This window comes from Vitis vinifera, chromosome 14 (genome assembly GCF_030704535.1).
Source record: "Vitis vinifera cultivar Pinot Noir 40024 chromosome 14, ASM3070453v1".
NCBI classification, from domain to species: Eukaryota; Viridiplantae; Streptophyta; class Magnoliopsida; order Vitales; family Vitaceae; genus Vitis; species Vitis vinifera.
Genome location: NC_081818.1, coordinates 6,489,464 through 6,561,552, shown reverse-complemented (window position 1 = coordinate 6,561,552; position 72,089 = coordinate 6,489,464). Strand labels below are relative to the sequence as shown.

Here is a 72,089-nt window from a genome sequence, read left to right as displayed (position 1 = left end):
GATCTCTAATCTGAACGGTGGAGATCAGATTTGGAGTTCCGGAAGGTTGTTGTTTCAGTCTGTGAACAGTGTATCTTTGTCGCTGATTTCTTCTAACCCGGGCAGTTCTGATCTTCAGCTTTGATCAAGATTAATCCGTGGCCTGATCGAGATTATTTTTGGTTAGCACGTTCTTAACTCATTGATCTTCATTTTGAACGGTGGAGATTGGATTTGGAGTTTGGAACTATGGTGATTTGTGTCCCGGAACAGTGACTCTGTTTTGGTGAGATCTCTCTATTTTTTTATGCAAGTTGTTTTGTATTTGCCAAGACTAATTGTCTTGAGATATGACTAATGTAAACCTCTAGTCTCATCTAGAGAGAATTGTGTAACCCATTAATTATATTAGTGGAGGGTTTAAGTGGTCTAAGGGTCCCGTGGTTTTTACTTCTCACATTTGGGAAGGTTTTCTACGATAAAAATTGTTGGTGTTCATATTCTTGTTACATTGGGTGAATTGTTGTTACTCTATTAAATTGATTCCTATTAGGTTCTCACAAGAGGGGATAAAATCTGGTTGTGTATTGTTTACGTTTATCCCATCAAAGTGGTATCAGAGCTTTGGTTCAAGATAATTTGTGCCTTGTGTAGAACAATGGAAAGCAATACAAGTAGAATGATCACTCTGAATGGTTCCAATTATCATGTTTGGAAAGGAAAAAATGGAAGACTTATTGTATGTGAAGGATTATTATTTGCATGTGTTTGCTTCTGAAAGGCCAGAAAATAAAACTGATGCAGAATGGAATTTACTTCATCGACAGGTTTGCGGTTATATCAGACAATGGGTAGATGATAATGTTCTCAATCATGTTAGTGAAGAGAAACATACAAGGAGTCCATGGAATAAGCTCGAACAGTTATATGCTCGAAAGACTGACAATAATAAATTGTTTCTAATCAAGAAGATGATGAGTTTGAAGTATCAAGATGGAACTGCTATCACAGATCATTTGAATACATTCCAAGGTATTATTAATCAGTTGGCTGGAATGAATATCAAGTTTGAGGAAGAGGTGCAAGGGTTGTGGCTTCTTAGTACATTTTCGGACTCGTGGGAGACATTTAGAACTTCTTTGTCTAACTCAACCCCAGATGGTATTATAAATATGGACTTAGTTAAGAGTTGTGTTCTAAATGAAGAAATGAGAAGAAAGTCACAGGGCTCTTCTTCACAGTCAAATGTCCTAGTTATTGAGAAGAGTGGGAGGAGTAAGAGTAGAGGTCCGAAGAATAGAGATAGAAGCAAAAGCAAGACTAACAAGTTTGCCAATGTTGAGTGCCACTACTGCCATTTGAAAGGGCATATAAAAAAATATTGTCGCCAATTGAAGAGAGATATGAAATAGGGGAAAGTGAAGGAAAAGAAGAATGACAATGGTGGTGAAGATGATCAAGTTGCCACTACCATTTCAGATTTCCTTATTGTTTATGATAGTGATGTTGTTAATTTTGCTTGCCAGGAAAGCAGTTGGGTGATTGACAGTGGTGCCTCCATCCATGCTACACCTCAGAAGGATTTCTTTACATCCTACACATCCGATGATTTTGGAAGTGTTAGGATGGGTAATGATGGCTCAGCTAAAGCCATTGGTATGGGAGATGTACGTTTGGAGACTAGTAATGGTACTATGTTGACTTTGAAGAATGTTAAACACATTCCAGATATTCGCATGAATTTAATCTCCACAGGAAAGCTTGATGATGAAGGGTTCTGCAACACCTTCCGTGATAGTCAGTGGAAGCTCACTAGAGGTTCTATGGTGATAGCAAAAGGAAATAAGAGTTCCTCATTGTATTTGATGCAAGCAAGGGTAATTGATTCCAGTATCAATGCAGTGGATGATGATAGTACATTTGAGCTTTGGCACAACAAGCTTGGTCACATGAGTGAGAAGGGCTTGATGATTTTGGCTAAGAAGAATCTTCTTTTTGGTATGAAGAAGGGATCTTTGAAGAGGTGTGCTCATTGCTTAGCAGGAAAGCAGACTAGAGTTGCATTCAAAACACTTCACCATACAAGGAAGCCAGGTATGCTTGATTAGTGTATTCTGATGTGTATGGCCCTATGAAAACAAAAACACTTGGTGGATCTCTATATTTTGTGACTTTTATAGATGATCATTCAAGAAAGATTTGGGTTTATACCTTGAAAACAAAAGACCAAGTGTTAGACGTGTTTAAGCAGTTTCATGCGCTTGTTGAAAGACAATCTGGTGAAAAGTTGAAATGTATCCGGACTGATAATGGGGGTGAGTATTCTGGTCCTTTTGATGAGTATTGTAGACAACATGGTTTTCGACATCAAAAGACACCTCCTAAGACTCCTCAGTTGAATGGGTTGGCTGAGAGAATGAATAGGACACTGGTTGAAAGAGTAAGATGCTTACTTTCGCAGTCACAGTTGCCAAGATCTTTTTGGGGTGAGGCTTTGAATACTATTGTACATGTTCTCAATCTTACACCATGTGTTCCTTTAGAATTTGATGTTCCGGATAGAATTTGGTCAAATAATGAAATCTCTTATGATCACTTGCGTGTCTTTGGATGCAAGGCTTTTGTGCATATTCCCAAAGATGAGAGATCTAAGCTTGATGCTAAAACAAGACCTTGTGTATTTATTGGCTATGGTCAGGATGAGCTTGGTTACAAGTTTTATGATCTGGTGCAGAAAAAACTTGTAAGAAGCCGAGATGTTGTGTTTATGGAAGACCATACTATACAGGATATTGAGAAGACTAATCCAATGGAGTCTCAGCATAGTGGTGATTTGATTGATTTAGATCCAGCCCCTCTGACAAATCTTCCTACACAGGTTGAAGATGGAGCACATGATGACCAACATGACATGGGTGATGTTGAAACACCCACACAGGTTGAAGATGAAACACATGATGACCAACATGACATGGGTGATGTTGAAACACCCACACAAGTTGAGGTGGATGATGATGTTCATGAGCAGTCACCAACAGCAGAGGCTCCATCAGATATTCCACTTAGAAGGTCTACCAGAGACCGACATCCTTCCACACGATATTCTGTTGATGACTATGTATTACTAACTGATGAGGGAGAACCTGAAAGTTATGTGGAAGCCATGAAAGATGAAAATAAGATGAAGTGGGTTGATGCTATGCGAGATGAGATGGAGTCATTGCATGAGAACCATTCTTTTGAGCTTGTCAAGTTGCCAAAAGGAAAAAGAGCTTTGAAGAACAGGTGGGTTTACAGAGTGAAGCAAGAAGAACACACTTCACAACCTCGTTACAAAGCTAGATTGGTCGTCAAAAGGGTTCAATCAAAAGAAAGGTATTGATTTTGATGAGATTTTTTCTCATGTTGTTAAGATGTCATCTATTCGTATGGTTTTGGGCTTGGCAACTAGTTTTGATTTGGAGATTCAACAGATGGATGTTAAGACTGCATTTCTCCATGGTGATTTAGACAAAGAAATTTATATGGAACAACCAGAGGGTTTCGTACTAAAAGGGAAAGAGGATTATGTGTGTAAGCTGAAGAAAAGTCTTTATGGCTTGAAGCAAGCACCGAGGCAGTGGTATAAGAAGTTTGAGTCAGTTATGGGGGAGCAAGGCTACCGAAAAACTACTTCTGACCATTGTGTATTTGTGCAGAAATTCTCTGATGATGATTTTGTTATATTGTTGCTCTATGTTGATGATATCTTGATTGTTTGCAGGAATGTTTCAAGAATTGATAACTTGAAGAAGCAGTTAAGCAAATCCTTTGCCATGAAGGATTTAGGGCCAGTAAAGAGAATTCTTGGCATCAGAATTGAGCGGGATAGAGCATCCAAGAAGCTATGTATGTTACAAGAGCAATATATTGAAAAGGTGTTTGCAAGGTTTAACATGAGCAAATTCAAAGTGGTTAGTTCTCCTCTAGCTAGTCACTTTAAGCTAAGCAGCAGACATAGCCCTTCTACAGATAAGGAGAAGGAAGACATGAGAAGAGTTCCGTATGCCTCAGCAATAGGAAGTTTGATGTATGCCATGGTATGTACTAGACCAGACATAGCTTATGCAGTTGGTGTTGTTAGCCGGTTTTTATCGAATCCAGGGAGACATCATTGGGAAGCAGTCAAGTGGATTATGAGATATTTACGAGGCACTTCCAAGTTGAAACTCACTTTTGGAAGTGGGAAACCAATACTTGTTGGATACACTGATTCAGACATGGCAGGGGATGTGGATAATAGAAAGTCTACTTCAGGCTATTTGATGACATTCTCAGGAGGTGCTGTGTCTTGGCAATCGAGACTACAAAAATGTGTTGCACTTTCTACAACAGAGGCAGAGTACATTGCAGCAGTAGAAGCATGTAAAGAGTTGTTGTGGATGAAGTGTTTCATGCAAGAGCTCGGGTTTAAACAACAACGTTATGTGGTATACTGTGATAACCAAAGTGCTATTCACCTTAGTAAGAATTCTACCTATCATGCAAGATCTAAACACATTGATGTGAGGTATCATTGGATGAGAGATGCTCTCAATGACAACTTGTTTGAAATTGAGAAGATACATACAGATAACAATGGCTCGGATATGTTGACAAAGACATTACCAAGGGAGAAGCTTGGAGTTTGTTGTTCCATCGCTGGGATGGTGAGTCCCTCCAGATAGTCGAAAAGGGGGAGATTTGTTGGGTTGGGTTATTTCCTTCTTGTGGAGGAAAGCCCAAAACCCAAACATTTAAGGCTTCTTAGACCTTAATGTATAAAAGGGAAGAAGAAATATTTTTCTCTTCTTCTTCTTCATCTTTGCAGCCCTAGGAGGAGAGTAAGAAGAAAAAGGAAGAGAAAGTTAGAGAGAAAAAGAAAAAGAGCCACTGAATTTTTGAAGTTAAAGAGAAGAAAAACGTTGATTTCTTTTCTTCTCTTTACTGTCCAGATTTCATCAAACGGCCGATTCCGCTTCGTGTGTGGTCCGATCGACCTGAAATTTGAAGGAGAGATTTTCAACTCATTGATCTCTAATCTGAACGGTGAAGATCGGATTTGGAGTTCCGGAAGGTTGTTGTTTCAGTCCATGAACAATGCATCTTTGTCATTGATTTCTTCTAACCCGGGTAGTTCTGATCTTCAGCTTTGATCGAGATTAATCCGTGGCCTGATCGAGATGATTTTTGGTTAGCACGTTTTTAACTCATTGATATTCATTTTGAACGGTGGAGATTGGATTTGGAGTTTGGAACTGTGGTGATTTGTGTCCCGAAACAGTGACTCTGTTTTGGTGAGATCTCTCCATTGTTTTATGCAAGTTGTTTTGTATTTGCCAAGACTAATTGTCTTGAGATATGACTGATGTAAACCTCTAGTCTCATCTAGAGAGAATTGTGTAACCCATTGATTATATTAGTCGAGGGTTTAAGTGGTCTAAGGGTCCCGTGGTTTTTACTTCTCACATTTGGGAAGGTTTTCTACGATAAAAATTGTTGGTGTTCATATTCTTATTGCATTGGGTGAATTATTGTTACTCTATTAAATTGATTCCTATTAGGTTCTCACAAGAGGGGATAAAATCTGGTTGTGTATTGTTTGCGTTTATCCCATCAAATATGATTTTTTTTTCCTTGTAACATAGTGATGAAAAAAATTATAAGAAGATTTGTAGTAATAAAAGTAAAATTTTCTCCTCACTCTTCAATTATTATTAAGCCAAAAAGTGTTATAAAGAATGTGAGAGGATTACAAAATTTGCAAATTCCCTATTTATAATTAATATTAAGAAGATCTAGAAAATGTTTGAAAATTTGATTATTTCATAATTTCAATCATGCTTTTTGTTTGTTTGTTTGTTTGTTTTTCTCTCTTATAGTCACTAACTTATTTTTTTTCTTGGAAAAAATAGGTTTAGAAGTGTTGAATAGGTTATAAATGAATTGAAGAATCCAAAATTTTAAATTTAATAGGAAGTTCATGAAATATGCAAAACCATTTTCGTTTTATTTTCTGGATGATATGGAAAAGAAGGTAAAATTAAAAAATAAAAAGAAAAGTAGTAAGAAAAATGTTAAAATATTTTTGTTGGCTTCCAACCTCAAATGCATTTAGCCGTCATCAAATACAAAATAAGCATTTGAAATTTTAAGAATTTAAATCAAGGAGTGTTTTATTTTCCTTACCTTTCTTTTTCAATAAACAACACATTTTTGGGAAATTTATTTATTTATTTATGTTTGATTCTTAAAAATATTTGAGGAAAAATGCAATAAAAAGAAAATAAAAAAAAAAAGGTTTAAAGTCAATAAATTATATTTATATGTGACTTCAAACTCTTTTTACTAGTTTCATGACTTTTATATAAATATTAAATAATTTAAAAATACATAAATTTTTAACTAATTTTAATTATATTTAATTTTCTTTCATATTTTTTTTATGATGAAACCAAATGTAAAAAATATTTCTCTAATAATTTATTTTTCCTTTTTTAATATTTTTGAGAATCAAACATATTCTAACATTTCCATTGATAGTAAATAAAGAAAAGAAATATAAACCATTTTTTTCTCTTCTATTTTTCTTATAGAAAGCTAATAATTTCTAGGAACCAAAAGATTTTGTAGTATTTTTTCTTATATATTTTTTTTATGGTATCTATTATTTTTCTTATTAATTTTTTCATTCCTCGTTACTTTTGTCCTTCCCCACTATATAAAGAAAATAAGCAATAAAAATCCTTTTATTTATTTTATCTTAAACTCAATTACATGATATCTAAAATCCAATAAATATATATTTCTAAATAATATGAAAAAAAAATCCCATGAAGCCAATAAATAATAAAATATCAATTTATTCCAAATCCGCTAAAAACTTTAAATATTTTCAGATTTTATTTATGAAAAAAGTTTACTATTTCCCTAAATTTCAGTATTAAAGTAATTATTTTTCTAGAAATGAATTTTAGGAAAGGAATGCAATTTTTCTCAATTTCCATTTATGAGGGACAATTTTGTTTTTCTTACTTTTGGGGAAAAAATTATAAGAATATGTTCTTTTTTTTCCTACCATTTGAATTTAATATCACATTTCTTCCTAATTTGAATTTCAAAATAGAAAATAACATTTCCATAAAAGAACAAATGAAGTTGGAGAAAAATTTGAAATTTTTTCATAAATTGTGATATACCACGTCGGAGAGAGGAGAAAGTTTCTAACACACTATATATATGAGCTCTTCTTAACCTTATAGATACATTTTAAAGTCGTGAGTGCTCATTTGTGGTTAGAGTAGGCAATATCTACACGATTGATTATATACATTACAAATGGTATCAAAGTCATGTTCCTAACTCTAATATGAGGGTTTATTTGACCCCACTATCTCGTGGAATTAACGTAAATAATGAACTTTTATATTAGTTGCAAAAATATATGTTTAATTATGAAGTTGAATGATATGATTGAGTTTATGTCAAATTTGTCTTTTTCATTATGTATTTTTTTTAAAAGAGTTAAATATTATTTTATCTGGATTTTAAGAAATGTATAAATTGGAACAAGAATTAATTGACAATAACAACATTTTTTAACTTCAAAGAAAGGCTCAATAAAAGTAAATGTTAGATTTTAAATGGGAGAAGATGTTTAATTGATGATTTAGTATGGTTAGGTGTTGATTTTCCAAGATCTGTTATATGATTTTTCAATGAAACTAAATTTTTTATGGAGTAATTGTCATTTATTAGGTACATTTTGTAAATTAATTTTTAACCTTTAACCAAATAACGTAATTTTGATGTTTAGGTATGGCAAAGGTGTTTTGTTATTAATATACTCTCTTCATTCATGCTCATTATATGTCATGCTACATACACATTACATTTTCAATGAATTTTGCCACACTACATACACGACCACCTTTGTAATGAATTTTACTTATAAAATATTATTTTACATCTAATACACCTATGCGATTCTATATGGTAAATCCTTAAAAGCAAATGATAAGATGTTGGAGTAAACTAAAAGAATGCACAAACTCAAGAAATGAGAAGTGATTGAGGAGGAAGAAGTCCCTAGGGAGAAAGCAAGCTAAACTCAAAGAGAGATGAGAAGAAAGAAAAGAATGATTCATTAAAATGTAAATCCGTAATGATCAAAAGAAGATTTAAACTGTAACTAAATTGGCCTCAAAGACTCTAAGATGCACCCACATGTAAGAAGGGAATTACTAAATATCAATAACAAAAGTTTATAGTAAAATTAAATATAATAAGGAAATAAAACAAATTAAAGTAAATGCATGGTTTTAGATTTGGTTTCGTAATGACTAAAGTTTGAAATATTATTTTATTTATTGATTTGCACTCTAATTAAGATATTTGTCAAACAAAAAAATATTTTTCACAATCTTACAAGGGAATACACATTAGAAAACAAATATTTTGCTATAATTTCATTGTTAATTCAAAATTCTCAAAATCAAGGTGAAATAATGTTGTCCAATAGGGTAACAGGTGAATAAGTATATTTTAAAAATTATAAAATAAAAATTGAAATTTATTAACCCAAATTAATTTAGTAGATATTAAGAATGAATAAAATATCCAAAATCAAATCAATATGCAAGGGACGCAAGAATTTTTTATGTGGAAAACTCCCACACTAACGGTGGAGATACAAAATCATGTGTCTAAGACCTCAATTTTAAATCCATTATATAAAATTAAGTCATATAAAATTACTTGGCTACTTTACTTTAAAGACCTACTTTTTAGAACCCACAACTTGATACACATTCGTGATGCAACAATCTTTAATTACTCCAGTGAATTCTCTTCAACCTTAGTGAAGAGATACATGTATTCCAACAATTCTGGATTCAATGTTTTGAATCTTTCTTCAAAGATTAGGAATAGTAAGACAAGTTAGACTAAACCCGTCCCAAACCCGTTTATTAAAATTAAACTCCATCCCATTAGGAGCGAGATGGGAAAAAAAACCCGCCCCATTGTCATCCCTACTAAAAGCTAATAAAAAAAATGAATAATTGATAATTAAAGATCTAATAAAATATTAATTTAAAATATCCTTTTTGGGTATAATTTTGCAGACTATCTATTTACCCCTTCAAGGTATTTTCATGGATAAAAAATAAATTTACATAAACCATGAATTATAATTAATTTATTTCTAAAGACATACAACATGATGATTTGACTATTAAATAATACCTAAATTAGCCCCCTTTTATGGTTTTCTACATTTTCCTTTTGCTTTCGTTTTTTTAAATAATAATAATAATAGTTACATGAAAAAAGAAAAAAAGGAGAAAAATAAAAGAGTGTAAAAAGTAAAAGTAAAATGGTAGAAAAAGACAAAATGGATAATTTAGGCTTTTCTAATAATCAAATAGTCAAACATCTTTACGGAATAATTTAGCTAGGAATTATGGCCCCTTAATTTCACTTTTTTTTTTTTTTGAGCTTTTGATCCTTTTCTTTTATTGCCACATAACTTTTGTTTTTTTGGCTTTTGGTCTCTTTTTGCTAGAATTACCTTTTTAAGACTACCACTTTGAGACTAATTGTATTATTATTATTATTATTATTATTATTATTATTATTATTATTTATTATTATTATTATTATTATTATTATTATTATTATTATTGTTGTTGTTGTTGTTGTTGTCGTCGTCTTCGTCGTCATTATTACTTATATTGTTTTGCAGTTTAGGTTTGGGTTTGGACTTTAGTTGGACTTGGCTTGACGCTCGAACTTGGCTTGGGGATAGGACTTGGATTTTGGCATGACTGGGTCTTAATGCTTGATGTTGGATTGAAGGTACCTTAAACTTGTTCTTTAAATTTGAAGGCTTAAAGTTGTTTTAGAATTCTTAGAGCGATTCTTTTCCTCTTCTATCATCTGCGGAAGTCTACAAGAATCCCTTGAAAGTTAAAGAGGTCCTCTTGAGAAAATCCTCTTTGATATTGTGTTTTAATTTTTAGGATTAATTATTGTTATTTTAATAATATCATCATCCTTAACTATCCCAAATTAAATTGATATTTATTTATATTTTATATTTCATAACGTAATTTCTTCTCTATGTGTAACATGTGATAAAATTTGATAAACTTGATATTTTGGACACATGTCATTACATTATTTGAAATTATTAACATCACATGACGTATTTTTATTTGTCGCAAGAGTCTTGTACTAATTTTTGTGATAATGATAAATTTTTATTTGGTCATTTAGAAAATGTGTAAGTTCTTATACATATTATGGGAAAAACCTTCAACAAGACATGATGAATATTATTCATTGCTCAACTTTCATTTTTTGTTCCAACCTTTTGCTAATCATGTATGACTTAGAGTTTAGAGAGGTTTTTGATTGTTTTGACATGGTGATGATAGACAACCTAAGTCAACTTGAGCTCTCTCATGTTACCTTCACCCGAACAAAGTAACATGCAACAACTCCTAGGGGTTTGGTTTTGGCCTAAAGCTTGGCCTACCTCTAGCTACCACTAGGTGGGTTACACACCAAATTGGCCAACTTCAACCCTAGTCCTAACTATTTAATAAATATAATTAAGTTTATTGATAAAATTACTATAAAGTTTGATTTAATGGCTATTTATGTTATATTTCCTATATTCTGAAAGATTTAAATAGGGCTTACAGGTTGAATTTACGTAGTAACTTCATGAGGCAAAATTTGATTAAGACTCGTATTTAACAAAATGTTATAAAATTATCATAATTTAAGGTTTTACTTCCTAAAATCCTAAAAGTTGCAAAGTTTTTATTATCATTCTCTTGAGAAGTGTCTAAAAGTGTTGTCTTCAAAGGATGTAAATCTTTAAAGATTTACATCTTTAAAATTTTGAGTGCTTAACAAAAAATAACATCAATTTACAACTTTGTTATATTTAACTCTCATTGATTAATCTTTAAATGATATTGTTTAAATATTATTAAGTGTTCATTAAGATAAGCATTTTGTTTTTTATTCCTAAAAACGAAAAATAATAATAACTTCTATATGAAATACAAAAGCTCTTATAGGCTTATACTAAAAAGACAATGACTTTTAAAAAATGTTTAAAATTTTGAAATATAAAGGTTTTTTTTTACAACTATTTTGAAATCAGATTTCTATTTTCCATAATAAAAAAAATAGAAAATAGTTTTTTATTCTTAAAAACATAAAATATAGTATTTTCAAAAAACATTTTCTTGTTTTCACTTGTTTTAAAAAATATTTATACAAATATAGAAAATGATTAAAAATATAACAATAAAAATAATATTTATTTTTAAAACATATTTAAAAATATAGAAAAATGAGTTAAGAATATTTTGAATTTATAAACAAATTTTTGTTCAACAAAACATAATAGAACAATTTTCAAAAATTGTTCTTAAAAACTATTTTTTTAAATTATTTTCAATACCACTTCCCAAATAGAGCTTAAGATACTCTTTCTTGATATAAATCTTAAATTTTTGGACACCCATGTTTTTTTTTATCAAACATATAATTGTTTTTTTATTAAAAAAATATTTTTTTTAATTAAAAACACTTCTTAAAATCATTATCAAACATACATTAATTTTTTATGAACTAATTATCATTTATTAGACACATTTTATTAATTAATTTTCAACATTTCAACTCTAATTATGTAATTTTGATCCTTAGACATGGTAAATATCTTTTGTTATTAATATGCTTTCTTCACTCATGCTCATTATATGTTATATCACACGTACACATTACACTACATTTTCAATGAATTTTGCCATACTACATATACCGTTACCTTTTCAATGAATTTTGCTTATAAAATACTCTTTCACATCTAATACACCTATATGATTCTATACATTAAATCCTCAAAAGGAATAAGTGTTGGAGTTAACTAAAAATATAATAAATAAGATATTAGACTTAGTTTAATTGAAAAAATATTAATCAATGTTGTAATTGGTTTTCACGTTATTGGAAAATTACAATTCCTTGTAGACACTTGACGTAGATAATAATTCTCTTATGTTTTTACCTTTGCAGTAGTAAAATTAGATTTTTCTCCCTCCTCCCCCGATATTATTAAGTCAAAAAATGTTATAAAAGAATGTGAGAGGATTATCAAATTTACAAATTTCCTATTTATAATTTGAAGAATACCAAGAAATAGTAAGCTCAATACACATTTTATGATAACAACAACATTTTAGTAAGTTCAATAATAATAATAATAGTATGAGGAAAACGAAAAAATAGAGAAAAATAAATGAGTATACGAAGTAGAAGTAAAATTGCATAAAAAGACAAAAAGTACAATTTAGGATTTTCTAGTAACTAAATAGTAATAGCAATATGGGAAAAAAGAAATAAAGGGAAAAATAAAAATAAATAAATACAAAAAGGACAATTTAGGCTTTTTCTAATAACCAAATAGTAATAGCAATATGGGAAAAAGGAAATAGAGGGAAAAATAGGAGAGTAGAAGTAAAAGTGAAATGGTAGAAAAAGACAAAAGGGACAATTTAGGCTTTTCTGGTAATCAAATAGTTAAATATCTTTAGAAATAAATTTGACTAGAAATTATTTGGATGGTATAGTAATGGAATGTCATCTTTTAAGCAATGTTTAGTTCTTGGAAAATGTTAAAGAAAGAAAAAAAAATCTTTTATTTTATTTTATTTTATTGTGAAAAGTAGAAAATAAAATAAAATATAATTAAAATTATTTAAAACCTCTTACATTTTTTAAATTGTTTAATCTTTATATGGATGTATATAAATAAGTTAAATGAGTTTGAATTCATATGCAAAAATAATTAATTAACTTTGTGAGTGTTTAACTAGGTCGGTAATTCTAAACAAAAATTCTTAAGTGTTTTCAAACTCGGCTTTTTGAATCCTTTCTTAGACTATTTGCCTAATGAAGATCAAGGTGTAGAATAAATATATTATCTAATGTATCTATGTATCGTTTATCCCTACGAGATTTCAAATGAAATAGAATGATCATTGCTTAGAGGTCAAGGTATGTAGTTGAGATCGTAGATTGATGAAACTGAATCAACCAAGTTTTTCAAATTTCTATTTTTCTTAAGTTATTTTTTAAAAAGAGTTGAAAAGGCTAGGACAACAATTTTTTAACTAAGTGTTTATGTGCCTTGCTTCAGGATTGATCCATATTTAGGTCAAATTGATCTAATTTTGATTAGATCTTTTCCTAGACATTGGATCAAGGGTTCCATTTCTTTTTAAATCCACAAGTTTTCAACTTAGGGCAAGAAACACTAGAAACCCTAGCAAGCATCTCTCACTCCTTTTGAGCTCTTACTTTTCATATCAAATTAGGAGTGTTTGGTTCTTAAGAAAATCATTTTTCACTTTAACGTCCTAATTGTTTTTTCAATTGGGTTCTCTTCAAAAATGGGTTGATTCATATCATTCATTCATTTCTCATTTTTTCATTTGTTTGGGTTTAAGTGAAAACCCATTTTTTTTTTCTTGTGTGGATTCAAAAAGAGGCCAAAATTGAGCTTGGTGTGGACTCCAAGTGTATTCTGAAAGAAAGTGTAAAGCTGAAAGTAGAAAAGTGTTAGTCAAATAGTCTAAAAATGATTGGTAGACTTAAACTAGGTAAAACCTTATATTTAGTTTTTGTTTTTCATAATGGATGCTTTCAATCACTTGTAAACTCATGGTTTTTTTTTTTTTTTTTTATCTCTTTAGAGATTTTTTCATATTAAAATTTGGTATCATTATCTCTCTCTCATTCTACTTTGTTGGTTATTTTAAACTATTAATTTCATTTGTTACTTGAGCATATATGTTGGATAGATGAAAAATAAGCTGAAATGGGTATGATTATCCTTTGAATACCTTGAATAATTTTCTATTTAATTTATTAAAGATATCAAGTAGTAATTGGAAATATGTTAAGAAGGAAATTGTTCTTACGAATTTGTGTTAGGAAGTGTTGAAATATTTGCATGTGACTTACATCTATAAATTATTGGAAGAGTGTTGTTGCATTGATGTTTGCATGTGATTTTTATTCATTGCTAAAAAGTATTTGAAGAGAGGAATATAAGCTATGAGATATTCTAAGAAAAGATAATATATGTTGGGGAACCATTTTTGATATTGTATAAAAACACCTATTCAGCCCCCCTTCCCCACCTCTAGGTGTTGTTCATCATTGAGATTCACCTTCAATTGGTATCAGAGCAAGTTACAAAAATCATTTTCAATCATTGAATCTCAATCATGGAACCTCATCAAGAGGGAGCTTTCATTAGGAGGCTATCATTCTTAATCAAAGAAATTATTCTCATTAGAAAATGCAATATTTTCTCAAAATGCAAAGTAAAAGAGTTTAAAACGTCTTTGAATTTGATTGGTCTCTACTTAAGGTATTGGATAAAGAAGGTAGGCCAACAAATGTTTTCAAACCTAAATTGGAATGGGAAAGAGGTGAAAATGAAGCTATTGAAATAATGCTAGTCATGTATTCCATTTTCAACGTCATTAGCATAAATGAATTTTATAGGATTGCTACATGTGTTTCAGCTAAGGAGGTTGGTGTTGGTTTTTAAACCAGATAATTAAAAGAAAAACGGAAGCCAGAAAAATTTTCTCAAAATTTTTTCTCAATGATCAATACTTGTATTAATTTAATGAAATAACAAATATAGGTAATTTAGAATTGTACCTTGCGATTAGGCTGATAAATTTGAACTCCACCAAAAGGATCTTAGAATTCCAAATCCTCTAAAGCACCATGGATCTTTCTCTAACGTTCTCCAAAAAATGATGAACTCAAAACGAGTGGGCGTTTTTTATTCTTGGGTTTTCTTCTTTTCTTTTTTTTATCACACAACTTAATATATATTGAAAACTTGTATTCTCATCCCATCATCCGAGAAACATTGAGAGAAAAAAAAACTTTTTAATACCACGAAGAAAAAAAATAACTGACATATTTTGAATTTTGAAAAACATGGGAGAGAATATCTCTCCCCATGATCCCCACTTAAAAGGTGTTTCTTAGGGAATACAAGTAAGTGTGGTCTTCACCACATTGTATCAAAAAATATTTTAAATAATCAAATTATAAAATAAATAAATCAAATCAAGATTGTGTGAAATTAATTTAGAATTCAAAATTCCAAACTAATAAAATCAACCCAACATAAAAAATGTTCATATAATTTTAATGGAGCCGTTGAGAGGAACTATGGACATTATAATTTTAAGCTCCAATAATTTTGACAATTAATTAACAACTTAATTAAAAAATCAAAATTATTAATTCCAAAATTACTCCACTAAAAATTTGGAATTGCACTCTTAAAATTATAAAATTAAATATATTCAAAGGATTTGAATTGCCCATTGATATAGTCACTACATATGAGTCAATCCTCCATAAACGGTTCAAAATTAAAGCTAGGTTTTTCCGTTAACCTCTTTAATTATATCTTTCTCCTTAAGTGCCATTGGTTCTCTAATGAATAATATATTTATGGTCTAATCATAAATTGAGCGCTCTTATCATTCAAGGCCCGAACCAATACTTATGGGAACCGTCCATCTGACTTCTTAACGAAGGAACGGATTTCATCTTGTATATTAATATTCCCGGCTATTTATTTTATTATACTTCCAATACACCAAGAATTTGACACTATGTATTTGTGTCATTACCCGATATGTCAAAAAATACAATAGAATAAATAGGAGTCTATTAATCACTCAGAATTAAGATCAATGCATATATGACCATCATTGATTAATATTGAATGCTCTATATTATAACGGAATTTATCAGAGATTCATAATTAATCGTGTTCCAGTCCTATATAATCAAATTATATAAAGCGCTTTCATTCCAATAATCTCATTATTAACAATCCGGATAAGATCATTTCATTCAGAATGTAATGAACCGCGCTAGTAATTTTAAATTAAAGATCCCAACTTTAATTTTTAATTACGAACATATTAGATTATTTTACTTTAAATATTGTCCTCCTGTATATAACACTTATATACAATATTTAAAGTTACAATTAAATAATCTAGGGTTTTCGATATTTATAAAGCATCTAAAACATGCATGCAACAATAATATTGAAATAATTCCTTAAAAATATTAATAATCAGCAAAATAAAAAACATCTCATTTGTTTATGGGCACATATTCCAACAGTTGGGACATCCTCTAACTAACTCACAAAGGAACTAATGTAGTTAAAGTGTTCAAACTTCAAATATTGACTTCTAAGTTTAAAACAATTAGGCTGAAAGATCATAAGAATTTTGGAGAGTTTCATGCAAATTTTATGAATGTTGTGAATTCTAGCTTTATCTAAGTAAACTCATTCCTAACGTTCTAAAGTGGTAAGAAAGATTTTAAGATCTCTTTGGGAGATATTTGGAGCTAAAGTACCATCATTGAAAAGTCAAAGGATGTTGATTCCTTAAAGATAGACGAACTTATAGGTTCTCTCCAAAGTTTTGAAATAACCTTTTGATCACCTAGGAAATCAAAGGGCATTACCTTAAATGCCATTAAAAAGGAGTCCTTAGGTTATGAAGGTCAGGGTGATGAGAAAATATCGGATGAAAAAGTTGTAAGATTTGCTAGAAAATTCAAGAAGTATATGAAGTTTAGGAAATATAAGAATAAATCCAAGGAAGATGCTAAAAAAATGGAAAAATCCAATGGGAAGATCAAGTACAAATGACAAAAAAAAAAAAAAAAGACAAGGGTGTCAAAAAGAAGTTTGAGAAAGAGGCACTTTGCCACTAAATGTCCCTCAAAAATGAGAAAAAAAATGTAAGAAGGTCATGTAAGTCACTTAAAGTGATATAAAATCATGTCAATCAAGTGAAAAAGAATCCAATGGAAGTGAGGAATGCACTAATTTATGGCCTTTATGGCAAGTGTCAATAAGAAACCATTCATGAAAGAGTCCTTAAGTGAGTCTTATGAGTCAAGTGAGTCTAATGGTGATGAAATGAGTTTTGACTCTATTGAAATTGAGCCTTAGAAAACATGACATGATGTAACAAATTGATATTCATTTATAAATTTATTTATTTATGTTTCTTGGTTTTCCTTTATTATTTCATATGTAGTAATTGGTTATTTAAGCATTTATACTAATATTTCTTACATTGTTCATGACTTAAGTGCATTAGGAGTTACATATATGAGACAAATCATGAGTTCCTTATAAGTAGATAATTTGTCCATATTCAATTTGTGGATTTAAGTATTCTAGTAGAGATTGTAGTGCATTACCTTTTAATTGGAGGGATGACTTATCTTAGTCATCGAGATGGGTTTTCTATGGTGAGTGCACTAGTGTGTATGGCTTACACATTAGACATAACCTACGATAAATCACGATGCAAGGCTATCAATTATCACGATGCACTAGTGTGTATAGGTTTTAAGCCTATACTAAAGTCAACATGATGTTTTGACCTATGGGTAAGACCCTAAGATAGTCACATATCCCTATAGATTGGGTTACTGTTGATGGAGACTGATGACAACAAATATTCTCAATAAAGGCACCATAATATCTAATGGAATTGAGAAAATATATTTTATTGGGTAATCCAGATGACATGAATATAGAAAACTATGGTCATAATATTTCCTTTAGTGGAAATTTGACATACTAAAGGAATAAGAAAAATAGTAAGAATAATAAATTTCCTACATTGGATACCATGAAAAAAAAAAATATACATACACCAATATTAAAATATTTTCCTTTTATGTTTGGTTCCTAGAATATGTTAGGTTTCTAGAGGAAAATAGAAGAAAGAGAAAAAGGTAAGAATAGAAATATAAAATTTTTCCTTATGAAAATGTTAAGGTTATGTTTGGTTTTAAAAAAGTAATAAGGAAAGAAAAAAATTGTTAAGAAAAATTATTTTCTTATTTTTTGTTTTTACCATGAAAAATATGAAATAAAATTAAGTATAATTAAAACTAGTTATAAACTTATGGATTTTTAAATTATTTAATCAAAGAATTAGAACAAGTAAAATAAGTTTGAAGTAACATATAAACATAATGAGTTAATTTCACTCACCTCCCAAGTTTGGACTAAATACACCTAGTTATTATTAGTTTGTAATTTCATTAATGCTTCTCTTGCTTTGAGGCAAAGGAAAGGTGAGTGAAATTAACAAATGAGAAGGGAAGGGTAATATTTGAGAAATTTCAACCTAATGGTTGCTAAGTATAATTGATTATCCACTCTCAACTGTGTAGAAATTATTCACTCTAGATCCAATAAGCTCTCACGACTTTAAAACACATGTATATCATAAAGAGAAGTTTATACATATATAGTTTTCAACAACTTTTTTTTCTATCTGATATGAGATACAAATATGACATCTTCATCATGTCATACAGGATTATGGGACCTAACAAAAAAACATCTCTTTTGGGAATTGATGAACCAAGGCTAACATTGAGGATGAGGAATGATTATGATACCATTTATAATAACACGCTCTCATTCCTATAGATATCGTTTTCTCTAGGCTCAATGGGCTCTCATAGCTTTAAAACATGTTTATATGATTAAAAGAGGTTTATACATATATATACTGTCAAATTTATCCTTAATTGATATGAGATATTATCATCATCCTCCCATGTAGACATGTCATTCTCCTTGTATCACATAGAAGTGTAGAGCAAATAGATAGATACCCTTTGAGAGACCTAACAAACAAAGGCCCACAAAGAAGTTAGAAATCAATTTTGATACCATTTGTAATAACTAACTCATTCCCATGTAAATATTTTTCACTTTAAACATAATGGACCCTTACAACTTTAAAACACATTTATATGGTTAAGAGAAGTTTATACATACATAACATTATTTCTCCTCTCCAATGTGGAATATTACAATGACCTTCTTACATGAAGACAACCTCTTCATCATGTTACATAGGATTGTAGGGTCAAATAAACAAATATCTTTTATGGGCCGAATAGACAAACGTCCATATCAAGGTTGTGGATTGACCTCCATACCATTACCATTTGTAACTACCTAGTCCCACCTCTGTAGATATTTTCCACTTTGGGTCTAATGGACTCTGCTGTAAAAAGTTTTTTCCTTGTCCAACATGAGATCATCAAATAAGGTGAATGAAATTAACTCTAAACATAGTTTATTGACTTCAAATTTATTTTTATTTTTCTTTACCTTTTCTTTTCTTCTATTTTTTTTTCTCTATATATAAAATTAAGTTTAAAAATTAATTTAATGTAATTTTTATTTTCATATTTTTAATATAGAATAATAATAATAATAACAACAACAACAACAACAACAACAACAATAATAATAATAATAATAAAATATGTGTTACTAAAATAAGTTATAAAAAAATTATAATATTATAATTATTTATAAAATATATTTATTTTAATGTAATTAAAAAATTTAAACTTTTCAAAAAAAACAAAATTAAAGGCAGGATGGGTATGGAAAATTTGCATACCCAACCCGTCTCGCTCGTTTAATTTTTTTAATGAAATGGGGATGAAAATTATTTCGAATAAATGAGATGGGGTTGGGATGAAGGCAACCCGCCTATTGTCATCCCTATATTTTTTAAACTTGAAACAAAGTATCCTAGAAAGTAAGAGTTAGATTCCAAATGTGAGAAGATGTTTGATTGACAATTTAGTATGACTAGACTTTGATATTCCAAGATTTTATACGATTTTTCATTTAAACTAATTTTTTTAGGAGTAATGATCATTTATTAGACAGATTTTATTAATTAATTTTCATCCCTTGATCAAATGACTTCGACTGTAACCTTTAATTTTGATGTTTTAGGTTTGGGAAGGGTGATTTGTTATTAAGCTACTTTCTTCACTCATGTTACATGCATGGAAGAAAATATCGTGTATCGATGGGTTTCGACACGATATTTCATGGAGAAATATCGGTCCGGCGATATTTCGGGAATTCTCGCGAGAAATCGCAGATTTCTCGCGATATATAGGTGATTTGGCGATAAATCGCCGATTTTTCGGAGATATATCGCGTGGTCAACGCGGGTCAACGAAAGTCAGACCCCGCTACAGTGCCGTCAACGCGCTACAGTGATGCTACAGTGCCTCACCTTTATTTGTTGCTGAGAGGATTTGAACCCCAAACCAAAAGGTTTGGGGTTCACCCGCTTACCACTTGGGCTAAGTTGCCCTTTGATATATAAAATGCAACAACTATATATATACTTAATTTCATTATATAAAGAAAATATAAGAATATTTTTAAGAGCAAATTAATTATAATTATTTTATAATTAAATGCAAAGTCTTTTAATTAATTACCAAAAATATAAAATTTATATAATTTTTTTCATAATGTTTTTAATATCATTAATAATTAATTAAATATTAAAAAATTATATATATATATATATATATATCATTATTTATTTTATATTATTTAATACAATTGAATTAAATGGATCATATTTTAATACTAATATATATTTTAAAATTAGACATATTATAATCAAATATCATAATATTAGGTGTAATTTAATAATAAATGTATACTTATAAAATTCATATTTTTATCGATGCATACGACATTATTATCAAATATGATAAATCATGTTATACATATATCAAAATTTTTAATAAAATAACTTTAAAATGTCTATTATATTTCTAATTATATTATTATGAGATTTTCCTTACAATTTCATGAGTTTTTAACAATTTTAAGCTTACCGATATTTTTTTCCAAAATATCCACCGATATATCTCCGATATATCCGATATATCCGTAAAATCGAAATACCGATATATCCGTGATTACCGATATTTTCTTCCATGGTTACATGTTATATTACATACACGATACATTTTCAAAGAATTTTTCCATGCTACACACACATTACATTTTCAATGAATTCATTACATTTTCAAGGAATTTTGCTTATAAAATACTATTTCTCATCCAATACACCTAACTGATTCTACATGCTAAATCCTCAACAAGGTAAAAAGAAAAAATATTAAGATTTTGCTCATAAAATACTATTTCATTTTACATGCTAAATCCTCAAGAAAAAAATGTTAAGATGTTGGAGTAAACTAAAACACACCAAGTAAGATACGAGGAAAAAAATGTTAAGATGTTGCCTTGCAATGGTCCGAATCTCATTTTTCTCCAAAAAATGTGGATATTTTACTTGTGTTACTCTTCCAATTAAAACAAATTGATTTAAGGGACAGGATTCACAGGATTCACCGATGTTTTCTAAGAGGAATTCAACATTTGCCTATATTTTAAATTTATATTATCCTTTTATTTTTAATTATTTTTTACATTTATCATATTAATCCTATTTTAAAAATTATTATCACTTCACTTTTAAATTTTTTTTATATTCATCCTCGTTTAATTTTTAATATTTTAATCAAAAATTACTAAAATATAAAAAATAAATTAAAATTAAAATTAATTTAATAAAATAAATTTTTAATATAAATTTTAATAATTTTAATTATTTAAATAAATTAATGTCAATAGAAAAAAACTATCACCACAAATTTTTAATAAAATTTTAGAAATTAAATCTCAAATAAAATATTTTATATAAATATTAGAAATGATTTAATTTTTTATTTAAAATCTAATCAAGTAGTTTTAATTTTTTTTTTTAAATAAATAAATAAATATTAAAGGATTTTAAGATCATTTTTTCTAAAAATTTGATAAATATTATTAGAATTTTTAATATAGATTTTTTTGGATAAAATTTTAATTTTTTAAAATTAGTAATCCTAAGAATTTTAAAAATTAGATAAACATTAAAAAATCATTATTTATTTAGCCTTTTTGTGTTAATCACACTCCTATAGAATCCAATGCAATGGTTAATTCATTATGAATATATATTTATTACATCGAAAAAAAAAATTATAATAAAATCTTATTTTAGAAAAATATCGTCATTATCTTCCAACAAAATTATTTCATAAATATAAATATAATGTAGTTTAATTTTTAAATATTAAAATAAATATTTTTTCAATGAAATAAAATTTTTATTTTCATAATAATATTCTTCTAGGCTTATTAGTAGTTTTAATTTTGATATACATATATCAATTTATTCACTAAAAAAACCTGAATATGTGCATTCCTTCTTTTTCTATCAGTTTTTCAAATTTTTCCTATATTTTTTTTAATTTTGATTAATTTTGTCTCGTCGTTTTTAGACATAGGCAAGATATTAGATTAAGTTGAACTAAAATTATATTAGTAAAATGTTGCTGGTGCTCTAAATTTTGAATAGCTGAGAAAATTGGAGCATATAATGAAGTGAAATGATAGTTTGAGATAGAAATAGAAAAAATTAAATTGATTAATTCAATTTATAATAAAAATTAGAAACTTACAAAAATGAAACAATTTATTTTGAAAGGCAAATAGCAATTAATCAAGTCCCACAATGGTTTTCCAACAACCTTACAAGGGTTAACATTGATATGTTTAAGTCAATGAATCAAATAAAAAATAATTGTTATATTTTTTTCCTTCCTAAAATAGAATTAAAAAGTATTCATGATAATCATCCAAGCCAATGAAATTAATAATATAATTCGTGAATGCATTGAATAATATAATAGAGAAATAAAGAGTCTAACCATGGGTATGATAATGTTCTCATCATACTTGAATCAAACAAATATGCACTCAATAGTTCGGATACTATTGTATACATTTAAAAAAATAATAATAATATCATCCTCTAGTATTTAATTGTTGAATTACAACATATTATATTTAAAATATATATGTGTGTATATAAAACAATTCTAATATTTTTAATACTTGAAAATTTTTATTTTTCAAATATTATAAAAACTAAAAATGCTTTTATGAATTATTGTGAAACACACTCTCCGAAGAAGATTTATACAAGTAAAAAGTGATTTTTAAAATTATTAAGTCTTAACATTTTTCTTGTCTCTCCATAATAATTAATATCAACCCAAAATTATTAGAAGGGTTATAAAAGAATTCTAAATGATTACCAAATTTATAAATTCCTGTCAAATCTACTACTAATATTCAAAATTTTTACAAAAATGTTTAAAGATTTGAACATTTTGTAATTTCAATCATACCTTTTCTTTTTTCTTTTTTCTTTTTTCTCTTGTTGTCACTAAGCAATTTTTTTCTTAGGAAAAATAAGTTTAAATGTGTTGGAAAAGTTATAAATGACTAGAAGGATTCAAAATTTTAACTACTTATTTCCTTTTTATTTATCTTTTTTCTTTTTTTTTATTGTTATTAATGTTGTGGATATTTATATTAATAATAATATTTTAAATATCATATAACTATTAAATTATTATTATTATTTAAAACAATGTAAATGACAAACATAAACCGTTGAGATTTCATTTAAAAATTGTATTAATTTTGATTGATAATTTTATTCTAAAGATGATTAGTTCAAAATTACTTTACAACCACTTAAGAAGGCATTTAGTAGTGATTGTAGGAAATGTTAAAAAATATTAAAAGTACTTTTTAAAATCATTATCAAACATACTCTAAATTTATTAGTTTTAGAAGTAAGATTAAATATCCAAATAAGTAAATGAAGCTAAAATAAGCACCATTTCTAATTTTGTTGGACGTCTATTCTATTGTAATTATTAAATAATACTAAATTAACCCTTCTGTCTTCTTCTTTTTTTGGTATTTTCTAATTGATATTAATTATTATTATTATTATTATTATTATTATTGGTGGTCTATTACACACATCCTCTAACACCAAAAAATAATAAGCTCAACACACATTTTATGCATATACAAACTATATACAAAATAATTGTACACCATTTATAAAGCAATTATATTAAATGTGCAATAATATTAAAATTAACATTAAAGTCATAAAAGTAATAGTAACAATATTTATAATAATAATAATAATAATAGCAACAATATGAGAAGAAGGAAAAAGAGAGACAAACAAGAAAGAAAATAAAATATAATTAAAATTATTTAAAAACCATTTCACTTTCAAATTCTTTAAATTTTATATGGAAGAATTAAAATGATGAGGTATTTGGTAAAACTTAATACTTAATGACTTAAGTTGACTTTAAGTTAAATTATAATTAAGTCGTTGACTTAAAACTTATTATTTAATTCTTGTTTTAAGTATTAAAGTTGTTTAATAAAATTAACTTAAAATTTATTTTAAATCATCAAATTAATATATTTACTCTCATAAATTATAATTAGGGTAAAGTAGGTCGAGTAATAATAGAAGGCATGAAGTAGCAAAGAAGATCGTAGAAGTGAATAAGACAAATATAAGTAAAAATGTGAAATGAAGATGTGAATTTAACAATAAGTTAAATATTTTTAGTTATTACTTAAAATTAATTTTTACTTTAAATCATATCATTAAGTTATTTTATCAAATATACTTAATTTACTTAATGACTTAAATTAAGTTATTAAGTCACTTTAAGTTATTAAGTTAATTTACCAAACACCCACTATATGAAATAAGTCTAAAATCACATATAAAAATAATTTATTGAATTTAGCTCTAGTTTTATTTTTTTTCCACTTTTTCTTTTCTTCCATTTTTTTCCTCTATTTTTTTCTTCATATTTTCTATTAAATTTTCTACACATCAAACATAACCTTGATGCCTTTTGGACCAAGTTAATATATCAGCAGATCTTAAAGCATATATTTTCTTTCTCTGCTTCTTTTGCTTTATTGTCTTTTTCTTTTATTGCCACTTAATTTCAACTTCTTCCTTTTTGGCTTTTGATCTTTCTCTTTTATTTCCACATTTAACTTTTTTTTTTCCTTTGGCTTTTGGTCTCTTTGTGCATATTTACTATTTCAAGAGCACTTAACTTTATTATTTTGGCTTTTGGTCTCTTTGTGCTATACTTACTATTTCGAGAGTACTTTAACTTCTTTTTTTTTGGCACTTTATTTTTTTGGCTTTTATTCTCTTTTTGCTAATTGTAGTTTATTATTATTATTATTATTATTATTATTATAATCATAATATTTCAGAAGAAGAAAAATAAATTCTCATGTTTTGTTTCACTATGTAAAATACAAAAAAAAAAAAAATCATATGTAATTTAAATTAGCAAAAAATATATGTATTTTTAAATTATTTAATATTTAAAATAAGTAAAATAAGGTTGAAGTAATGTATAATTTTTTTTTTTTTAATTTCCTTTCAATTTTTTCTTTCCTTCTTTTTTTTCTCTTTTTTTTTTCTCCAAATTTTATGGAACTAAGCGTAGTTTAAGTTTTACCGAACACCCTCATAAACCGACACTTCTTATATAAGAGTTCCTACTTTTTATATAAATATTATTACTATTTCCTGTTTCTACACTTTGATTATTAGAGTGTTGGTTACAGTGATTTCATTTTTGAAATTTGGGCCATAAGAAGTGCTGTTAAGGCAAATTGCAAACAAAGGCCAAGGATATCCCAGGAGCCCACATGGCGACATTGTTGGTTGGGCCAACCCACTTAGAGACATGGACTAACCCAGCTCCAGCTCCAGTGGATTCTCAAAAAGCCTACCTAACCAGGTGGTGTCATGGCCTGCTCTATGTAAATTTCTGTTTCTTTTTGTCACACTTGTTACATGACACGAACTCATTTTTAATGAATTTGGTTTATAAATGTTTATTGCAAATTCTATCCCATATTTCTGATTTAACTCTTAAAAAGAAGGTAGATGAAATAATGCAACTTCAATAATATTATTAATTTGTAGCTTTTTTGACATGTTGGTGGAAACTGAATAATAATAAACTAAATGCGATTGATCTACAAAATTTGAAGGTTTAAAGAACTTCAACACAACCGATTCTATTCAAACTCACCTATTATATGAATATAGGTTTCTGTGTGATGAGATATGTCTAACATCCAGCCCCTTTTTCACAACTTTCTCATGCATAAAATATAAGTCCAACTCAATGTGTTTTGTGCTAGCATCTAATCCACAGAGATACAAACTATTTGAGAAAGCGTTGAGGATATCGACTTTCAAGAGAGAAAAAACTCTTCTCTTCCCTAATCTTTTCAGCTTCCTTTTGAATCTGAAAGGTTTTCTTTTGCATTTTATGAGGGATAATTTAGCTCTAAAAGGGTCTTTTTTAATGTTTTGAATATATATATATATATATATTATAAGGCTAATAAAATAATGTCATTAGTTGACCAATTATATTGATAGTTTTTCCTTCTTTGAAAAATAAAAATTATTTACGCATGGTACCTATTTTGAAAAATAGTTTTTATTTTTATTTTTAGTTTTAGGATCATGATAGAAGGTTTGAATTCGAAGGTCATTTTTATCTACTAGAGTTGAAGGTCTCAAGAACTTCAACACAACCAATTTTATTCAAACTCGCCCATTATATTAATATTGGTTCATCCAGTGATTGCTTTCTTGTGCTAACACCCTTCTTTGTGTTTTGGAGCCTAATCTTAAACTAAGATTTCTTTTATGATAATTTAAACGACATAGGATCATACATAGACATTAAAGCATGTATTAAATAGTAATAAATGAAATGATCACCTTGATTAATGTCATGGAAAGTCATTTCGTACTCCACTAGTGTTCAAGAAGAAGCTCAGTCCGTGATGGTGTGTGAATCCGGGTTTAATGAGCTCTTCTATTTCCTCCCTAAGATTCAATCCAAGTGTGTGCTCTCAAGAGTGCGTGCTCTTTTTAGCCCCCCAAGCAGGAGAGAAGACTGGCCCTTTCCTTTGCACTTATATGAATATATATAAATAAATATATTCATATATATCATACATTATTTGGACCACTTGATTTAATGGGTCAGTCAACTGAATTAGGGTAAACCCATAAAAAATCAAGCAACAATATGTGTCCACCTCCATTATGGACAACAATGCAAAAATAAAATTACATTTATTTATGACATTATCACATTGATTATGTAAATCTACACATAAAAAATTCCAACAATCCTTGGCTTTGGCTTGCAAGGCAAAGAACATATCAAGAGTTTTCTAGATTTGACATGAAGTGTTGTACCCAACCATTCACGTGAGCATCACTTTTGTCATCGACGAGAGAGTATCCGTAAAAAGAGCAATTGATTTTGTTACTCCTAGTCAAGATGCTTCAAATTGATCTTTCCTTGAACACAATCTCCAACCGTAAGAAATTTCACCATGGAAGGAGAGCTCTCCAACAAAGAAGAAACTAGATTCTCTCCAACCATCAGATAGAGGGGTCTGATACCATATCAGAATCGAAAATTGTGCATTTCATTTTTTATGAAAACAGAGTTTATACCTTAAATACTCTTCTCAACCGCTAACTCCTAATAATTTGTGTAACTAACTCTATAACAATCACTAACTAGACAACAAAATCTGTTATCTCTTCCGAGAACTAAAAAGAAATGAGTTGCTCATATAAGATTTATAAGATGTGAGATAAAAATGATTTTTGACTTAGATTATATTTTTTATAGATTTAATTTATACTTTTTGAGAATATTGATTTTTAAAAAAGATTTAAAATTTTCCATATTATTTCCTTTTTCAAGCATTTAATTTGCAATTTTTTGGCTTTTTAGTTGAACTTCATTTATATTGTATTGATACTGATGAAGGATTTTAGTAAACATGATATTTACCTATTCAATTTGACTTAAATAGAAAAGATTTACCATAAAAAATTAAAAAAAAAATTATAATATCTAACTTTAAGTTTCAATCATTAAAGTTACCTTTAATTCCTAGAAAATTTGAAAAAAAATTAGAGAAAATAAATAAAAATGAAAAAAGTAAGAGGAAACAAAAATTAAAAGAAAATAAAAATAAATTTAATTCAATATATTTTTTCATATTAAAATTGAATGTATGAAAAGAATTTTCCTTAAGAATTTTTTTTCTTAATATTTTTGTGAAACCAAACATAGAAATTTTTTATTGAATTTCCTTTGTTGTATACATAAATAAAGAAATTGTAAACTAATACCATAAAAAAAATTTGTAAGAGAATGATACAAGAATATTAACAAGTTGATGTATAAAAAACAATTTTCATTAGAATATTAAAAAGAGAAGTTATCTCTTGAAAAGATGAGATTTTTTTATTTTTTATTTTGCATATTTTGGCCTTTGCATCATCAAGAAATTACATAGGTCCGTAAAGAATATATTTTAAAAAATATTACATATATATTTTTAAAATTTATGGTATTTGGTGTAGATAAAATAAAACAAAGAAAAAAAAATCATCCAGACAAAGTTCAAATAATTTTGCCTCGTCTTCCTCACATGAATTTTGGTAGATGCCTCTTTTCATGATTTGAGTTCTGGTATCATACTTGTCACATGACAATGCCTAGTTAGCATGAATTTAGCTTACAAATGAATGTGTTTTCAATTGTAGTACAACAAACCCTCAATACTTGTAATTCAATTTTACTATTATCTACATATGATAGGATGTTGGAGTAAACTGAAAGAATTAATAAAACAAAATATGAAATCAAGAGTTAAAAATATATCCCAAATATGAAATCAAGAGTTAAAAATATATCCCTTCTTGTATGTACTCCCTAAGGGAGGAGAGTCCCTGGGAACAAAGACACATTTTATATTACTTTTTATAATAAGGAAAAGAACCATGTAAAATGTGTGGAGTAAGGTATAGGTTAATTACTGTTTTTCTCACATAAATCGATAAAGTATATGCTGTTAATAGATAAATTGTAATCAAAAGTATGAAAACGAGCCAATAGAACCGGATATGAAATTAATTTTGGGATGTCTCTTTATAAAAGAAAACTGTATATCAATCTTGGGATTGTAAAGTTTTCTACTTGATAGCAATGTTGAAGACTATTAAGAAGATTCAAACGAGAGATTTTAAATAATGTTATCTAGAAAAATACGATTTGAATCAAAATTCATGTCATGAAAGTTGTATATTAATAAATTAAAATGATAAAAAAAATTATTTTTAAAACATATCAAATTTTAATTTTTTTTTTCTCTTTAGTAATTTTTCTCTAATATCACAGTTGTAATTAATATTTTAAAAGTTAATATCTGCTTAAAATTTTAATAAAAATTTTGGAATAGAATTAATAACTATGCTAGGTCCCATTTTAAATTAATTAGACTGTTTTTATTTACCTTTAGGTAAAGAAGAAAAACCACTCATTTATAATAGGCCTTTGGTTCACATGTATAATAGTAAATAAAAATAAAATCATAATACTTTTATAGATTTGGATTAAATACACCTAATTATAATTTGTTCGAAGTTTTATCAAATATCTCTTCTAGTCTTCTTATTTATTTTTTTATTTTTTTTTTCTTATTTAAGATAAGAAAGATATTTGATAAAATTTTAAATTAATAGTGAATAAGTGGATAACCCGTAATTATACTTTAGGCCTTTAACTTTGTAATATTCCATTGACACCTCGGCCTTTATTGTTGGAGGGCACTCCTTTCACCAATGGTGATGATGGACCATTAGTTGATTATTGTCATGATTAAATATTTAAATAAGATACCTAAAATGCCCTCAATTATTTCATCTCCATAAAAATGTGTAAAATAACGAGACACTTGGCATGTATTTTACCTTATCCTATCTCATTGTATCATCTCATTAATTGTAATTAAATTTTTTGAATTTTTTATATATATAATCTAACTAATTTTAATAAAATTATTAATTAAATAGAATTTCTAATTAAAATTTTCTATTAATTAGATTAATATTAATTCATGTCATATTATCATTAATTAGAATTATTATAAGGTCGGGAGATGGTAAAAACAAAGAGTAATAAAACTTTGTGAGAAGCCATCAATGAATGGTTTTGGTAGTTGCTTAAGAGAAAAATTGTAAAGAGAAGAAGCGGGTTTTATAGTTTTAGAGAGGAGGTGATCATCGATGAGGCGGATTTGGGAGGGAGGATTAGGGTTTCAAGTGCGAAGCTTATAGATTGCCAAATTTACTACCTTCGTGATTGCAAATGAGAACTTCTATGCCTTAGGATTTTAGGTCTCTCATTCCATTTTTTTATTTTTATTTTTTTTGAATTGAAAATGAATTAGAAGTAAACATATTAATTGGGATTCAACAAAAAAATGGATGGAAGGAAAGATGGAATGAATCAATTTGAAGTTCCAATTGACATGGAAGATTGTGTTTTATTGGGATGAAAAAAGAAAATATAAAATAAAACATGGAAGAAGATGATGAAGAGTAAAAAGGAAAAAATTGGTTCATGTGGTTATTAAAAATAAGAATAATAATAATACAAAACAAAAACAATGGGGCAATTTTGTATTTAAAAAACTAAGGATATTTTTGGGAGGGATTTCAACTTTCTATTAATTGTTGACAAAGAAGGGTGTTAGTGTAATATTTAAAAAAAACACTAAGGGACTAAAGTGTAATTGTCAATTACCTAACATTAAGTGTCGATAATGATTGAAACTTAAATATGTGTTCCAACAGCACATTATAATTCTTATGGTATAAAAAGTTTAAATCATCCAACATAACTCAAATTGATATTAAGATGCTAACTATGGATTGGACTTCTATTTTAATATGAATCTCAATTTAAAGGATGAAAAGAATGTACGCTGCAAGAAGCGTTTCTAACCAAGGTAGAACAAAGGGGTAAATATGTGAAAATGAAAAACATGGGACTTGAGAAGTATGAAGTTGCCAAGCAAGGGAAAAAAAATGAGTGATTCATGGGCATGAAATATGGTAAACAAATGCTATGAAGTGAGATAAAGGGCAAACAACCATAATGGAGAAAGTTTGAAGCAAATGCAATCAAGTTCATATGGAAAATATGGAACTCAAAATCTAGCAACAGCACATACCCTAGTTTGCTATAAATTATGAAGTATTTCAATATGTGACTTTAAGGAAAGTTATACATGGTTTCGAAGATTGAGAACTCAAAAATCTAGAGGTTTAAACAATTTTCAAATCAAACCTGAAATAAGGAAGATATAGGCGTTTGAAGAAATTTGGTTGGAGAAGGATGGTGAGTTCAAAATTGATAAGGCAAGTTCAAAATGGTTTTTGGCCATTTAGAACTCAAGGAAATGCAATGATACTCTTGGTTAAGGTTGAATTTGAATGCCCCTAGGCATTTCGAACAAGAGACATCCATTTTGAAGTTGGAAACTTAGTGAAATGACATGGCCACTGGGTGAATTTTAAATTGGCTAGAAATTTCAATGTCACCCTTGTGATTTCAAACTCACTTGACTTTGGCATTTATGAGTTTGAAATTGATTTCAAGCTCACTCCAATTTTGAACTCAACTACTGGTGGTCGAGTTTTTAGCTCCAAAAGAATATTGAAACGAATTTCAAATGCCTCCATCCAATTCGAAATGCATAATATGTTGAAATATTTGAATTACTCATTCTAAGCTCAGGATCATAGGGTGCATGCAAAGTTATTTTAATTATCTCTAGATTTATGCAACAAAGCATTCAAAACAATGAATCTTAGATTTAGTAACTTCTAAAACTTAGCAAAGAGTTGACACTCTCTCAAAATCTATAAAACAATCCTTAAGTTGTGCTCATGCTCTTCCTTACCTTGCGAGTATACCAAGATGTCATTTATGAAAACAACCACAAACTAATCTAATCAAGGTCTAAACATCTTATTCATCAAATTTATAAAAGCTATAAGTGCATTAGTCAAACCAAATGGCATCACTAGACATTCATAGTTCTCATATCTAGTATGAAAAGTAGTCTTAGGCACATCCTCATCCTTGACTCTAAGCTAATGATAACCAGATGGAAGGTTTATCTTAGAGAAAACACTAGCACCCTGTAACTAAACAAATAGATCATCAATCATGGGCAATGCATACTTGTTCATTATGATAACGTTATTCAACTCCCTATAATCAATACATAATCTCAATATCCCATTTTTCTTCTTAACAAAAGTACTAGGGCCCCTAAGTTGATACACTAGGCCTTATACAATCTTTGTCAAGTATCTCATAGAGTTGTACTTTTAGCTCTATGAGTTCTAAAGGTGTCATACGATAAGGTGCCTTTGAAATAGGAGTTATCCCCGATACCAACTCAATAATGAACTCTATCTCTCTTTGAGTTCTATTATATATATTAAAATATAATTAAAAATTAGTATAAATACTAAGAAAACAACAAGCTATGTTTAGTTAAGAAAAACACCCAAAAGGGGGGGGGGGGTGAATTGGGTTTTTAAAATCTTTTCAATCACAACAAAATTAAACAAAATATAAGCAAAGTAAAGAGATAGAGTTGAGAGAATTCAAACTCGGGTTTATAGTGGTTCGGCACTTCCTTGCCTACGTCCACTCTCCTCAACCTCCTAACCGAGTGAGGGTTCCACTAACTTGAAGCTTCAACCAAGCTTCCAATCTTCTTACACTTGGATTCCGGCTCCAATGGGCTCTTACACAACCTCTTCAAGATTCAACCCTCTTGAAGGCTTTAACACTCAGATTGTTACAAAAAATACTCACTCAACCTAGCTTAAAGATGGTTCAAATACAAGGCAAAGCTAGGATGACAACAAGAGTGCACTAAAGGATATGCAAGTGGTGATTTAATGCACTTATGAAAGAAATGAGAGCTTTTTTATCAAGAACAGGTAAGTGGGCTTTGAATGCAAGTGTTCTCTTATCAATAAATGAAGTGGAGTTCTCAATTTATAGGTTTCTAAGCTCGGGAGTCTAAATCAGCAAAAGGCAACCTCGTCCGGTCGAGCTAGGGGTCGACCGGTTCACTAGCCGTTGGAGCATTTAATGCATGACAGGTTACCGTTGCCTCAACCGGTCCTCGACCGGACCTCGACCGGTAAAGGAATCACCTTGATCGGGAAGGGAAGGCTACTGGGAGAAAGAGAAGGTTTTTAACCTTCCTCGACCGGACGACCCAAACCGGTCGACCAGTTCCTCAACCGATTGACTGGTTGGCCTTAGCCTCGACCGGTTGAGCCTTTTTGGCCCCGAAAAACCTATTTTTTTTATTCATTTCTTTTCTAACACTTAGGCAAGGTCTTTAGGTAAATTATTAAGCCAATTTTGAAACATTTTGCCTAAGGTAAATTAGTTAAAAACTCGGGTTTTAATGAAGTCGATGTTTTAAAGAATAAACCGAGTTTTCTAAGATGTATGAAAACGTATGAAAATCCTAAGTGCACTCATGCATTCATCTTACATTAGTTTCCTATGATCTCAAGTCTTCCAAACGTCTCGATCTTATATCCATTTGGTCTTTTAATGATTTTTCGAGTTTATACCTGAGATTCTTAAACATTAAACCAATTAGTTACTTAACCATAGTTTGTTATCATCAAAACCCGATTAGGAGAACCCTTGGGCTAACAAATACATTTATTTGTAAAACCATTCTAATCAATTGTTAAAAGAATTAATTTTGCGAAAAGTTTATTTGATATATATTTTACTTGATTGACATTATCAAACTTTAATTATCTAAATTTTCATAATTATAATTAAGAAATGATGAAAAGACATAATTTACCTTTACCCATGTTTTTTTCCCCCTTTAAATTTGATTAACTTCTATAAATGTATATTATTATTTGCACAATGTAAAGCTAGGTCACAAATAAGGTATGTATTTAATTGTGATGATAATGTTATTTCATGGAGATCTATCAAACAAATAATGGTACTCACATCGTCAAATCATTAAAAAATACTTCAATTCATAAAACAAATCATGAATGAATAGAGAAAATAGAAGCAAACACGTTTCACCAAAATTCTTTTATATATGTGAACTCAAAGATCTAACAAACTTATTCATAAATTCACTATTGACCTCAATTTCAATTTCAAGAGGTTAATATACAAAATTGGAATGTGTCAACTCAAGGATATCAACATTAGCGGAAATATGTTTATAAAAGAATATTAGTATACTTGAATCTTTTTTCGTTTGTCCACGTTTTGTTATACCAAGTTTTATTGACAAGGTTTTTAATAAGATGGTCCTAATAAGCCAATAGCAAATTAAAGAATTACAAGAATGTGTAACCCTTTTTCCCTCATTAAGTTTTTCACATATTTTTTTTATTAGCAAGATTTTAATAAAACATATTCTTTTAATATGGTGGCCATAAAAGGAGAAGTATAGTAAATGAGATGACAAACGACCACCATTAAAGCTCATTTATAAACTTCCATTTAAAGTTGAGTAAGGTAAGTCATTTGTGAAACCTAAAAGAAGCCTCTTACCCTGTAATAAAAATTACATTTTGAAACCTTTTACCACAATTATTAATCAAAATAATACCAACTAAATGGAGCTTAAAGATTAAAAATTAAAATGATTTCATGTTACTTAATCCATGAGACCATTGGCATACCAAAACCTTTATATCCTATATGATTTCTTCATTATCATTTCTCACTCCTTAAAATGATAAAAATAAAAAATAAAAAAGATTCAAAATTGCATTGCAAAAGCACACCATCTGAGGACCTAAAAACATTTCATCAACTATGCTTAAATTCATTGTAGTTAAAATTGAACGCCTTGTTCACGCATTCATCCTAATCAACACGCTCCATTCCAAAAAGAAAACCAACAAAAGGGACAAATTTGATTTGAAGATCCATTTCTAATTCAATCATCACCCACTCTGCTTCTACACTAGCCACTTCTCTGTTTCTCCATCTCCAAAATCCAATCTAATATGAGGAAGAAACAGCGAGAGAGACCAATGTGACATCCTGATGACAATATCAAAACAGCGTACATACTTCTTCTACAGTCCTCAAAGCCTGTCGCCTATTCTTCATCAAATCTAATCTTCTTTGAAGCGGGTCGACTAATACCCACCTGCAAACACAAAATTAACACACTATCATAACACTAATCTTCAAGTCACAAAATCAGCTAACAATTTGAGAAAGAGATGTTCGGGAAGTCAAGAAATGTCAAACAACATTATACACTTACTGAGCATCTTCATAAAAAGAAATTAGATTAGTATTAGACCTATATCTGGCCAGTGTTAAGACACATGTTCGGTTATTTGCAGTCTTATGGCCTCCCACAATTGGAAGTGCCCATGGCACCCTTGCATGTTTCACACAAAAAGACTCAAACTGACCTTACAAAATTGTCAAGAATGGCCAAGGTGTGTCTAAACCCAAAAGGACAAATTATAAATTTGAACATCAAACAGCGTAAACCATTGACCGAACAAATAGAAATGAGGCCTGGTATATAATCATTAAAATATTTCTCCAAGCAGAACAATGGTATGATCGTAAAAAAGACAAGGTCCCACCAGTTATTTTCAGGGTCCCCAGATTCCAGAACAAGGATGGAAGAGATAAGAGTGGCAATGCAAAGTGGATCAATAGTCAAAGTTACCCAGGAGCTTGGCTCCATAACTATCCACCAAGCATGCAAATTTTTCTTGGGAGATGCCAGTGTCTGCAGACTTTTGATGGACTAGACTACTGAAAGTTACAACTTGGACCACTCATACAAATTTGGAAATATGAACTTGTGTAAAACAGTATAAAACTCAGTTTTTTATCTTCATTTGTTTTCCCCTGAAATTGCTTCTTTATTTGTTAATAAACTTTTTGCAATATGAGTCAAAAAAAAAAAAAAAACCGAACAAACAAACAAACAAACATGGAATAGCTTCTTACTATTTCTGGGCACTCATAATCAATACCAGCAGCCTCTATCCTCTTACGCCGCTTCTGATCTCGTTTCCCAATTCCTTCCACCAATTTCTTCTGCTTTTCCAATGTTCTTTCCTGAATACCCATTGAAGAACAAGGAAAATTAGTGGCTCAAAAACCTTTTTGTTTTGTAATCTAACTATTTGAAAGATTATCCACAAGAGACTATCTTAATTTTAACCTAGACACATTACCTTGTTCTGTCGTTTTCGTTCAATTTGAACCCTGTCCAGTGGCTTATATAGACGATTTACACCTTTCCATCTAAAAGAAGATAAACAATTAGCATTCCATTACTGACATAGCAACCAGATAGTAACCACTATTTCCAACAAACATATTCATGTGTCTAGAGAGCAATTATCAACCTGTTTTGAATTAGCATATATAATTTCCTAAAGACCATTTTGCAAATAAAATAACCTTAAAACCCCCAACTAATTTATACTTCAATAGAGCTTCAGAAATTTTTCCACTTGAATAATTCAGTTTGGTTTAATGTCCAGATGTTGAAATTAACAGAAATATGAAAATAGCCAATAGAAAGGCCGGAAATCTGATGCCAGCAAGTCAACCTCTTTAATGGCAACGAAAAAAAGATATTCTTCAGAATTATTAAGTGAGCTTGATCACATGTAGTACATAAGGAATTATTCATCAAACCTTTTGTATAGGTATTCCTTAACAAAATGAGGTAGCTGAAAGCAAGGATAGACATTTGTTGGAGGTAGCAAGAGCCTTAATGTATGCTGAAAACGTTCCTCAGTTCTTTTATGGAAATGCAGTACCTACAACTGCCTACCTTATCAATAGAATACCCACAAAAAGCCTTAACACCAAGACTCCAGTAGACATTCTGAAACAACACCTACCTCACATAGATTGTCTTGGCTCCCTTCCACCAAAAGTCTTTGGTTGTACTATATTTGTCCATTTCCCAAACAAAAACTGATTCAAACTTGATCCCAAAGCCACTAGATGTATTTTTTAGGGGCTATTTTCCCACACAAAAAGTACAAGTGTTATCATCCACCTACACAAAGGAAATTTGTCTCCACAGATGTCAGCCTTTTTCAAAACCAACCCTACAACCAGAAATCTGATCTTCAAAGGGAGAAAATATTGCAAGAAGACCAGTCTTGGACACTTCCTTTACCCATTTGGAGTCATGCTACTGAACATGTGATATAGAGGAGGCTGACATCATACAAGCAGCAACAGCAGAAAATGTTGATTCAGACTTGATGGCTCACTCTAGGAGACCAAGGCTACCAATCCAAGAACAAGACCCAATCTCTCTTACACACGACCAGTCATCAACTCTAGAATTAAGTACATCTAATCCTTCTAATCTCTCTCTTCTTAATCATGGTTTTGACATTCATCTTGATATTCTTATAGCCATTTGAAAGGTGTTAGAAGTAGTACTAAACATCCTTTGTCAAATTTTCTATCCTATCATAGACTTTGCCACATGTAAAAGGCATTTACCACTCATTTGCCCTCGATTCCAATTCCTAAAAATGTACATAAGGCTCTAAATGATCATAGGAGAAGGAGGCTAGAAATGAAGAGATGAAAGCCTTGAATAAGAATGAAACATGGGATATTGTTGGTCTGCCCAAAGAAAAAAATTCAATGGGATGTAAGTGGGTGTTCACCATTAAATGCAAAGTTAATGCTTCAATTGAGAGGTATAAAGTCAAGTTAGTAGCAAAGGGATACACATAAACTTATGAAATTGGCTATCAAGAAACTTTTACACCAGTGGCAAAGATGAATTCCATCATATTCCTTTTATCCTTTGCAACAAATCTTGATTGGCCTTTACAACAATTTGGTGTAAAAAAATGCATTTTTGCATGAAACTTGAAAGAAGTATTTATGGATTTGCCTCCTAGTTTTGAAGGAAAATTCCGCAATGGAAAAGTGTGTAGATTGAAGAAATTGCCATATGGTTTTAAGCAGTCTCCTCATGCATGATTTGAGAGCTTTGCCAAGTCTCTTCTCAAATTTAGCTATCACCAAAGCCAAGCAGATCATACCTTGTTCATCAAATAATCACCAAAAAAGGAGATCACTACACTAATTGTTTATGTGGAAGACATAATTGCCACTAAAGATGAAGTAGAAAAGATCTAGAATCTTAAGGAAAAGTTGGCAAAAGAATTTGAAATTAAAGATTTTGGAAATTTGAGATATTTTCTTGACATTGAGGTGGCAATATCAAAAAGGGGAATTTATGTTACTCAAAGGAAGTATATCCTCAATTTGCTAAAAGAAATCGAGAGGCTAGGGTGCAAACTATTGGGTACACCTATTGATCAAAATCATCAATTAAGCGCCATCAATACCAATTGACAAAGGAAACTATCAAAGATTCATTAGGAGATTAATTTATTTGTCCCACACGAGACCAAATATAGCATATGATGTCACATGATAAGTCAATTTATGCACTCCCCCTTAGAATGTCATATGAATGCAATCTTGAGAATCTTGAGGTACTCGAAGTCAACTCTAGGAAAAGGCTTATTGTTCTCAAAGAACAATCACCTTAGAGTTAAGTCTTGTACAGATGCAAATTGGGCCATTTCAATTACTAATAGGAGATCTACTTGAGGGTACTGTACCTTTGTGAGAGGCAACTTGGTTACATGGAGAAGTAAAAAGCAACAAGCAGTTACTCGATCTAGCACTAAAGTTGAGTTTCGAGCTATGGCCATTGGCATTTGTGAACTCATGTGGTTAAAAGGTTTGTTAGGGGAACTACAAGTGAATCCTTAGGATCCCATGAGATTATATTGTGATGAGGTTATAATCAGCATTGCTCACAACCTAGTACATGATAAGACTAACCATGTTGAGAATGATAGACATTTTATCAAGGAAAAGATTGATAGTGGATTGATTTGCACTCTATTTATTGCATCCAAACTACAATTAGTTGATGTCTTCACAAAAGGAGTTCAAAATCCCACATTCAACTCAATGGTTGGCAAGCTAGGAATGGAAGATATCTTTAAACCAGCTAATAGGGGAGTATCGGAATCCAACAATTGTTTGATTTGATGGAGTTTATTTGATTTATTCCTTATTTTGTGTGTGTTTAAATTAGTTGACTATGTAAATTAGAGAAGTTGTAATTTAGAGGCTTTCTAAGAGGATTAGCAGGAAGAATTTTAGGATAGGTCAGCTATCTTATTTAATTTCCATTTATTGTACAAGTCTGAAAGTTCTGTGTTTGTGTGTGTGTGTGTGTGTGTGTATACTCAATGAGTGAATAAGAAGATTCCTTATTTTCCAATTTGCCAATGTTAGCTGCTTCATGAAATTGAAAAAGAAAGTATTCATATTTTTCCAGCAGTGAGTGCACACTGAAATTCAAGTTTTTACTAGGATATGCCCCACTGCTGAGTTTTATTTCTTTTTGGAAATACCTTACTAACCACTCAAGTTTGAAACAGGACAGCTTCCCCTAAGGTTTCATTTTATGACAAGGCCTTCCTTTCATTGGTCAACCTAATTAGCACATATCATCCAATTCTGTTTTGAAAAGAGAAAAAAAAAAAATACTACCAATTTTACCTTTTGAAGAAAGCAACCAGTGAAAAAACACATATTTAGCCACTAACTTAATTGATATGTAATCCAAGTCAATAAATATGAAAATAATGTCTTAAAAATAAGTTATACAAAAAATTAATCTATAAATAAATTATATATTTCAAGTTCTATTTATCAAAGACCATATTTCAAAATAAATAAATAACCCAAATCCAATTCTGCAGAATCTAATTTGCCAGTAAATAAGTACATCTCCTTTACACCATTAAGAAGGCCAAACCATTATACCAGCATGAGAAGTTGATTTGGAAAATGAAAGCGCAAAAAAGGTCAATATCCTACTTCAAACTTGAGTGGAGGTCCCTACCATTTCAATCAAACCTCACTAGAAGTGAGTGCTTTTTACCCTTTCCTTATTCTCCTTTTACAAATATATATATATATATATATATAGAATCCTTACATTTTCTTTCAACATATACTTTGATGAGTGTACTTTCCCATTTCTTTTCCTTTTTTAATAAAACTGTTCTATTTTCTTTCAATCACTTTATGTACTTAGGCGAGGAGTCTTTCTCCCTTATAGGCTTTTTGGAGTGGGTAGCTTCCACTTAAGGGGAGGTAGTCTTTTTTTGGTCCTGTTCTTTTTTTGAGGCTGTAGCCGCCTTGTATACTCCCTGTATGCTTTGCCTTTTCTAATGCATATCTCTTTTACTCATCAAAAAAAAAAAAAAAAATTCTTTCAATCACTTTATGTATCAACACATCTGTCCATTGGACTGTTAATGGCCATAATTACATGTAATTTTTATATTCTATTTTTTATCCTTTCCAGATAGCATTCCACTTGCCTTGACTCATTAACTACCTCAAATACTAGGCACAAAAAATTCTAAGTGAAAATATTTAGAAGAAAATGTCCAAAAGGTTATTCACAGAATGAAAAAGAACCAGATAATTAGCTACATCATTAAACATGGCCCTAATTTCAATCACATAGATTGCAGGGAAAAAAAATCTAAAATAAGTGAACTAATAGTTACTTACAATTTTGGATGAACATGCTCAGGAGGAACAACATGAACTTGCAAGATGTGTTCGAACAACAGGTGATTATGCATACATTCAGCTACAATTTTTGCCACCTGTTGTCCACAACTCTAAAGTTAAACAAAATAAATAAATTATAACAAATATCTAAAATTAAATTCTAGATGAAATAAGCACAACCTCAGGAGATTCAAATTCAATGAAGCCAAAATGCTTTGATTTTCCTGTCTGAAACATAGGATCAACCAATAGGTAAGAAACTGAAAATGTAAAAAATATAAACAAAATAAGATAGCAATAGAAATAAAAAAAATATGGAACATCAGCATTCTATTCTATTTGATAAAATCTTTACAAGGTTTTGATTTTGATCAGAAACTAACTATTCATTGATACCAATTTCAGATACAAGCAAAGAATGAGAAATCTTTCCAAAAAAAAAAGGATGATCAAAAGTGAAAACTTAACAAGAGCTGCAAAATAACTATATCAAACAAGTATGAGACAAGAATATATACAAAAAAATCAATGTACAAATCATTGTTGCATTACAAAAATATGCAACAATGTACAACTCAAGGGGGTAAAAAATCTCCTACAAAAGAAACCATCTGCTTGGTTTCACATTTATCTGAACAAGGGGATCAAGAGAAGGAATAATCCAAGTTGCTAGTCAGATCTAGGATTTGATGGAGCCACATATTGTATTTCAGAGGATCTCTCCCCAACATAGACACTCATGAGATCATTATAGTTAAATCTCTCTCCACCAAAAAACTAGAAAGATCCAAAGCTTTAGCTTGCAATAAGCCCCTCCAAAAGAGTTAAGATATTGGCCTCACTAGCCAAACCCACTCCCACTGATTTAGAGAAAACTGTTAACACCATCCCATGGCAATTCCTAATCACACCTCCAATTCCTAGCTGGCTTGGGTTACCTAGAGAACACCCATCAAGGTTTCACTTAATTGAACCCAATGGAGGTGGAGTCTATATTAAGAGCATCTTACAACCTACACTCATTGATATGCAAACCATATTCCAATCAAGTTGTAGAATATTCAATGGAGTGTCCTCAAAAGTTTTTTTATTTTTTTCTTTTTTGATAAATAAGGGAGCGCATTAAAAGTGCCAAAAGAACTAGTGCACGAGAGTACACAAGACGTATACAATTAGCTAAGAGGCAACACAAAAAATAAGGGAAACAAAAAACTACTCTCTGCCTCAATAGGAACCCAACCAATCAACTAAATCAACTAGAAGCATAACACCCACATCTATGTACACCTTAAGCCATACAGATAGATTGTCAAGGAAAGTGCTTTCAGCCTTTGATCTGACATCTCATTTTCAAATGATTTTCAGTTTCTCCCTTCCAAACAGTCCAAAAAATGCACAAGGAAGCAACTCTCCAAGCCTTCTTTTGTCCTCTACCTACAAAAGAGTCATGTGAGCCAAGGAGAGCCCCAATAACCGAGGTAAAAATAACCTAATGAATATTGAATAAAGGGAACAATAGCTATCATAAAATCTTAGCCTTATCACAACGAAGAAGAATGTGATCACTAGGTTCCACCTCCTTGCACAAAGCACACCTATTAACTAACAACTAGCATCTTATTTGAAACTAGCCCAGAGTTAACACTCCACTCCAACATGCCTCCCAACCGAAAAAGCTCACCTTAGATGGAATCTAGGAGTCCTAAGTTATCCCTTATCGAAAAGGGATGGCACCATCTAACTCTATAAGAGAACAAAGGGCTTTTATAGAAAAATGGAGTGCCATCAATGGTTGAAGAGGAAGAAACTCAAAAGTATGAATAAAAATGTATTAGATCTCCAATAGATTCTAAGGTCCATTTATGTAAAAAAAAAATTGTGTTCTTCTCCCTCCAAACTATCCCTAACAATGCAAGACAACCCACATGCCAAAAATACCCTTTCTTTAGCAAGGGCGAAAATATCACGATATATTAACAATATTTTGTTGAAAAATGAGGCGGAAATCTTGATCACGTGATATTTCTTTTCTTTTTTTTTCCATTTTTCACTGATTTATCAAAGACATTCCAATATTTTACCAATATTTCGACATTATCAGCAATTTTTCAATGCCACATCAACGCCACCACCACTTTTCTTGTTCCCATTTAAGGTCAAAATTTTTAATTTTGATAGTGGGCCTAAGTGAGATGAACTAAAGACAACACATGCATAACATGCTAGGGTGAAGCCCAATCTAATTCTCATTAGGCATATGGGGCCATACCTTATTAAATAGTCTTTGTTTTGTTTTTCTTTTCCGAAGTGAGATTCTTTCTCTTAAAGCTATTAAAAAACACACACCTAAACATACAACACCAAGTTTTGAACCTTGGTCTCTATGAAATGTAAGGCCCCTACCACTAGGCTAAATGTGTTCTTATGTTACAAATGCATACATGTGCGTGTGTTTGTGTGTGTGTGTGTGTGTGTGTGTGTGTGTGTTACAAATATCTTTTACATAATATAAATTAGAAATTAATTAAAATAAACTTATGGTAAATAAGTTAACTTTAAGTATCTTATTAGATCTTTTGCACAGTAATTAAATACAAGACAAATATAAATTTATAAATAAAATTATTAACATTTTAAATAAAAAAAAATACTTATATATATAAACATTTCTTTTATATCATTCAATATATCCAAACTACATACATTATCATTTTAGTATTAATATGTTTTCAAATTCGATATATTATTGCCTAATATTACAAATTTATCATACATATATCAATTTTTTCTTTAAAACAACTTCAATATACGTATTGTTGCTTTTTCTAGCACTTTTTGGAGTTTTCCCCAACATTCCATGAGGTTTGATCAATTTTCATCTACCGATATTTTTTGTCAAAATTTTTATTGATATTTCTTAATATACTTGTAAAATCTAACTACTAATATATCCGTGGAAATCGATATTTTTATCCTTGCTCTCTAGGAGTATCCCCCCTCTAAAAGTATCCTCAAACCCTTTTAAAGAGATAAACAACATATCTATCACACTCTTAGAGGGAGGGAAGGTTGGGGCAATGTCAAGTAGCATATTTCATAGGCTTCTATAAAATCTTAACAAAATTTTGATGTAACTTAGAAGAAAGAACAATAAGGGTTCGGTAACTCTTAACTTTCAACTTGTATTGGTTATAGGGAAATGAGAGACATCCTATTTTGTGGGTTAAAATAACAAACCATTGGCAAGATAACCTTCTTGCAATTTGAGCACCAAAGAAGCTCCCTCACATGTCACTGCTATTAAAAGTGTATCATGCCCCATTCATAATGCTAACCTAATGACTAGAAAATATAGAAAAGAGCGGAAGAAGACAGTATTGCCCATCTGTGGGTCCCCAACAACCCCAACCTTAGGGTCCAGCAGATTGCATAAAGCCAAGTGACCTACTAGTGCATCAAGAAACAAGAAGTGGCAATTGAGAGTCCACTTTCACCCACATAAGCAATGGCATGTACCGTTATAGTTGTCACACACACACATGTATTTATGTGTTTTGAAATTTGACTCCTCTAAGACGAGCTTCAAAAGTTAATATGGCCAAATTTGAACCAAATTGTAATAATCCATATTGGAGTAAACCTAGTATTTTAATAGTTTCCAAAATAAGGAAATCTCAAGTAAAGAACTAGGATCCACTACAAGCTTTAAGTCGATCTTTGTCTAATATTCTTTCACATCACAAAGAGTACCTTAAAACTTGTCTAACTTAAATATTAAACTACTTAATAATCCAAAATTCCACCACAAAAAAAGAAAAAGAAAAAAAACAAACAGCACATAGAACTTAGACAAGAATATAAACTCCAAACCAGCAAACAAATGAATAGCTTCATTAACAATCACCTCACAAAAGCATCCAAATTTCTTCGACTTTCAATACACCACTTTTCTATCTATTTCAACTTTGTTTTACAGTAAACCAAATAAATGCTATCAATTGCAATGGCAAAGATATAGAGAAAATGATTTGTATGTAATTTGTGGGGTTGGTCTAGATTGGATATTGGAGATGACTCTCTCTCCCTTCTAGGTTTTTTAGAGTGGCTAGCATCCACCTAGGGGGGTGAGGTCTTCTTGGTCTCCTTTGTTTTTTTGTTGAGGGGTTATAGCTGCCTCGTATATCTCCTGTATGCTATGTGGCTATTGGCCTTTCTTTTATCTTAATACATATTTGACTTACGTATCAAAAAAAAAAGATATAGAGAAAATGATAAGGAATCCTTTGATAGAAACAACACCACCTAGCTATACTTAGGTTATGAAGAAGAAAGGCCAAGAAAAAGCAAGTAAGGAACAAAGGCTTCCAAACTCCTAAGCAATGGGACATGGCCCCTAAAAGCAATAACATCAAAGCTGCCCTTAGCCAAAAAATTCATCTTCTAGTTTGATGGTCAGATAATCATCTGATAAGTAATCTCTATCTCCCTAAACCAATCAAGGATTTTTCCCATCATCTGAGCACAATATCAAATACTCACCTACCTCACTTCAAACTAATTAGACAAAGGAATCCCTTTCAATCCTTCAATTCCTCAAACCAAGAAGAACCTATCTGATGAGCCAGGAATTCAGCCTATACAGCAAGTCATCAACTGCTGATCCACAGAAAGCTGACATGGTATAGCCTTCAAAACTAACCCAAAATCCCCAACAAGCACCCATCACAGCTAATACAAACCTGTGCTAATGAGAGAACAAACAGAACACAGAGCAGACATAATAATTCTGAAGAGAACTCCTGCAAATTGTCCAATAATTAGCACCCAAACGGAGAGATTAAGGAAAAAAAATAAAAAAATCCTCTTATAGATACATCACTAGAAGCTATCTTGCTTTCAAAACTTCAAGCACGAATGGCTCAAAACTATAACATGCAATATACAATTTGCAAGATTATACTGCATACTCTTCCAATCAATAAAAAGGTCCTTCCAAAATTTGCACCAAGTACAAAAGCATAACTACCATTAGAAAACCTCTTTTCCTAATTGATTATTTGAGTAGTGCAGACACAGCAAGAGCTGAAAAACGACAGACATGATATATTATATATTTATATATACCTTCGGGAGGACCAAAAGCTTGGTCCCATGGGGGGTGCAGGGTGCGGAACCTTTAGTGGTGTGCAAGGGCGATGGTTATGGGCTGCTGTGTTTGATTTGTGGCGGCGAGGGTTGGATTGGGAGCTCCTCGGATAATCACCCTAAAGATGCCAAGACTGCAAACCTAGAAGTGTGCAGTGAGGAGGGGGCTTCAGGTTTTGGGAGCCCTGGTAGGGGCCTAATGGGAGATCAAAGCCTCTCCAATATTTCTTTTTGAAAAATTGTCTCCTTCAGATATTTTCTGGGAATGCCAGTGGAGGAAGAGCATGAGAAAGAAATTGCTACCCTACTGAGAAAGTTGGAAACCAAAAAGGAGAGCAGAGTTTCAACTGCAAAGAGGAGGCCTCCCTCTACATCCAACATTGTTAGGGGGCTTCATAAATTGGAATGTTCAGTCAATTACTGCAAATCAAATAAGAAAGAGAGGAGCCAAAATAGTGGGAGGGAGATGGTTTGTAAGTGACCTTGCTGGTTGTGATTTTCAGGTTAATGTTGGTAGGCTCAAGCTAAGTGCTCGTCTTTCCTCAGATATAGGTGTTATTTAGAAGAGGAGAGGAGCTGGAGTCTGAAGGTGGTGGTTTCAGGTAGTGTAAGAAGAGTGGAAGTGGCAGTAGCAGGTAGTTTTAGTTTGTGTTGACCTAAGGTTAGATAGGCTTATAGTCTCTTTGTTCTTCTAGGTCTTTAGGGGGAAAAAAAAAATTTTGAGTTATGATTTGTTCTTTCTTTTCCTTTTTGCTTGTATTCGGCTACTACTTGTATGCTCCATATGCACTTTGTGCATCTTTTCCAAGTGCTTTGTTTACCTATCAAAAAAATATACATATATATATATACCTGTTTTGTATATGTGAATTTGCAATCTTAAATAGTTTATCAAAGTTTATATGCTACCAATTGGTTACTTGGAAAGTTCAACTCATATGACATAGATATATAGTGCTAGTAATAGTCTCTTCTTGTCATATATTTGTCTTTAAAAGTCTATCCTTACCCTATTAAAAAGTGAAAGGTGAGATGAACTGTTCACTTCTATTCCTCTAAGAAATGTATGTAATACATTACAATCTAGGTTGACCTTCTAGGATAAAAAAAAAATGAAACACTCCTATTTATAGCATCTCCTAATTACCGCAAAATCCTAGGGATATAGAATAATTCTTAGTCAAATACACAACCATACAGTTCTATTTTAGGAAGAAAATAAATACAAAATATTTAGACACCATAATCCCAAGATATTAGCAATATAATATTTCAAGAAAAGACTAAGACTTTGTTTGGTAACTATTTTTGAAAACAATTATGAAAAAAAGTTTTTGAGAACGATTTTTGAAAACTATTCTCTGATATTTTATAGAACAAAAGTCTGATTGGGAACTTGAAATGTCTTTTAACTTGTTTTTAATATTTTTAAATATGTTTTAAAAATAATTTTTATATCTAGTGTTTTATTTTTAATCATTATAATTATTTTCTAAAACAATCCATAGAAAACAAATGAAAACAACTAAAAGATATTCTTTAAAAACACTCTATTTTCTATTCTTAAGAATAGAAAGCAGAAAATAGTTTCTGATTGTCAAACGTATTTTCTTGCTTTTTTGTTCTAGATAATAGAAAATTGTTCTAAAAAAATCGTTGCTAAACAGGCCCTAATAGTCATGTATGTTCTTTCTCCTTTTTCCCCCTTTGATAGGTATGCTTCTTTCCCCTGGAAATTGAACATTTGAACCTACAACCTCTCACATCCCATCCGAACCCCTTGCCACTTGAACCAAACCCCAACAGCCATAAAACCAGATAATCATATCCTAATGGGTTAAAATGGCATTTGACCCATGTAAGTCATGATTGTGACATGAAAAAATTGCTTTTGAATTCTTGACACTTCCATTGAGTTGTCTTTGCCAATCAATCCATTGGGCATAGCTTGGCACTCAAAATCTATAGTAATTGACACCCAAAGGACGGATGAGAAAAGCTTTCCCCTAATGTTTCAGTAAAAGCAACCTTGCTTCCAAAATTTCCAGCAAAAATGACACAAACAAATAATGAGCAACATAGTGTGTGTTAGGTTGTATTATCTGTTTTTCCAATTATAAAGAAAGTCTTTCCAATATTTTTTTTTTTTTTATCAATAAGCAATATACGTATAGCAAATAGGCACTAAAGAAGTGACTCACAGAGATACAGTATAGATCAACTCACCCCCATACAAAAGGACCCAAAACACTAGAAAAGCACAAAAAACCCTCTCCCTTAACGCATACACACCCATTCTATAAAATCTATTAAGGTCGAAGGACCATCTTTTATCCACAATTTGGTTTCCAACCAAAGTAAATACACAAAAGAAATTTTCAGCTTTTGAATGGATAGCACACCGTCCTCAAAAGCAATAGAATTCCTAGCCTTCCAAATAACCCAAAACAAGCATAACAGTCCCATTTGCCATGTCACTTTCCTCTTCTTGCCCACAAAAGAGCCTCTCCAGCCTATGAGAGTTTCCTTTACTGAATGCGGAAAAACCCAAGAAACTCCAAAAAAAAGAGAGTAGTAACGTCCACACCTCCCTTGTTCTTTCACAATGAAGTCTTTCCAATATTTACACCTTGATTTGCTGAAAATACCCTTTAAAGACTTACAAGAGAAAGGGAAAGGCCAATTCCAATGTTCGAGAGTTAATTTGGAACATCAATGATGATTTTAAGTTCCTCTCAAGACTTAGCGTAATTAGGTTAGGTTAAGTTTCTATTTTATGTAGTGGTTTCTTTTTTGTCAAGTTTCTATTCTTTTAGGTGTCCTTAGGATACACTTCTAGTTTAATGTTTTTAAAAACAGAAAATGGTAATAATTTTTATATAAAATGTAAGAACTCTTTGAGACGCACCTTAAAAAGATTTTTTTTTAAAACTATTTTAAAAAATTGAAGTATTAAAAGATTTTTACTACCTTAAATTTTAAAAATAATTTTTAAGTTCATACTTTTATATGAGTTACTATATCTTATATAGAAGTTAAAACTATTTTCTAGTTTTAAAAATAAAAAACTAGAAGTGTATCCAAATGAGCACTTAGTTTTCTAGTTATTTTAAGATAGTTTTTATTTCTTTTAGTTATCAAATAATATTTCTTCCCTAAATCTATTTCTTTTTTAGTAAGGAATGATACAAAATTAGGAAATGTCCTATTAAGGAAGAGAAATCATAAGTGTCCATATACACACCGTGCTTGGTGACAGGTAACATTCCTAGAAACATCCTTTGAGAACATTCAAAACAAGGGGAAATCCAGTTCCAATATTCCAAATTTAATTTCAGACACTAATGAATCTTTTGTTAAGTTTATATTTTAGGTGGTCATTTACCTTTTGTGAAGTTTATATTTCTTTTAGTCTTCTTGTCATTTTACAATTTTTTTATTTCTTTTAGTTTCTAGCTATTATTCATTTCCTATATATAGGCTTTCAAAGTGGAAAACCAAATTCTAATAAAAGTTTCAACATCTACCATGCTTCCTTTACAAGTGTGATTGCCTTCTTTCTATGTATTATTGCTTAAGTGTCATTGTCATTGCCTAAGACTCCTAGTGTGGTTGTCAAGGATTTCTTTTTCTTCTTTCCTTAATCCTTTCATCTCATTCTACAACTCAAGATTCTGCATTACGTCACCAAGAGTCAAAACATTTTTTGGATAAGTAAGCTATAATAAGATATATTGCCCATTAGTGGATCTTATGCATGCTACCTTTGAGAAAAACTTACAAGTTCCTTAGTTCTCATTGGTGCGTCTTATGTATGAGATATGGAAAATCAATCAACCATCTCTTTCTACATTGCTCATCAACATTGGGGGCTTTGGTACAAGCTTTTTAGTCTAGCCAAGATGGATTGGGTTCTGCCCAGGAGTATATGTGACATGATCATATCATTTAAAGGTTTGAGGAGTTCCATCAAAGGCAAGACCCTTTGGAAAGCTGTTTGCCTCACTATGCTTTAGATTGTGTGACAAGAGAGAAATATTAGGATTTTTGAAGAAACGTGGAGAATAGAAGAGATGTTATGGGCCTAATTTCTCCTTGTGGACCTTTTATATTGTTGTCACCTTTAAACACATTCCACTCAATGTTATTCAACTCAATTGACTTTTGGCTAGTAATTCAAATGGAGTAGATAACAATGAAAGGAGTTGAGTCCAGTTTTGAGGAGATGCTACCTTTGTGTATCCTTAAGCAGCCTATACCCTTGTGTACGGTTTTCCTTGTATAGTGGAGGTGTTTAGTCTTACTTTGATTAGTATTTTGGATTTTGTGGGGAGGACCTCTCATCTTTCTCTTGTACTTTTTTCATCATTAATATATATTTTGTTTCTAATAAAAAAAGATATGTTTATATTAATGAAAGGAGCTATACAGCAAGGTGCACAGGTTGTATACAAGATAAAAAGTCAAAACATAATTCCTTTTCATCATTGATAGTTGTTTTTTTTTAAATGTGGAAACCCACTAGCTGCTTCACCGGACCGGGGATTCCTTATTGATAGTTGATAAAGGGAAAGGAACATACAAACATGGTAAATCTAGAAAAAGACATGAAAAGGAAAAAAATTCTGAACATGCACGAGTATTACAAACATGTTCAAAAATGTCAAAAGTGTGTCATGCCCAAGAAGTATTACATGCATGTTCAAGAGTGTGAAAGTATGTTGAGTTTGACATGGTGGCCATCACAGACCAGCTCCTCATGGAGAGTGTCCATGCTACATAGTTGATAATTTAAAAAAGGAAAACGGCTCAGAATACAAGTCAGACATCAGATCAAATTCCTTTTTCTGCGCCCCCCCAAAGTACCATGATATACATTGTTATGTTACCCAAAATATATATATAAAAATATAGAAGCCTAACCTTCTTATTCCTCGCAATTCTTAATCTTTTGACAGCACCAAATTGCTTGAAGAAACCTGTAAAAAATTACCCAATTGCAGAAATAAAGCCAGCAATACTTTTAAGGATCACTAAACACTCGTGTCTTTTATAATCTAAATAAACAATATAGGAAAAACTGAACACACCTTCCATTTCATTCTCATAGAATCCATGTGGTATCCGACCAATATACAGTACCGTACCAGTATTTTTTGGTGGTTCCTGCTCAGGAAGTTCATGCCCAGGACCACCTTCTAATGGCTGCAATGCATGAATTGGAATTTGAGGGTGGAGATGGTTAATAAAAAATAAGTAAAAATATAGTAATATCAAAGAAAAGTCACAATACCAAGAAATCTGCAGCCGCTTTTTTATGCCCAGGAACTGATAATTTAGAAGATCCCTTTTTCGATTTCTTTATCATGGCTTTCTTTGCCTTGGTGCCCATCTCACTATAAAAAAAGGGAAGAAAAATATATTAATTTCTTTTATACACGTATTTGATTCCCCCATGCAGTACCAAATTAGAAACTTACAGGTAAATATACATTAGATATATATATATATATATATATATATATAAATAAAGATTGAAATAAAAGAAAAAAGTATACACAACGTATATGAAGCAACCAAAAGCGAGAATACACAAAAAACCAACAACCACATCCTACAAAGAGTCTAACCTCTTGAAGAAGTCTAACATCGACAAAGAACCATCCCCAGTGTACAACCTAACTCAATCCCATAACAAATACAAAAAAGACCTTTTAATCGTTTGATCCAAGCTTTCATATTTCTCTAAGGCTCTCCTATTCCTTTACCTCCAAATGGTCCAAAATAGGCATAGCAGAGCAACCTTCCAAGCCTTTTTTCTTTTCTTGCCAACAAAGGAGCCACACCAACTCAAGAGCAACCCTCTCACTGAAGAGTGCATAACCTATGTACATCAAATAAAGCAAAAACCAATTGCCACAAGATGTGTGCTTTCGAACAATGGAGGAGGACATGATCTCACTCATTTCCTCTTCTACATTGCACAAAAGCATCTATTCAGCATCCACCAACCCCTCCTTTGGAGCTAATCCTAAGTCAAAATATTGGACCAATTTGCTTCCCAAACAAGAAACTAGCTCTAACAGGAACTCAAGAATTCCAAACTATATCATAAGGGAATAACTCTGCTCTCCTACTTGCCAAGAAGGAATAAAAAGACTCAACTCAAAAGTTACCATTCCTTGTCTCCATCCACACCATAACATCATCAGTACCCACGTAGATTGAGTGATCATACAACATCCCAAGGAAAACATCCACCTCTTCCATATCCCAATCATGCAACTGTCAGATAAACCTAGGATCCCAGTTACTACCATCCCAAACATTAGACACCCAAGCATCTTTTGAGGAACCTATAGAGTACAGATTCGGAAAAAAGTCTCTTAAAGGCATGTCCCCACACCACTTGTCCTTCCAGAACTTCACATTGTTCCTGGAGCTAACCTTAAAGCTTGTTTTATCTTTGAAAGTCACTCATCCATTTCTAATTACCTTCCAAAACCCTACTTCATACCTCTCCCACACTTGATTTGTGCACCACCCTCCTTCTTCTTGCACGTACTTACCTACAATTACCTGTTTCCAAAGAGGGGAATCTTCACTCACAAATCTCTAAAATCATTTCCCCAAAAGAGTCTTGTTAAGGATCAAAAGGTTTCTGATACCTAATCCCCTTTTCTATTTATCCAAGCAAACAATAGACCGATTTACCAAATGTGGCTTATTGACCAAAGCCCCTTCTCCCCAAAGGAAGTCTCTCTGTATCTTTTCCAATCTAATAACTACCCTCTTAGGAATGACGAAAAGTGACATAAAATAAATTGATAAGTTGAAGGTACTCTTTATCAATGTTCATCTTCCACCTTTTGAGAGATACTGTCTCTTCCACCTAACAAGCCTTTCTGGAAGCGTTCTTCTACACCTTCACACACCCTAGAGGACTTGTAAGGGGCGCCCAAAGGGGGGCCTAGGAAGGTAGTTTGGGAGAGCACCCACCTTGCATCCCAAAACCGCAACAAGCTCCTCCAAATTTGGGACCTCCCCCATTGGTATCAATTCACTTTTCTCCCCATTAATTTTTCACCCAAAAATTGCCTTAACCACATGAAGACCCAACTCAAGTACTCTTAACTTTTCCTTGCTAGCATCACAAAAAAAAATGAGGATATCATCAACAAATAACAATTGGGGGACTTCTATTCCCACATCATCTCTTTCCTTGACTGAGAAACCATCAATAAAACCCCCTTCCTTTGCCATTATAAGGAGGTGTGAAGAGTCTTCATCGCCAAGATGAACAAATAAGGAGACAAACAGTCGCCTTGTCTCAAACCCTTAGAGCTTTGGAAGAAGCTAGAAAAGGGAACCATTTACTAGGACATAAAAGCATGTTCTAGAGATATACCCTCCAATCCATCTTATCCACTTGGAGCTAAACATCATTCTCTCCACAACTACAAGGACATAATTCCAATTTACATGGTCATAAGTCTTTTCGACGTCAAGCTTGCAAATGATTCTTTTCAAGTTGCCTTTAAGTCTAAAATCAGCGGCCTCATTTGCTAGAACATCTAAAATTTGTCTCCCTACTACAAAAGCATGGTGAAAATCTAAGACTAAGTTTCTCACTACCTTTTTAAGTCCATTAGCTAAGACCTTAGCCAAGACTTGGTATAAACCTCCAACCAAACTAATAGGTCTAAAGTCCTTTAGATCTTCGCAACACCCCCCTCACCCCTTTTTTTTTCTTTGGCACCAAAACTAAAAATGTGGCATTTAAACTCCTCTCAAAACCCCCTAATTCATGGAATTCCACAAAAAACCCCATAACCTCTCATTTCACAAATTCCCAACTGAATTGCCAAAAAGACAAAGAGAAGCCTTCTAGACCAGGGGCTTTATCACCACTTAAGCAAGATAAAGCTGCAAAAACCCTCTTCGGAGAAGGGGGTCTCCAAAGCTTATGAATCATCACTAGCTAAGGAATCAAACACCAGCCCATCAATGCTTGGCCTCCACTCCCCCACCTCGGACAGAACCAAGTGGAAAGCATTTTCCACACTTTCTTTAATATTATCCTCCCCGGAAAACAGTACACCTTTCGACATTAACTCGTCTAAACAATTCATCCTTCTTCAAGTATTGACCATTTTGTGGAAAAAAACTAGTGTTCTTATCCCTTTCTTTTAGCCAAAGTTCTTTTGATTTTTGTCTCATAGAGATTTCCACCAAATCAGCCCATTTTTTTAAAATCATCCACCACCCACCTTCTAACCTCACATTCCTCCACGGTAGGAGGCATTTCCTTTCCTTTGCATCCCACCACCTAATTGCATCAAAGCCTCTAGTATTTTTTGGAAACATTATTGAAGCCCTCCCAATTCCATACTTTAAATCCTGCTTCAAGGCTTTAAGCTTAACCGCCAAAATGTGACTAAAAGAGCCTGAACACTCCCCTCCCCACCAATTCCTGACAAGATCTTTGAAGCCTTCTACTTTCAACCATCTGAAGGGAGTTTTACCATTTCTTATTCCAACACCATCAAGTAGGAGTGGTGCATGATTGAGATTGGATTTGGAAGGGTAGTTTGGGACAAGCCGCTGAACTGATTCTCTTAATCCTCAGAAACAAGAAAACGGTCCAGCCTACACGCCAACCTATTATTCAGCTCCTGGATAACCTCTGAAAAGCACCTGAGGCCAAGAAACTTAGAGAGTGTGTGTTTTTATAGCTTTTTGCTGAAGGCAGTTTGCTTTCAGATAGGTCGTTTATTTTTTATTTTTTTTCATGACTTAATTTAACTTTTTTCCTAAATAGAAAAGGCAAAATATTTAGTTTTTTCTAAATCAAAAAAAGTTAACATATTTTCTTTACTTTTTAATGAAATAAAATATTTATAAAAAAAAAAAAAAAAAAAAACCTCACTATTAAGCATTAAACTTATATTCATAATTTTAAAAAACAAACCTTCAATTCCTTCTTTCCTCCGGAAATCTCACGCCAGTTAAGTCCCCTCCCACACAAAAGGATCATTCCAGAGACCTCTAATAGCACTCATTTCATCCCAAAAGAATTCCCTCTCCTCAGACAGAACAGGACCATATACCCCAGTAAACATCCAAACAAAATTATCCTCACAATATCTGAAACCACAAGAAACTGAAAAGGCGCCTAACTCCATCTCAATAAGCTCAAACAACAGGTTATCCCAAAAAACTAAAATCCCCCTGGCCCCTAGCGTCCACTACCCCTAATCGAGACATCTACCCACAGCCAGGCTCCTCACCAAAAAGGCTGACATCTGCTGCACCTTCGCTTCTTGAAGACAAACAAGATCGGCCGAGTGTGAATGAATTATAGATCTGATAATTCTACACTTATCCCCTCATTTATCCCTCTAACATTACAAGAAATAATTCGAAGTTTCATTGACACAGTCTTGCTAATTTCCTCCACTCCTCCGAACAAAAGAGTCTGTCTTCTAATTAACAGAGCATTCCAATTTCCGGAGTTCTGTCTCAAACTCGGAACCAGAGGAGTTAGAATTTTTTAGCACCTTTCGCATTCTTCCCTTTTTTCCTAAGCTCCAGTTTTCTCAAAAGAACCAAAATCTCCTCTTCAAACCCGTCTACAGGAAGCCCAAAAATCTGCTAAAGGATGCTAGCTTGCTGAAACCTCCCTCATGAGAGGCGGGATCTCTCATCAACCTCTCTGCAACACAACCCTTGACGAGGGCAGGACACTCCTCCACCTCCCCTACCCTAGTTCCCAAATCACTGACCCCAAGGTTTGCCTGAAGAAGAACCGTGGAACCATCCCTTAAGGTCATACTAAGGGGAACACCCCTTACTCCCTCTTCCACAACAGAAGAGTCGCAGCCCCTCGTCTCCGTGTCCACCCCCCCCCCCCCCCCCCCCACAACAAATAAACCTCACGTATCGGTGCTCTTCACTGCCCACACCCACACGGTGAGAAGAAGAAGAAGACGGAGTAGAAGAAAGCGCCCCGAAGAGAAAGAAAAAAAAGAGGAAGGCAAATAACTCATCGTACCTTGGAATTGAGCCGCCTCCGCCACCAAAGCTTCGTCAACTAGGGAGAGTGCCACCACCAGCGAGGACGAGAACAACAAGAAGGGACTTCTGGTGGCGACGCTTCCAACTTAGGGCAAAGATCACCCCCACAAGAAGAAAGAAGGCCCAGCGCCCATCCACGGGGCCTTTTTACCATCTACGGCCCAAACAACTCTAATGGGTCAGAGGCCCCTTCCTTGGCCCAAACATCAAAAAGGGGTCCAGAACCTCTCCCCGGCCGAAGGCCAACACCCTAGATGGGCTACCAAAGCCCACCTAACCCTCCTGAAAAGCTGCCCCTGCTACAGTGGGCTGGGTGTCCTCTTCCAACGCAACCACTTCAACCTCCGGCCAAAATATCTTTCATCCTCCTACAACTTTCAACCCTCCCAAAATCAACACCTCACTTGTTGGTGACAAACCCGTAGACCCCACACATCTAAGCGTGCATGAAGGCCCCACCATCTTCTGCCTTTCCCAGTGGGGAGTCACCTAAGCAACCCAAGGTGGGAGTTCCCACCACAAGTGAATAGTGAAACAAAGCTGCCCTACCACGATCTGTAAATTTCACGGCACCTTGTTTCCATTCGTCTTGATTAAAACCCTAGCCTGAAGATTTTTACCTCCCACAGTCTTTTCAACCACCCCCAAAAATCCCTCACAGGCGTCACCACCTGTTTGAAGAAGTCTCTGTGCCAAGATTTTGAACTCCTCTGAGATAGCCAGATTCTGAAGCCCATCTTTCCGTCAAGATTTTCTGTATAAAAACATGCACACCTTCTTGTAACACCCTTTCAGCCACACTCTCAAGTTCAAAATCAAACAAAATCAGGGAGCCTCCCAACAAGGATAACACAATATCACGAACTTAATTAGGTCTTTCCTAAACTCATGTGCGACACTTAGAAAACTCAGACCAGACAACTCAAGTCACCCTTACTGTTGTTAAATCAGTCTTTCCCTTATTTTAACTTACTATACTAAGTAACGTTTCGTGACTCAATAGTTAGGATGCACATGCTAAGTCATGTTATGCGACTCAATAGTTAGAATGTGCAGTGAAAACAACAGTTAAAAAATGAAGTTTTTTATTACACAAGAAGGCTTTATAATGCTAGAATCTCTCCATTTGTTTGATGTCTTAGTCAAATGAGCTCATCTCTTATTTATAGTCACGTGTGGAACTCTCCAAAACTCATAAAGGTTCCCCACTAATATAGAATTCTCTAAAATATCTTATACAAAGTTTTATGTACAAAATGACTTTAAAACACTATAACTACTTCACACTCTTCCCTTGTCTTCCAACTTGGTGTAGAGACGTGTGTACATTTTTAGGTTTCTCTATAATTTTCACACTTCTTCACTAGTAGATAAGTATAGATTGCTTCAAGAGGTTTTAGAAGCTTTCTACTTTCTTATATAAGTTCAAGGGAGGGTCATTTGAGTAGTTTGTGACATTTGTGACACTTTTCCCCACCTATGCCGCTAATGTCCTTATTATCCCTTCTACTTGAAACCGCTCTATCTACTTTTGGAACTACCATAATGCATCCACAGGCCCCTAATTAGGCTCATTGTCTAAAGTCCCTTCCACTCGACTAAGTACCCCATGGTAGGACACACTCCTCATCTCCTAATAACTTGGTACGTGATGATATGTTCCACCTATTTGTCGTAAGAGGTTATGATGATTGTAGGCACTCTTTTTTACAACCCTCGCCTTAGATCTTCCTTGTCTTCATAATAGGGCTTCAAGTAGCTTGCATGGAAGACAAGATGGATCTTCAACCTTGGAGCTAGACCCTATATGACACCTTGTCTACTTGTCTTAGTATAGGAAATGGGCCTCCATATCTCATTACAAGGTCCTTGTCATTGCCCTTAGGGATTTGAATTATTGAGGAAGTATCTTGACAAGCACTAGATCTCCAACTAGATACTTTGTATGTCGCATTTTCTTTTCCGCTCACTTCTTCATCTTCTTATATGTTTTCTTCGAGTATGAGTGGGTTATGTCAACTTGCTCTTATCACCCCTTAGCGAACTTAAAAGTCATTAAACTTTTCTCAATGTAGCCCATCACTATGGTGTGAGAAGTTAATAGTTAGCACCCCATGGCTAGCTTGAATAGGTTCTTGTTAGTCACCTATCTCATTTGTAAGTTATAGAAGAATTGAGTCATATCTAGCAACTTAGTCAATCTTGTTGGTTAGTACTCGCAGAGTGCCTAAAGTATAACTCAAGCAAAATGTTCACCCTTTTGGTATGTCTATCAATCTATGAGTGAAAGCTAGTAGAAAAGTGAAACTCCGACCCTATCATCTTAAAGAGTTCCATCCAAAATTTCCTAATGAAGCATAAGTTGCAATCATTGATGATATGTTTAGCCAACCCCCCTGTGTTTAACCGCATGCTTTAGGAATAACCTTGTTGTCCCTTCTTTGATGCAATTTGTAAGGGTTGTTATAAAAGTGGCATACTTAGAAATTAATTTTTAGTCCTACGGCTATACCTATTTTATGGTCTCACAAATAAATAAATAAACAATAATTAAGAGATAAAAATTTGAACCTGTGATATTTTATATTGAAAAATTTAAATGATTTTAAAGGAAAATAATATTCTACAAAATAATTATGTAATTACATTTTTTTTTCAAAATTTCTACTTAATTATCGACAACTCTCAAGAAAACGCCAAAAAAAAAGGAAAAATTCTTGCTAGTAGGATATAATATTTTAGAACGTGTTTCATAGATGTTTTCGAAAATAGTTTTGAAAAATAATCTTTAAAAATAATTTTTAAAAACTATTCTCGAATTTTTTTATACAATAAAAGTCCATTTGAAAATGTAAAATATTTTTAACCTATTTTAATAATTTTGAAGATGTTTTAAAAATAATTTTTATATCTAATATTTTATTTTTAATCATTTTACATGTTTTTATAATTATTTTTAAAAATTATATTTAGAAAACAAAATAAAACAGTGAAAAACAACTTTGCTTTCTATTTTTAAGAACAAAAAATAGAAAATAGTTTTTAATTATTGAACATGTTTTTCTTATTTTTTGTTTTGAAGAATAGAAAATTATTATAAAAAACAGTTGTCAAACAAGTCCTTAGGGCTTGGTAATAAAAAATTATTTTATATTTTATTTTACTTAGAGAATATTTTTTAGTTGTTTTCACTTATTTTATAACGATTATTTAAAAAAATAATTATATAAATATATAAAATGATTAAAAATAAAATACGATATATAAATTATTTTTAAAACATATTTTAAAAAATTAAAAATATGTTAAAAATATTTTAAACTTCCAAACAAATTTTTGTTTTATAAAACATCCAACAAAAGTTTTCAAAAACTATTTTTAAAAACTATTTTCGAAAGTAGTTTTAAACAAACCCTAAATATTTTGATTTTTGAAAATATAATATTGCAAATCGTATTTTAATTATTAATAAAGAAATAAAAAATTAGCTTGTTAGTGGTTACAAAGAAATTACCAAAAGATTTTAAAGTAAAATTAAATGTAAAAAAATATCTTGATTTATTATTTAATATTTTATTGTTGTTTGATAAATAAAGCCTGAAACTTGAGTCTCGACGGAAGAGACGTTTACTTGAGAAACAAGGCATTCGAGATTCACTTCTCTTTCGTCGCTTCTTCCAATTCCGGGTACGTTTTCTCAGCTTCTCGTTATTATTTTGATTTTTACCGGCTAGCTCTTTGGGCCTTCATATCTGCAACTTTATGTTTCCGATTTCAAATGAAGAGAGAGAATTTTTTTTTTTCTGAAATGGTTTATTTGTTGTTTTGATTTCGCAAAGGAAAAGCCAAGTAGATTTTTTTTCTTTTTGCTACACTTTCTTAGCAACCAAATAGGGATTAGATCTGTATGCAAATATATTCATATTATTAATTTGAACTTATATTCGTATTGTTTTTGAATCTCGTTTCTGTAATATCTTTTATTGCCTTTCCGCTCATATTTTTAGGGCATTGTTTGGTTAGAATTTTGAAAATATTTACCTGCTTTTCGTAGAAAAATTGCATTTTTCATTTTTATTTTTTACATTGCATCCAAAATTAAATGGTGGGTTTAATTGGGAATTGTGTGATTTTGATCAGATTCCCTTGAGCTCATTAACCTATTGATTTTGAGCATGCAGAGAAAATAGTTGCAATCTTCATTTTTGTATTTTCTGAGAATTGTACTGATGCAAATGCATTGTCCCAATCAAGGTTCTGTTAGCAGGTGATAACATTGAAAAGCCATAGCCTCTAGAAATTGAAGAAATTATGTCAACAAGGACACTATTCCAATTTTGAGTTCCAGTTGCCTATTTGAGATGGGACTCAGAATTTTGTGCTATATGTAGTTGGCTTGTTTTAGAAAGGAGCTTCAATCTTAAGATTATGACATAAACACCTAATTTGACTTGGTAAGTAGAAGTTAGAAGTTAGAACATCTCAATCATACTGCAATTGCATACATTTGTTAAATAGTTATTATAGTTTAATCTGCTCAAACATCTATCTCTCTGTGTCAAATAAGAAATTAACAGTATCAACTATTTTAGCTGGATTTGTTGTTGTTGGTCTGATGTTGGTTGTAAGCTTCATGTAATCCCGATAAAAAAGGAAATCACCATAGCAGTGGTACTGTACTGCTTTGGACACTTGAGTAAAAAAGAATGATAGGATAGGCAATAATGCATGGCAACTTCGTTAGACAGGGGTTACCCTTCATTGAAGATTTAGGGACTTGGCCTGCAAACTCTTACCTCATATCGCCCTCTTGCTTTCAAAAATGACTTGCCTTATCCTATTGGGTTAAAGTCCTATTACTGCTATACCCGTATACCCGGGATTACTGTGAGCCCTCCCACTATTGGAAGAAGTCACACCTTAGACACGGTAGGATATAGTAAGATTAGAACTTCAAGGCCCTTACACATGAAAGTTTATTCTATTCACTTTATGAGTCACTAACATAATGTCTGCAGACTACTATTACCTGATTTATTGAGTTACTAGCCACTGATCCAATGAGTTTGTAATGTGATCCTACTAGGATCGATTAATTATGTCCATTGTCACCATTATCCCCTTTCCATTAATAATGTTTAACCTGTTGGTTGCTACTTTGTTCCATTGCCAATGATGGTTTCATTTTTTATTTTATTTTATAAGAGATTATATTAAAAAGCATAAAGCGCACAAGAGTACATTAGGAGTATACAATGAGCGAGAAAAACATAACAAAAAAAGGGGGGTAAACAAAAAACAGCTCCCACCCTCAATAGGAACCCAACCAATCTACACAATCAATTAAGGACAAAGAATTCCCATGAATGTACATCTGAATCCACAAAGCAAGATTATAAAGGAAAGAACTTTTAAGACTTTGATCTAACATCTCCTCATCTTCAAACACTCTTCAATTTCTTTCCTTCCAAATAGTTCAAAAAATACATAAAGGAGCTGCTCTCCAAGCCTTCCTACACCTTCTTCCCACAAAATAACCTAGCCATCCTAGAAGGGTGTCTCGAATAGAGGCGAAAATAACCCATTGGATCCTAAATAAAGAGAACACCAATAGTCATAAGGTCCTTACCTTAGCACAATGAAGAAGAATGTGGTTAATGGATTTTGACTCCTAATTGCAAAGAGTGCACCTATTGACTAATGAGCAACCTCTTCTTTGGAGTTGGTCCAAAGTCAACACCTTCCCTCAACAAGCTTCCCAAGTAAAGAAACTCACTTTAGAGGGAACCCAGGAATTCCAAATAATCCCTACTAAAAAAAAGGTAGCGCAATCTGGTTCCAACAACGAGTAAAGGGCTCTTACAAAAAACATTCCTTTGCTATCGCCCTTTCAAACCACTCTATCCTCCTGCTCCCTATTCACCCAATGACCTTGCTGTTGAAAAAGGGACCTCTCCATAGAATCCAACTCCCAATCATTTGGATTTCTAGCAAAATGGAAGTTCCAAACCCCTCCTCTCTCCCTTTGCTCCCACAAATCTGGTACCCACGCCTCTTTAGCCTTGAATAAAGCAAACAAAATAGGGAACATCACTTTGAAAGGCTCTTGGCTACATCAACTATTTCTCCAAAACTTCACACTCTTCCCATCCCCAATAACATAGCAAACTTTTGAGCTAAAGAAATCCCACTCCTAACTTATAGCTTTTCATAAGTCAACCCCATAAGGGTCTCTCACCTCACAAAACGACCACCCTCCTTCTTCCTCCCCATACTTCCCCTTAATGACCTTCTTCCAAACTATCCCCTTCACTTGCATAATGCTAACACCATTTGTAGAGAAGAACTTTATTCATCAAAGAGTGCAAATGAACATCAAGCCCACCTTTCTCCTTTGCCCTATAGATTGACGACCGCTTCACTAAGTGGGGTTTGTTCTTTAAAACTCCTCCTCCCTAAAGAAAGTCCCTTTGAATTTTTTCTAATCTTAGTCTAATTGGTCTTGGAATGGTGAACAAAGACATGAAGTAAATTGGTAAGCTAGAAAGCATAGTACGAATTAGCATTATAGGACCCCTTTGGAAATGTATTGTTTCTTTCATAAAGAGAGCCTTTTGCAAAACTGCTCCTCAATACCATCCCAAATCGCTTCTAACTTGTAAGAGGCCTCAAAGGAAGTCCTAGGTAAGAAGACGACAATTCCCCTACCTTACAACCAATCTCCGAAGCCAACACCTCCAAATTAACCACTGATCCTATTAGAATCATCTCACCTTGAAATAGCTTCAAACCACATGAGGAGCCAATATAAATTGGTGACTTGATCTACAAAAGCCCCACAAAATACAATGGTGTCATCAGCAAAGAGCAAATGAGAAATTTCCTCTCCCTCACCACCTCCCCCCCCCCCCCCCCCCCCACCTTAAAACCTGACAAGAAACCTCCCTCCCGGGTTCTCACCAACAAGCTACTGAGAGCCTTCATAGCAATCACAAGTAAATAGGGGGATAGGGGATCCCTTTGTCTCAACCCCTTTGAGCTTCGGAAAAAATCCGTGGGAGTACCATTCACCAAAACAGAGAAGCTTGCCCTAGAAATGCACCACTTAATCCACTTTAGCCATTTTTGCCCGAAACCCATTTTACCCATAATCGCTTACAAGAAGTCCCAATTAACAGGGTCATAGGCCTTCTCAATGATTGTTTCATATAACTTATGTTATTCCTTCTATTCTAGATTTGTCTTCTCTGATTTCTTATCATGTAGTTCTCTTGTTGTCTACAAGAAATTGTACCATTTCAACCTTAGGGTAGGGCAAGTTCCTTCTGGATACAAATGAAATTGATGGGATGAGTTTAATTCATGCACTCATTTTTTCTTAGTAATTTTCTGAAGTTAGCTAGTCACCTGAAGACTTTCATATTTAAAATCCTGCATAAGAATGATCCCAATATATGTATATATATTTCCTTAGCACTACATATTTGTGCACTGGAATTTAAAGAGTGGAGAGGAGAACATTTAATACTGCAAGACATTCATATGGCTGCAAATTGTTGGTGCACCTCCCACAGAAAGGGCTATGATGGCTTTGCTACCAACATAAGGAGAGACCATAGCACTTTAGATGAGCTCATAAAAGTTCACATAACTAAAACTTTTGTTTGAGAGTAGAGACAGGGGGTGCTTTTTTTTTTTTTCTGTGCTAGAAACCTCATTCTCTTGGTTCTCCGCTAGAATTTGGATCAGCGCTTGGCTGTTGCCAAATATGTTATTTTGCTTACTTGGATTTTTTTATCTCATTTCTCAATCCTGGTATATAATTAAATTATATTAGTTAAGGTTTTGGATAATGTCTCTTCTTAATTCATATGTGTTCTCATTCCTGTTTCTGGTTGTGTTTGTGGAAGCTTAATATGTTATGTTTCTTTTTTCTTTTTTTTTTTTTTTTTACATGGCTATTTGGTTGGCAGAGTTAGAAATATTGTTAAATTTGTGATTTTTGATCTAGCAAGGTTTTCATAATTATGGTTCTGTTTTAGGTATGGATACATTTTTAACAAAATCTAGCAGAGAGCCATAAATAAAAGATGTTTCAGTCTTAAATTGCCTATCTATCAAAAGGGGAAAAAATGCTTGAGAACTTTTACTGATAAGTCATTCGGAGAAAGAACTTGGCGGTTCTGCCTGTGTAGAAGACTTGGGTCAGCAAAACAAATGTTCATATACAAAGTGGAGTGTAAAATGGCTTAATTAGCCATCCCAAGTGGTATACTGATAAAATTCTTAAAATCATACCTAATTTTCTGGAACTACTCCTGATTTTTCATCAAACAGTTGAAACCTGATTTTCAATATTCAAGTCCAAAAACCTTTGACAGATTGTGCTTTAGATTACTTCAACTTTACTCGTATAGTTTTGGAGTGGAGGAAGAGGTGAGAACAGAGGGAGGAGAGGAGGCAATAGAAAAAAAGGGTTCACACTTCTATGTTTGTACTATTGTGTTGTACATGGTTAACATATGTTCTCCAGATACATTTCTCAAAGCATCATGTGTTATTTGAACAATATTATCAAGCAGTGGAAACTCTTCATCTGATAAACAATGTCATCTTGCACGAGAAGCCCAAAGATGTTGCGTGACCTTGTCATTGTACTGGCTGATATCAGACAGGTGTTTGTTGGTACTGGACTATCAGTTAAACTTGTCTAACTGCCAAATTTCTCTTCCCCTGCCCCCACATAGCCCCAAAAAAGCAGAAGAAACGATGGATTTATGACCATAAATTTTATCTATGGATAAACTGAAATTTTAGAATATAAACAATGTGGAATGCTCATGGAGGGCAGAAGGGACTATATGTATTAACCCTGGTTATATAAAACTGTGAATTGCCTTGAAAATGTTTATCTCAAGGGATGAAATATAATTCATTTTCTTACATATATATATAACTTAGATTCTAATGGATTATGGCAGAGCAGCCTAATTGAGAGCTTTCTCTTTCAATTCACAATGATAGTGATAGTGTTTGGTGTAATGTTTCATCTTGAGACTCCATATATCACCCATATTAGAATAGATATTTAGAAGCTAACGAAAGGTTTTAGCAGCAGCAACTAACAGATATTTGTTTTGTTAACTAGTTGACAACTGCATGGGACAACAGTTCTCTAATTATTATTATTTTTTTCTTTTGTTTTTCTTTTTTCTTTAACACAAAAGTTGGTTTATTTAATGCTTGATGCAAGTTTCTTTATACTAAACTGGCACAATTGTTTTCATTTGGCAGATTTGCATTTTTCAAATCAGTGACCATGACTTCATCGTATCTCCCAGCAACTACTGAGTCAATTGCTCAGGCTTTAGAAGCGAAAACCCCTTCTGAAGCCATCTCTATCCTTTACCGTGTTATTGACAACCCTTCATCTTCCTCTGAGTCCCTGCGGATAAAAGAACAGGCAATCACGAATCTCTCTGATCTTCTTAGGCAAGAGAGCCGGGCAGAGGAGCTTCGAAGTCTTCTGACCCAGTTGAGGCCCTTTTTCTCCTTGATCCCAAAGGCAAAAACTGCAAAAATTGTCCGTGGGATAATTGATGCTGTAGCTAAAATTCCAAACACATCTGATCTCCAGATTTCTCTTTGCAAAGAAATGGTGGCTTGGACACGGGCTGAGAAGCGAACTTTCCTGCGGCAACGAGTTGAGGCAAGACTTGCGGCTCTCTTGATGGAAAGCAAGGAGTATTCAGAAGCATTAACACTGCTGTCTGGTTTAATCAAGGAGGTCAGGAGACTGGATGACAAGCTTCTTCTTGTGGACATAGATTTGTTGGAGAGCAAACTCCACTTTTCTCTGAGAAACCTCCCAAAAGCCAAGGCTGCCCTTACAGCGGCAAGAACAGCAGCCAATGCTATTTATGTACCTCCTGCTCAACAGGGTACTATAGATTTGCAGAGTGGGATTCTTCATGCAGAAGAAAAAGATTATAAAACTGCTTATAGCTATTTCTTTGAAGCTTTTGAAGCTTTCAACGCTCTTGAAGAGCCTCGGGCAGTGTTTAGCCTCAAGTACATGTTGCTGTGCAAGATTATGGTGAGCCAGGCTGATGATGTGGCTGGAATAATATCATCCAAAGCAGGCTTGCAATATGTTGGGCCAGAGTTAGATGCCATGAAAGCTGTCGCTGATGCCCATGCAAAACGCTCTCTGAAGCTTTTTGAGACAGCTTTGCGGAATTACAAGGCACAGCTTGAGGAAGACCCGATAGTCCACAGGCACCTCTCTTCCCTGTATGACACCTTGCTGGAGCAGAATCTGTGCAGGTTGATTGAGCCTTTCTCAAGGGTTGAGATTGCCCATATTGCTGAGCTGATCGAGCTGCCTGTAGATCATGTGGAGAAAAAGTTGTCCCAGATGATCTTGGATAAGAAATTTGCCGGGACTTTAGATCAGGGTGCTGGATGCCTGATAATTTTCGAAGATCCAAAGACAGATGCCATATATCCGGCAACATTGGAAACCATTTCCAACATTGGCAAGGTCGTGGACAGCCTCTACGTGAGATCTGCAAAGATAATGGCTTAAAGATTCATGTGGTGAGAGGCAGTTTTCTAGCTGCCACTTTCTTCTTTCCTTGTTGCTTTTTTGTTGTTTATTTTTATTTTGAGCAATTTCTTTGGTTTCTCATGTGGAATGAATGCTGGACACATTGAGGCTCTGGGATTTACTCAGAGTATGGGTGTTGTTTGGGTTAGATTTGTAGTGTGTTTCAGGGTAATAGTTCATCCCGGCTCGGCTCTGCCCCCCGAACAATGGAATGATGCTTTCTACCAAACATAGTTCAGATTGCTGGTGATGGTGTTAACAAAAATTGTTGGTATATTAAGTGATTGTTTAGATACACTTTCAAGCTTTTTGTTTTTAAATATAGAAAATAATAATAACTTTTATATACAATATGATAAGTCTTACGTATTTAAAATTTGTAAAATTTACGATAGTAAATTTTTTTAATACCTAAAGGTTTTTAAAATGACATTTTATTTTATATAAGAGTTATTATTTTTTTTTTAATAATAAAAAATAAGGAGTGTATCCAAATAACTCCTAATTATTTTAGCTATTCATTTTATTTTTATCGTCTTCTTTTGCAATACTTGCCTTGGGAATCTTGGATTTGTAGGGGTTCACTTGCTTCGTGTCAGAAATTTTATACATTTTCAATTTCACATTTGTTGAATACCAAGAAAGGTTTGACTTATCATTACAACTGGTTTTTGTATATGATGGTTAAAACTCGATCCTGTTTGTGGTGACATATGTTCCTCTCTTCAGCTCTTGAATTAAGAATTCTTACAACAACAAAATAGGTTTACTCGACATGAGTTAGGTGTTAATGAAATCGTAAGAATCTCTCACAAAAATCTCAGCTCATATAATCAATTAATCAAAATGGTTCATTATTAGATTATGGTTTTTAATTCACCAAATACATTATTATTTTATACTCCGTCATATGATCATGGTTCGTTATTAGATCATATATATGACACTCAAAGTCAAAGGTCATGGGTTTTCAGGATGAGTCATACAAATAAGGTGATCAAATTAAGCTACTTGGTTTAATACAAAATTTGATACTCCTCAAGTTTGTCATGGGTTCACTCTTAAACATAGGATGAGTCACTCAAATAAAGCGATTGAATTGAACTACTTGGTTTAATATTAAGTTTGTCATGGGTCCACTCTTAAACCTATGATGAATCACACAAATAAAGTGATCGAACCGATCTACTTGGTTTTATACAAAACTTAACACTCCTAAGTTTCGGATTTGAAGTAATCGAGTTAGGAAAACACAATGGGAATTTTGACCCGAAACCGGCGACACAAAGTATTCAAAGGTAATGGTATGAATCATGCCTAACTACACTAATAGACCAAATTTTTTAAACAAATACAATGACACTTGAACGAGCGTATCATTTTTGGGCCTGGGCTGCCGGCACTGATTAGGATCACTAGAAAGCATAGCATAAAGCGACATCTTCTTTACATTAATTATTGTGATTAACCAATACATATTATTTAATCACAATTTGATTAATCATCGGGCCTTAAAATATACTACTTCCTAATCTACTTTGTCAGCCATCTGTCTTCCATGGACGATGCATCAAACAAAAATTATAAAAAATTTAATACTAAATTAATAATAATAATAATATCATTAATTTTCAATTTGAGGGTAATTTGAGTACTACTTTGGCCCCTAGCTTTTAAGCCTTTCAATTTTTGGCTTTTGTTTGATTTTAATTTTTTTAATCATCCGTACGACCATCTATGATTCCATTCCAAAGTCTCTTCATAATCTCTAAATTAAAATTTAGTTTAGGAAAATACTAGTATTATATTAGTCAATTGGTCATGTTGTGCATCGTGCTCGGTGCTTCCATGCCAAACCCAATTGTATATTTATTTTATTTCATCGAGATCTCTACTAATCATAAATATCTCCCACTTGTGATGTCAAGAGGCGATAAACAAGAAGTTGCAGAAGACCAAATTCATTTTTAACATTGGTATCATATTTCTTTTGACTAAATTAATTGTTTTATAATCATCAGTACGGTGTTCTCGTACTTTGTTAAAAAATAGTTTTTTTTTTTAATTTTAAATTATGATGTTTTCTAATAATGTATTTGAATTATTTTTACCTATTTTCTAAATGCTATGTGAAAAAGTAATTATACAATTAATAATTATAAAGAATAATTGAAAATAAAGTAAAAGTTATTTTCAAAGAATATTTGGACCGCACAAAAAATAATATTTCAAATTCTTAAATGAAAAAATTTTGTATTTTTATTTATGAAATCTTACTTTTAAATTAGAAATTTGAAAATAAAATATTTTTAATATTATTTTTATTTATGCACAATTTTATTTATTTATTTATTTTGCGTCTTTTTTTTTTTTAAAAAAAAAAAAAAAACTAATAACTCTAATTTTTGTTATGTGATTGGGTGCAAGGAAAATAAAAGCACGGAATTCGTATTTTTGCAACATTTTAGAATTTTTGTGAAATTAGTATTCAAAGTAATTCTTTTTATTTTGTATTCTTGTTTTATAAATTTGTTTGAAATTAGATTTTAAAAATACTATTTGAAAAAAAAAAAAACCATAGTATTTTAATTTGACCCTGCTTTTGTATTTTATTTTACTATTTATACGGCAATGACGCTGTCAATTGACTATGAGTCAACCTCAAATTTTGATCATCTGTAGGGGAATACTATTATAAGGAAAGTGAATATTCAAATCCAAAATACCCATTTTTTTATTTTTATTTTATTTTATGTTTTGTTTAATTTTGTGGTTGAGTTTTGAGTTTGAGTTTGAGTTTGGTGGATTTGAATTTTTTTTTTTGGTTTGATGTGTTATTAATTGTACGTGCTTAGGGTTAGTTTTATTTTTATTTTATTTTATTTTAATTTTTTAAACTCACCTTAAGAATAATTAGGGATCCTTTGATAATTATTTTCAAAAACAATTTTGAAATTAGTTTTTGAGAATAATTTTTGAAAATCGTTCTTTAAGTTTTGTAGAACAAAAGTTTGTTTGAAAACCTAGAATGTTTTAATCTGTCTTTAATAGTTTTAAATATATTTAAAAAATAATTTTTATAGATAATATTTTATTTTTAATCATTTTACATGTTTGTATAATTATTTTTTAAAACAACTTTTAAAAAACAAGTAAAAATAATAATAATAAACTAAAAAAAGTTATCTAAAAATACCTTATTTTCTATTCTTAAAAATACCAAAAGTATTTTCTATGTTTTTTTGTTCTGAAGAATATAAAATTGTTCTAAAAAAACAATTCCCAAATAAGCTCTTAGGTATGAAAATAAAGGTTGTGAAAGAGGGATTTATGAATGAAATTGAGGAAAATTTGGGAAGATAAGTGTATTTGTGAAAGATAGATTTGTGTGTGATTATTTTGGGTATTAATGTAAAGAAGAAAAAATGGGTTTGTGGATATGTTTTGGCCATCTTACATAATGTAGTCGATGTGTTTTGGCCAAAATATAAGTTCACAACCATAATCATGTACAAATCTTTGTAGTTTCTAGTGTCAAGAAATATCCATAGAAAATAAAGTTGTCCTACCATGAATTCATTTACACTCATGTATTGCATTACAAATAAAAGAAAAAATGATATTGATTGTGAAATTAACCCACTCATGTAATATTCGTATTTATCAACTATTTATTACACATGTATTTTCTATACAAGAATTTGTTGTGAATGGTCAAGTAATACTATCAATTAATTATTTTTATTTGAATGAACCGTACATGTGCACGTAATATACAATTATAGTATATGATGTCAATTGCATAATGTTCCCCTAAGGTAAGTGTGTTCAATTTAGAGAATTATAAAGGTTGATATAATTCTTACATAACGTATATAAAGGGCATTCTCAATCAAATGAATATTATAATTGTATCAGACAAACATCAAGTCATCTTACATAATGTGTTTGAGCTATTTAGCATGTGTATATATATAAAGAACATTGTCAGTCATAGGAATGTTGTAATTATATCAAATAGGCACCAAGCAATCCAACACAATATGTTCGAGGCGTTTGACATAAAAAACCATGCATATGGCTATATATTGCCATATAAAAAAGCATTTTGGTAGTTTTGTAACAAAGGAGAACACAGAAGAGAGAAAATGGAAGAAAATGTATTTCAAATGCTTGATATTATTATCTATGTTAGATTAGATACTAACTACAATGACACTATGGTAAATATAGGGTAACACAATCCAAATATATCGAAGAGAGTTGAAGAAAATAATCCTAAAAGTTACCTAATTTTTAAGTTTTCAAAGAGAAAATGGAACATGTTGACGATAAGTTACTAATTAAACATATAGATAAGCTAGTTGGGTTGTCCTATATGTATAAAAGTGAAGCAATGAATTGGAGAGGAAAATGAAAACAAAAAGAGATATTAGTAATAAGTTAATATTGCTAAAAGTGAGTCACTTCCTATTTGTGTGTATATGGCATTGATTTGAAGGTTTGCAATGAGAAGACATTTCTAGAAGTTGGTTTGAGAGAGTATAGTTAGACATGCACCGCATGACAAATGATGGGAATTTTATGTGCCCATGCATGCATATGACTCTATTTATGATAGAATGTTTAGGCATGAATGCCCTGCTTCCTTTCTCCATGTTTGAAATGTCATTTGGTTAAACCATGAAGTTAGTGTATTGAATCTCAATTCAATGTCAAAATTGTTGTATATTGCTCTAGTTGTGATACATTTTGGCACAATTGTTCTTTTTGAAACAATCACCTCCTATTTATAGCTAATCTACATAAATGGGCACTTGACATCATCTCGGAGGTCTTCTAGAACCTTTCATCCATAACAAATAAGAAATTATTTTGATACTTTTCTAAGCACAAATGATCAAGTTTAGCTAATGTCCTCAACCAATCAATTCATTATAATGATATTAATTTCATAAGCAAAGGTAAGCTATTAGAAACAATCAAGTAAAACAAATAAAATAAAGTAGACAATGAGACAAAAATCTTTGAAAAGATTAAAAAACCACAAACTTAAAAATGATTAAAAAATTGTATTATAAAGAAAGACAGTTGAGTGCAAGGAATTACTTAAGGGTTATTCTATTAAAAGGGTTATCGGAAACTCAATTTTGGAAATCTAACCCTTTATCATTTTTTGATCTCATTTTAACAAAAATATCCTTATTATTTTCTTGTAAAAATAACCATTTATTTTAAAACCTACTATAAATACTTGAAATAGTTAAAAGTATTTATGTAAAAAAAAAAGGTTACTTTTCAAATATAAACATGAAAGAGGATAAATTAACAAATATGGGGAGTTTTTCATCCCTTTTAACCAATTATTTCTTTACTTAACTCAACTCCATCAGCCTATTTTATGCTACTTGGTTAACATCTTCCAACTTTTACCATAAAACTTTTTCTTTAGGAATATGTTTAGAGACATTACCAAACTTCATCTCAATCACTTCTTGACGTCTAATCAAGAAGAAAATGAGTTAATTAACCCCAATCTAAAGAAGACAATAATGAATGAAGAGATGGAAGAAGTAGATGAATTAGCCAATTTTTTATTTGAAAACCCTATGAAAATCATTTTTATAGCTCAAATCAAGGTGGATTTTCTTAGAAAACAAACGGTTACAATTTGGATAAAAAAGAACTCAAAAGGAGGTGTATTACAGCTGTT

At 31.8% G+C, this 72,089-nt stretch overlaps 3 protein-coding genes across 5 annotated transcripts; 1 reads left to right on the top strand and 2 right to left on the bottom strand.

Moving 5' to 3' along the window:
- Positions 1-34,698: 34,698 nt before the first annotated feature.
- Positions 34,699-56,772, bottom strand: LOC100255455 (uncharacterized RNA-binding protein C1827.05c). Of its 2 annotated transcripts, XM_019225068.2 has the most exons (9): positions 55,745-56,772; positions 50,984-51,086; positions 50,781-50,895; positions 50,614-50,669; positions 40,726-40,773; positions 40,543-40,640; positions 36,123-36,192; positions 35,893-36,003; positions 34,699-35,065 (listed from the first exon to the last, which is right to left on the bottom strand). In XM_019225068.2, exons 2-9 carry the CDS (start codon positions 51,080-51,082, stop codon positions 35,015-35,017), a joined length of 648 nt encoding a protein of 215 aa, XP_019080613.1. In that variant the 5' UTR covers positions 51,083-51,086; positions 55,745-56,772; the 3' UTR covers positions 34,699-35,014. The 2 variants fall into 2 exon arrangements, with proteins under 2 accessions (XP_019080613.1, XP_059598770.1); XM_059742787.1 differs by having other exon boundaries at positions 34,699-36,003; positions 55,745-56,678.
- Positions 56,773-59,336: 2,564 nt separating this feature from the next.
- Positions 59,337-66,605, top strand: LOC100260524 (26S proteasome non-ATPase regulatory subunit 11-like). Of its 2 annotated transcripts, none has more exons than XM_002276952.4 (2): positions 59,337-59,454; positions 65,062-66,605. In XM_002276952.4, the coding sequence occupies exon 2, from the start codon at positions 65,087-65,089 to the stop codon at positions 66,353-66,355; it is 1,269 nt and encodes a 422-aa protein (XP_002276988.1). In that variant the 5' UTR covers positions 59,337-59,454; positions 65,062-65,086; the 3' UTR covers positions 66,356-66,605. The 2 variants fall into 2 exon arrangements, with proteins under 2 accessions (XP_002276988.1, XP_019080612.1); XM_019225067.2 differs by having other exon boundaries at positions 59,453-60,221.
- On the bottom strand, positions 61,658-62,916 carry LOC104881451 (uncharacterized). The gene is made up of 4 exons (XM_010661788.1): positions 62,689-62,916; positions 62,476-62,592; positions 62,006-62,113; positions 61,658-61,828 (listed from the first exon to the last, which is right to left on the bottom strand). Exons 1-4 carry the CDS (start codon positions 62,914-62,916, stop codon positions 61,658-61,660), a joined length of 624 nt encoding a protein of 207 aa, XP_010660090.1.
- Positions 66,606-72,089: the final 5,484 nt, after the last annotated feature.

Coding starts and splice junctions, on each gene's coding strand:
- LOC100260524 (XM_002276952.4), top strand. CDS start 65,087: ATGACTTCATCGTATCTCCCAGCAACTACTGAGTCAATTGCTCAGGCT.
- LOC104881451 (XM_010661788.1), bottom strand. CDS start 62,916: ATGGGTAAAATGGGTTTCGGGCAAAAATGGCTAAAGTGGATTAAGTGG. Junction 62,593..62,688: donor GTTTCTTGTCAGGTTTTAAG/GTGGGGGGGGGG, acceptor GGGCTTTTGTAG/ATCAAGTCACCAATTTATAT. Junction 61,829..62,005: donor GAGGGTGGTCGTTTTGTGAG/GTGAGAGACCCT, acceptor GCTTTATTCAAG/GCTAAAGAGGCGTGGGTACC.
- LOC100255455 (XM_059742787.1), bottom strand. CDS start 51,082: ATGGGCACCAAGGCAAAGAAAGCCATGATAAAGAAATCGAAAAAGGGA. Junction 40,641..40,725: donor TTGAATTTGAATCTCCTGAG/GTTGTGCTTATT, acceptor TGTGGACAACAG/GTGGCAAAAATTGTAGCTGA. Junction 36,193..40,542: donor GAGCATGTTCATCCAAAATT/GTAAGTAACTAT, acceptor ATCTTCTTTTAG/ATGGAAAGGTGTAAATCGTC.